Source organism: Seriola dumerili, unplaced genomic scaffold (genome assembly GCF_002260705.1).
Source record: "Seriola dumerili isolate Sdu_G_001 unplaced genomic scaffold, Sdu_1.0 BDQW01000822.1, whole genome shotgun sequence".
NCBI classification, from domain to species: Eukaryota; Metazoa; Chordata; class Actinopteri; order Carangiformes; family Carangidae; genus Seriola; species Seriola dumerili.
The window spans coordinates 2,880,858-2,952,946 of NW_019175077.1; the positions used below are offsets into that span (position 1 = coordinate 2,880,858).

The window sequence follows — 72,089 nt, forward strand, 5'->3', positions numbered from 1 at the left end:
CACTCTAACTGCCATCCCTGAAAATTTTCCATTAAAAAAATCTGACAAAATCTTTTAAATCCCACAATTTCCAATGTTCATTGACAAATTTTATATAAAAACTGTAGAGATTATTAACCTGTATCACCCAGTTTTTGGTCTCATTCTGATATCTTTCAGGGTTTGTGAGGAAATCCCCCCAAAGTGCAAAGAGGGCTGTCCAATGCTCCCATTGCTCTTGCCCTCAACAGAGTTGAAGGGAGTTTCAAAACTGCGATAAAACTTTAACCGTAACTGTAGGTACACATACTGTATGAGATGTCTCCCTCTTTATTGAACCCTTGGTACAGCCGTGGTGAGGTGATCTTTTCAGAAGGGCTTGTAGTTTTCCCTCCAATCAATTTTTGAACACAACTTTCATCTTAAAATTTTTTCTCTGCCTAGGGACACAGAGGGGATTGTGTATGTGTGTTTCCCTCCTTACCCTGGTGGCCACAGTCAACATAGCAACCAGTGTCTCCCATTTTCATCTGTTTCCTCATCCAACTCCTGTTGTCTTTTACTCAACAACATTGTGCTGGTTTAGCTAATAGCAAACTGTTAGGAATCGCTTCAATGAAAGCTGTCTGCAACTGGTTATCTTACTTCACCATGAATCTTAAAAGCAGATTTTTGTAAACTGAGTGACTGGCTGAAACAAACCAGGACAATCAATTCAAATCCCGTTCTGAATTTATTCTTCTTTTTTTTTTAAAAAAAAGAAAAGAACCAGTAATAGTCTAAGCTGAATCAATAAGGATATGGATAAGATAAAGATAAAATCCTAACGATACCCACCCCTACAGCTTGTTAATGTCTGACTTTGGGAAGATGAGCCCATCACAGTTCAAATTCCTTCACTCTAAGTCTTGTGTAATCAGTGTTATTTTGTGATTATTATTTTTTATGCTGCACAGTGAGATCAGTCACAAACATGTCAAGAATAGTGAAAGAAAAGAAAAGTCTTGTCTGTTCATTAGTAGAAAGAGCTTCTTAATATCTTTTGTCCTTGTAGCTGATAAATACTCTCTCGTAAAGTCATGAAGTCTTATGCTACTACTCAAGAATTTACACTGAATAAGTGTTTGAGAAAATGTTTAGGCCTGAATCTTGGATTATTGCCAGCATGTTATTTATATTTTCTTGAGGAAAAGTAATTATTGATATGAAATGACTATTCTAATAAAATAGTCGATAGATTAATGTTTAGAAAAATGATCATTAGTGGCAGCCCTAGTTCTTTGCGTGTGTGTACATGTCTTTCTATAATTGTGAGGACAAATTTAGTTAAAAACCATCTTTTTGAGGTCACTTTGGCCAGTCCTTGTGGTTTCAAAGAGCTTTTTGAGGGATACCTGCAGTGACTGAGGTCAGACTTAGGATAATTCTCTACAACTTGAATGAAACTCAAAGTTAACGTCCTCTGTAGAGATTGAAATATGTGTGATGGATATGCACAAAGCAGCAGGCACATTCAAAATGTATTCAAGAATTTTGTAGTTATGTGCCTGCAATGCAATAGCAATGAAGGCCTATATTATTATCCTGCATATCTATTCATCTTATACATCTTCCGTATCAAAATTTCGGCATTTATCTAGTCCCGCAGCTTTGAAAAAACAAACGAAATATATATATTAATGCTACGTGGCTTAAATGGGAATGGTGTGCTATGACTTTTCTTAGTGATTTGAGTAACCATGGTGATGTACATGGCGAAGAAATGTGAATGAATGAATGGGGAGACTTCTTCAAAACGACCAAACCCAGCCCTCTTTAGAGCTCTACTGTTGTGTCATACTTCAATGTAGAAAAATGGTTGAAACATTAAACAGGTCACAAGACTTGAGACTCTTTTGGGTTAAATCAGTATTTTGACAACTATTATGGTTTACACAAAATCGCAGTTTACATTTTGTGTCATTTCTTGACCGTTTCAGATTTTATAATGGGTGTGTATCGCAAAAAATGGTCAGAGCTAGAGTGGATGACATCACAGGTAGAGTGGGAGAAGCTCTACAACTCACTTTTGGAGCTTATTGTGATTGGTCGATTACCTTTGGAGCTCATTCTGATTGATGGATTACATTTAACCAGTGTTTTCCAGGTGCTAACTTTTTCAAACAGAAAGACAGGTGTGCTCCCAGTGAGATAGCATTGTCACAATGGCAACTTCTGAGTGGAGGGAGTCAAATTACCTGATTAGAGACTCCTCTGATATCTGTGGTTTTTATCAACCACTTTACTGACATTTCTGCAATGATTTACACACATCTCAACTGGTTTCACTGGAAATATGTTTCAGTCCAGTTTTAATCAGGATGCATTCTGCAGTTAATTTCAGTTTGTCATTGTAACAGACACAGAAACACATAAATACAGACAAGCAGAGAGGTACACAGACATAAAGACAGGTAGACAGATAGACACACACTCACAGACACATACATGAACCAGAGACACGTGGTACTTAAGAATTTAAAAAATTTGATTTTCTCAAAACAGTTAAGACATATATTGTGTTTTGTATTTTTCGTAGTTCATAGTTTAATTTGCATCTTGGTTATACTGATAAAGTTATTAGTTCAGATAATATAAGTGACAGATTGTTGACAGATTCCAGATTGATTGTGCATCGATTTATTAGTAATGCCTTAAGGCTCCAGTAGGGGCAAGTCGCGCTTCTCTCCCTCACTTAATACACACGAGTGAAGAGAAGAGCAGTGTAGTGTTTTCATCCCTCTTCCCTCGCTATTCTGCCTATTTTAAAGGTAATTACCATACAGGAAACATTATAAATGTAGCGACGTGTTGATAATTGTTCATCTGTCATTGCTTGTCATTACGAGAGAAAGGCTTTGAGTTTTATATACATTTATTTTGCTTAAGAGTTTCAGGCTAACTTCATTGCTGTGTAAGCTAGCTACTGTTATCTTCCCGCTCGAGCGTCAGACGGTTGTTACGCCATTGTTTGTATTTGAGACTCTTGATATGTTGAGATATGCTTGTACTGTATGTAATTTCTCACATAATACACACGACTGAAGACGAGAGCAGTGTAGTGTTTTCATCCCTCTTACCTCGCTATTCTGCCTATTTTAAAGGTGCAACACACACACACACACAAACAGACACATAGACAGGTTGACAGGTACATAGACAGATAGGCAGATAGACAGACAGACAGACAGACAGGCGGATAGAAAGACAGAGACAGGCAGGTAGATAGACAAAATTTTATTCAGGAAACATTTGGCTTACTCAGTCCTTACTCTTTATTTTTCAGAGAAAAGGTAGAAAAAAAAAGGTAGGCAGCCAGAGAGACGTTGTCACCATGGCAACCTCGGAGTGCAGGGAGGGGATACACAGCTAGGTCAAATTACCTGATCAGAGACTCCTCTGATATCTGTGGTGTTTATCAACCATTTTACTGACATTTCTATCAAAATTCCACTACAGACCGCTCCAACACTAAATACAGATTATGATTTACACACATCTAAACTTGTCACAGCCTGCTCTGCTTCTTTCCTGCTGCGGTGGGGAATTTCCACTCACCCCACCTCTGTCTCACTCCACTCTGCCACCCACACCTCCTCATCAGCCTCACCGTCCCCACCTGTTGCTCCCAGTTGCACTCCATCTCTAATCAAGCCGGTATTTAAGCAGCCTCGGTCCACTCACTCACTCACCGCCAGATTGTCTTCTCTCTCATGCATGACCCTCCAGCACTCTCTCTCGGACTGATTTCCACTCGGCTTGCCTCTGACCACCTCTCCTCGTCTCTGCCCCGGTAAACCCAACAGCCTTCTGTCCCTGACTACGAGTTTCGCCTATGCTCTTCCTGGTTCTTGTCTGCCTGTGGCTGTGTGTTGTTTGACTGCTTCGGCTCACATGAGTGAGATCGCCATTCCACCTGCCGTCATCAGAGCCTCCTGCCGAGCGAAACATCTCCTCTGTGTGAGTGCCTTTGGCGTTTCCTGTTCTGCTGGTTCTTTGATCCTCTGCCTGACCACGACAACTCTTCTGCCTGCTCCCTCTGGGTTTGTCTGCTCCGCTGCCTGCCTGCCTGTCACCTACTCCGCTTCCTCATTGACCATCAGTTCTGCCTGCCCCCCAACGGTGCCTTCGTCCTATCCACAAACTCTCAGCTGTATGTGCATGAACTCTGCTTAACCCATGAACTGAAAACTGATATTACTTACCTGAGCCAAGTCCATACTTAACTGCAATCTGTGGTGACTCACCAGTGCTTAGGGGTGGGCGATATGGCAAAAATAAAATCACGATTTCGATTTTATCACGATCTTAAATTGGAAAAAGAAAAACAGACAATTTAGACCAAAGAACCTTTCTTAACAGATTTTATTTCAAATAGTCGCAGTTTTGCCTGCATGTGCAAACAATGTAAAGTTTAAGGTAAACAACAACATCCTAATAAAGTGCACTCTTGCAAAAGTAGTAACAGAAAGTAAAATATCAATCAAAGACATTACTGACAGTCATTTAAACAGGATTTATTTATCAAAACACTAAATAGCTTATTGAAACGCAAAAATACAAACTAAAGTTACTGTGGTTATCTCTTTTAGTGCAACAGTTGCTAGTGCTAGTGCTTTAGTGCTTCCTCTTCAGGTGATTAAACAGGTTCGTCGTGTTACCACCCGACGTGCGAACGGTTTCTGGGCAAACTTTGCAAATTACATTTGCTTGCGCTTGATCAGTTATGGAAAATCCAAACCAATTCCATATAATGGAGGAGGAATTTTTTTTAGCGACCAACTCTCCATGTGCTACCGCTACACACACAAACAAGGAGGCGGGTAGGAAAGTGCGTCACTGCCCGTAATTCGCTATGATTGGTCGGTCAGGTTGACGACGGCAATGCGTCTGGTGCGTTGGTGCATCAGCATAGAACTGCAATTTATAGAATGTGCCCTAGACGATCCCACGATCTCTGCAGTTTGAAAGATCGTCTTCACGTTGTAATCCTTCACGATCTAATATCGTCATATCGCCCACCCCTACCAGTGCTACATTCATCCTGTTGAAAGCCTCAATAAAGGTCATTTCCAACTACTCACCTGTTTGATTGTGCTGCAGTTGGGTCCTACCACACCCCATAACAAAACTGTTTTCACTGGATGTGTTTCAGTCCAGTTGTAATCAGGAAGCAATCGGCAGTTAATTTCAGTTTGTCATTCTAACTGACACAGAAATACATAAATACAGACTAGCAGAGAGGTACACAGGCAGATAGGCACTCAAACACACACACACAGAAACACAAATGCATACCAACACACACACACACACACACAGAAAGCTATTTACAAGTTAGTACTCATAGATGACAGTTCAGACTGGACAGACCAACAGTAAATACAGCAGCAGACATGTTGAATTTAACCTGCTCAATTGGTGTCATAGATCCTCCTTTTGCTCTCCTTTGGTTGTAAACTACTCCTGCATACGTTATGCTACATAAATCATTCAACTATCAAAACATTCAGCTTCTTCAGGAGATGCTGTCCTGCTTTCCTTCAACTTTTTGATACAATTCATAATTTTCTAAATATTTTTCTTCAAATTTTACAATGTAAGTGAGACAATCTTCAAATCTGTCAAAACTTCAGCGTCTTTGAAATTCAACCAATTAAGCATACTTTCAGCTACAGACTTTATTCAAACTTTAAACTGTTCACAACACTTCCAGCTATTCAGCGATTATTCAGCCTATATATATCTTAAAGTTCTACTCTTTAGGATGAAGTTCATTTTTGTTATTAGTACAAATGATTACTTCACATTTTAAGGTATTTTATTCCTACTTCAACCTTTGGCAGTAAATAATTTGGCTTTCAACTGTTTCAACAACATGTTTCAGTTCTCAGCTTTTACAGCTAATGGACTTCAAGCTCCTCCAGTTTGTCAGTAATTTTCTTCAGGTGTGAAATTACAAAGTTTTGATTGTACATTTCTTATTCTCAGGGGGTTTTTTTTCAGCCAATTTAGGCCATTAAACATTCAACTAACATGTTTATCTGTTTTTTAATTTTTTTTAATATTTTGTACTGTTGCTATTTTTCTGCTGTTTGTTACACCTTCCATCAACAACTCAGGCCTTTTTCAACCATTTCGGACATTCAACCTCCAGCTTACAAATTTTGCTTTTAATCTTTAGCATTGCTTCAGCAGTTGATTCAGCTACTTCAGCATTGCTTCAGCAATCTCATTCAGCTCTGAGCATTCACACGCATTTTCAGCAGGAAATGCATTTTCTAGTTCGACTCCTCATTCATCTTTGTTTAGCAATTTTAGCGCGTAACTAGTCTCGCAGCTTTGGGGAAACCCAGAAAATATCTATATCAATACATGCGGCTTGATTGGGAATGGTGTACTATGACTTTTCTTAGCGATTCGAGTAACCATGGCGACGTAAATGGTGATAAAAGGCGAATAAAATTCCCATAGAGAATGAAGGGGAGACATCTTCAAAACAATCAAATGCATCCCTCTTTGGAGCTCTACTGCTGCGTTATACTTCAACGTAGAAAAATGGTTGAAACATTAAACATGTCACAAGATTTGAGACTCTTTTGGGTCAATCAGTATTTTATTTTACTATTACAGTTTTCAGTTTCATATTTTATACTGGGTGTGTATAGACCCCTTTTTTTGCTAGTCACTGATGTTTTTTGGTGGGCGGAGCTTAACTGGAGGCAAAACAATTCCCTGAGCCGGTTAGCTAATGCTGGTTAGCAAGTTTTGATGGACTGTGTATTTCACAATGGCTGAAGAAATCACGTCCTTTTCTGATTATGTAAGTTCACTCACTCCCCGAGACCATGAGTGTTACTTTAAAAAGTTGACTTTAACTGATGGGACTAGATTTGCTGACCCCTACACACTCACTCAATGGATGGACGATCTGACAGGATTACCTACTATACAATAGCTGGACATTTACACCTACCTGATAGAGAAACCGAGTGTGTACACTAAAGAGAAACTTAAGGCATATAAATCTTTTTTGTGTCAGTTTTGTGGCGTGTGATCCGGAGTTCTACCAAGTTAGCGGCAAGGCCAGAGGACAGCCATGTACCAGGCATGGGTTATTGTAAACAGAAGAAACGGCTACATCTTCACGGTGAACTGCACTTGCATGGCTGGGTAAGTAACCTGCATCTCATATTTGAAAGTTTTATATTTGAGAGTTAACTATGCTATCATGTTAGCTGAGATTAGCAAGTGTACGGTTGCATTTGTTTTGCATGTTGGCAACTTTGGTTTTAGGATGTTAAGAATGTAAACCTTAAGTAAGCTGCTGACCTTTGGGGGAGCAGGATACCAAGGAGTCCATTACACATCTGGGTTTTATGGTTATATTGTTGTTTAGGAGTTTATCTACATCCCTGCAGAGATTTAGTGATGCACTCCCTTCCAGGAGGATGTAAGCAATAAAAGTGAAACACGGAGAGAAAGGTCTTGAGGTCAACAGATGATAGTTACCATACCCAGATCATTTTAGGATATAAGCAGCTCAAGTTCTGTCATTCAGTGAGAGACTTGGTGTACCCAGCACCAGATCTGTCCTTCGTGCATGAATAAACCAACCAAATTGAAGTGTTAACTTGTTGGTCTGATATGTACACTTTTCCATCTCTCGGTAACAAGAAATCATCTTTTCAGCGAGTAACGTTAATGTTACTACTGCTGCTACTATGATTATTAACGTTACCACTACTACAGCTAATACTGCAATATCACGACTACTGCTGCTGGTTACTACATTACAACTCCTCCTACTGCTACTACGACTGCTGCTGTTACTACTACTTCTAACTTACTGCTACTTTTATAATACTGCTACTGTTGCTACTCCTACAACTACTGTTATTATTTCCAGATGTTATTACGTCCACTTTCAAGTCAAGTCAAACATCATTTACACTCATCATTATCACTTAAGTCTCCACACTTCACATACAGTAATAATATACAAAAGCAAAAACACCCAAAAAGTCAAAAAGTGAAAATAATCATATGTGACAGTCAAGAAAAAAATACATTATAATGCACTCATATAATGTGGGGGTTCTGTATCTGTGGACCCTTTAAAAAACAATCCATAATGTGTACTATAAAGTACTGACAATATGCACACACACACACACACACACACACAAAACACACACACAAAACACACACACACTTACACACAAAAAAATCTGTGCAGCAAAACAGCATGATACATAATCTGTATCACAACTCCTCTTTTGACTAGTTACTATAAACCCAAATAAAACAAATGATTGTTCATTGTGCTGTATATTCATAAGACGCCAATCATCTAAGAGTGTGTGTTAAATATTATCTTCTTTCTTTTCTCTAGAACTAACAGATGGAGACATCCAAGAACTCTATTCGATTGCCCCTGACGCTGCCGTTCTTACCAGCATGGAAAACAGTGACACTGACACAGCATCAGAGTGTGAGCTAGAGGATCCCCCAGAGTTGCTAGAGCCTCTCACTGCCATGTACGACCCCTCACTCAGACAGCAGACAGCAGTGGACATCAGAGAGAAATGTGAGGAGGCCTATCTCAACATAAAAAGAAAACCTCCACCCTGACCAGTGTAAGAGACTTGAAGCCACCACAAGAGAGCAGGCAAAGTCCTAAAACTGGCACACTCACAGGACAGGCAGGATTACCAGTACAACATTTTATAGTGTATGCAAGGATGACCGTTTAAACAAAACCACACTGATGAAAATCATGCACTACCATGACAACAACATACAGCTTCCAGGTGTATGGAGAAGAGAGAAGGAGGAAATTGCTGGGGAGTGTTATGCCAAAGAGGTCTGCAAAACCCATCAAAATGTACAGGTTAATCTCTGTGGTTTTGTGGTAAGACCTGATGAACCACGCCTTGGCTCATCTCCATATCAATACAGGGAAGGTCTACAGGGTGTTACTGTCAGTGGTCCGCCTTGACCAAACATTCCAGCTAAAGAAGACACACCAGTACTACTACCAGGCTCAGCTCAACATGTTTGTCTTCAATGTCTAATACTGTGATTTTGTGGTGTGGACAACTCAGGAGATGGTTGTAAATTGCATCCAAAGAGTTGAACAGCTCTTGCAGAAGGCTTTACCTAAAGCAAAACTATGTTATAGCGGGGAAAATAAGTATTGAAGGCATCAACAATTTTCTCTGTAAATATATTTCTAATGGGGCTATTGACATGAAATTGTCACCAGAGGTCGGTAACAACCCAAGTAATCCACACATACAAAGAAATGAAAACATTTATGTCCATAAATTATGTGTAATAAAGTGAAATGACACAGGGAATAAGTATTGAACACGCTTACTGAAATTTATTTAATACTTAGTAGAAAAGCCTTTGTTTGGACAATAATTTCACTTTTTAATTATCTTAGATATTTTTCTTTCCATATTGTTTATATCAAATCACAAAAGGGTTTCACAATTGATTCATAGTCAATCACAATAAGTATTAATAAGTACTATAGTATATTTGTTTCTCAAAATGAACAGAGTATATAAGTATAAATGTTATGAGTTCATTGTTTTACATACTTTGTATTTTCATACACATCATACAAAATCTCTGTACAGTCAATTATACATCAGCGTCTCTTGAAATGTCTCCAGTGTGTGAATGTGTGCTTTAATTGGTCAGTAGACTATAGCAGTACAGTACATTTACCGTGCTCTCTCTTTTTTGGGCACTACAGATTTACAGAGATTGGTAAGAGCCCCACACACAATTACCATGTCATCCAAGAGGGTAACTTGGGAAATTGGAAAGACAGAGTGCAAAAACTCTTCCATCTGCCTATTACTCTCTTTACATTGTACAGCATTGTTTTTGACTGTGGAGAATGAGAAGCATGATTTCTGAAATTCCTCTTTCAATCTTGCATTGAGGTCCACTGTCGTAGAGAACTAACGAAGTCGAAACCAACTTTCCACCAACGATAGTCATGCCAACGACTGTCATTGATCCCAAGTGACTCCAACGACTGTCGTTATAACACAGTAGAGCACTAACGAAGTTGAAACCAACTTCCCACCAACAACGGTCGTGCAAATGACTGTCGTTGACACTTGGAGCACAAACAGAAACCAATGACATCATCAGCCTTGTGAACGCCCACAAGAGGTTAAATACTTGGGTCTCCACACCAGAAAGTTAGACCAGTCCCAGCCTGGTCAGATGCGTACACGAACTGATGAAGCCTCTTGGATGAGAGGTGAAACGTCTTCCCAGACAAATAATCAAGTCCAGTTGCGTTTTGATTTAAAACTCCTTTAGGATACCATGACCTGGACAAATGAGAAGATGTACAGGCTCCTTGTTTAACTCAGGTATGAGAGCAACTATAAGTGTGTGTGCGTTTACTTGTGTGTGCGTGTTGATGTGTGGTTCTTTGTTTGTATGTACATGTCTTTCTATAACTGCGAGGACAATTTTGGTTAAAAACCATTATTGTGAGGTCATTTTGGCCAGTCCTGACAATTTCAAAGGCCTGTTTGAAGGTTAAGCTTTGGCAGTTCCTAACACCACGCACACACATACATTGTCAAACACACAAACACCATCTCCTATAAGTTTTTCGACCTGGCAACACAAGGTTTTTGGAGGCTGTACGGTATATAGCTCTATTGCCACACACAACAATACACACACGCACATTGACAGGCACACACAAACACCATCTTACTCTTTTAATATTCACCTTCAAAATAAGAGTCTCAACCAGATAAAAAACTTACTGGAGGTTCTGTTGGGCAGCTTTACCGCTACACACAAAAACACACACATATATATCTGTCCTTTTTTTTTGGCCTTTTATGCCTTTATTGACAGTGCAGTAGAGAGAGACAGGAAATGGGGAGGCAGAGAGAGGAGGAATGACATGCAGCAAAGGGCTGTCTGATGCGGGACTCGAACCGGGGCCAACTGCAGTGAGGATCTTAGCCTCTGCACATGGGGTAGATGCTCAACCAACTGAGCTACTCAACGCCCTATATATCTGTCTTTTTTACAGATTGAAACGTGGGGAGCGAAGTATTCACACCAAGCAGCGGGCACATTCAAAATTTCTCCAGGAATTTTGTAGTAGATTTGTCACACTGATTAAATTTATCTCACACTGAGTGACTTTTATATGTTGTTTTATGTAGTGTACTTGCTATTCTGTGGTTGTATTTTGTCTACCTGCTCAGGGACAACAGATGCAAATTAGCTACTTGCTATCTTTGGTGCAGTTACTTTTAATTGAGCTGTGTCCCTGCAAAAACAATAGGGTTCTACTCCTATGGCGGTTAAAACCCTAATAAATAAATAAGCCTGAGTTACCATAGCCTTTTTGTCAGCTTGAACCAGTCCAGGCCCTTCTCCTCTGACCTCTCCCATCAACAAGGGGTTTCGGTCCACAGAACTTCCACTCACTTGATGTTTTTTTGTTTTTTGCACCATTCGGAGTAAATTCTAGAGACCGTCGAAAAGATCTCCAGTTTCAGAAATAGTCAGACCAGCTTGTCTGACACCAGCAATCAACCCACAGTGAAAGTCACTGAGATAACATTGTATTCCCTATTATGATGTTAAATGTGAACCATAACTGAAACTCTTTACCTGTATCTGCATGATTGTATGCATTGCACTATAGTAATTGGTTGACTTGATAATTGCATGAATAAGAAGGTACAAGTGTGCCTAATAAAGTGCACAGTGAGTGAAAACTATGGATAATATTTTATGCACACATGCAAAGCTGTCATTTCCATTATTAACATGGTGGCCAGCTTCTACCAAAGGGGTCTCCCACGAGGTAATTTGCACTGGCACTTTGAGTAGGATATGTATTGCTTTAAAAAAATTTCAACAGTCAATGGACATTTTGCATGAAACTTGTGTTTTCTCTGCAACAAGTGCATATGTATGCATGTATGTGCATGTATGTATGTATGTATGTATGTATGTATGGATATGTGTGTAAAGAATATAGCTTGAGAAGGGATTTTAAGACAACCCATGCTACTTATGACACCACTTTCCCACTTGGCTCTGATGCTTGCCGCCAGAAGATAATGGGGCTAATCTCATGTTATAAGTAAAGATGTGGCACCCTGCTTCAAGCTTGTACAGAGCAGAACAGCTACATCAATGGCATTGCTACAACTGGCATGGATATTAGGCAAAAATGAGAAGCCATTCACAGACCAGAGACTGTCGAGTAGTGTATGCTTGCATCAATTGAGGAGGCAGTTTTTCCCTGCTGCCGAATGCATGCCCCGTGTCCTGTTCACCCAACATCCAAATTTGTTAAAAGGTATGAGAGCGGTTTTTTGTGTTTGTTTGTTCCCCAGTTTATCCTTTTCAGCTGTTTTTTACATTAGTCACTTACATTTTTGTAAATCTTAGAACTGCGGATCCCCTCCCTCAGAAGTAACCCACTTGCAGATTACTGTTGGTATGTCCACCTATTCCTTGCACCATGATTTTATCATGCTGCAGGTAGTGAACAGGTGTTTTGGTAGTAGCAGAATGAGCACCGTACGTTCTTTCCTTTCTTGAGTTATGCCACTGCCTGATTGGTATGTAGCCAACTGTGCCAATGTAGGTCTGTGAGGCAATAATTGTTAATAGTAATTTTTATTGATAATATTGTTGTAGTGCAGTATTGTTGTAATTGGTTGTAGAAATGTAATACTGTGGAAATCATGTAAGTGATGGCACTATTTTCCTTAATTTTAGGTAGGCCTCTTAGAGATTTTGACAGTAGGAACCAGGCTGAAGCAAAGCAACTTAGTTGTGCACTGTCTAAAAAGAATGTGCCTTGAAAATGTGAGTTCTCTCCCAAGTAATAGTAAGAAAACAAATGATGGATGAACACAACATTAGTGTTTGGATCTGGTTCAGCAAACAGTTTGCTGTGTTTTGCCTCAGTTATGTTCAGTTAACACCACTAGATCATATTGAGAGTAATAAGCGTTGTGATTCCTCCTCAGAATAAATATGTGTGCTCAGCCCCCCTGGCCCAAACAACAAGCCCCCATCATGGCCTTCAGGGACTTGGCCTCAAAACAAGCAAGAGAGCACCTAGGCTGCACTTTGTACTTAAACAGTTTATACCATCTACACACATACCACGCTAACCAGGGTAACTCTAATAGACATGCAGGAAGATTGTGTTTCCAGAGTAGGTCACTTTATTTGTCAGAGTGGTTGTTATAATAATTTTCTAACAAGTGAGGCTGGTAGCAGAAGTATCCATCAGAAGGCAAAACATTTAATGAGTCTCAAAATTTTGTTTTTCATACAAATCTGGCATTCAGATGACAAACTTTGTTTCATTTTCTTTCTAAAAATTGTTTGACATTACCTTGATTATGTCTTACTCTAAAAATGTTTTGCCTTCTTCAAAAACCATCTGGGAACCGGATTACCTAAAATTATGTAACAAGTTACAAGTATTTACATGGTAGTGCATTTGAAAGTATTAGGTGTGTGAAGAAAACAGCATTTGAAGCCACAATAGTGAAACAGTACAGGATGATGAAAACAAATGGAACAGACATTTTAAGCAAAAGCAAAGAAATCTATACACTATGTACAAACATTGCTCTTGGTTGAATATGCTTAGTTACTGTAATTCCCTCCAAGTGCTGAATAAATTAACCCTCTATTTGTTATCTATTAATCTCTGTAAATGAAAGCTGTTTGTGATGATTTTTTTGGTTTTCACTAGCCACAGACGTGGCCAAAAGTGTTGGTATACTTACCAATGTATCTTCTACCTTAAAGCACCTGCATGCCTTTGGTTCGCACTGAATAAAACAAAGAAAAGAGCTGAATTCTTGCTTATTCTGGAAAGATGTTCTGGACAGAATTAATGGTACCTCTTTTATGTGGTGAAAAATAAATGGATTGTTGTAATATTTTAAGGAGACAATTGTCTTCAATTAGTGTCTTTGATCCTACAATCAGTCGTTCAGCCTATTCAAATGGAATAAATACTAATTGTACTGTTTGGAATCATTGTGTGCACCACATTTAACATGAAGAAGAGTAGGATAAGAGGAGGAAATAAGAAAAAAAATAATTGCAAAGCATAGTCAAGGTTAAGGCTTCAAGACCATTTCCAAGCAGCTTGATGTTCCTGTGAACAAATTGAAGAGAGGGATAGTTTGAATAATGAAAAAAGGATTACGTAAAACTTCAAAACAGATACAAGCTGACCTCTAAGATCAGGGTACAGCAATGTGCAGTCACACAGTATGTTGGTTTCTGAATAAAAGTGGGCTCAATGGAAGAAAACCCCACTTATGAAAGACAAACATAAAAAAGTAGAGTTTGTTAAAATGCATGTTGACAAGCTACAATGCTTCCAGGAGAATGTCCTTTGGGCAGATGAAACAAAATTAGATCTTTCTGGTAAGTCACATCAACTTTATGTTCACATAATAAAAAATCCTCAATAAATAGGCTATTAAGAACAATAAAGAACACTGTTCCCACTGTGAAACATAGAGGAGGCTCAGCTATGCTATGGGGCTGCTTTGTTGTGTCTGGCACTAGATACCTTACATCTGTGCAAAGCAGAATGATAGAAGATGGTTAAGGCATTCTGCCTATAACATACATACATAGTGTCACAGAGCTCTGTCTCAATTGCAGAACATGGCTCCTCCAACTGGATAATGATGCAAAACATACATCTAAAAGCAGCCAAGAATGAGTGAGAAGAAAACATTCTACTGTTCTGAAGGGGCCTGCTGTGAGTCCTTATCTTAATCCAACTGAACATCTATGGAAAAAACTGAAATTCGCATTTGGGAGAAGGCACTCATGGGACCTGAGAAAACTGGATTGCCAAACTAACAGCGGAGAAGTGTAGAAGTAGCATTAAGAGCTACAAAAAAAGCTTAATTTTTTGTATTATTTAAAATAATTTGTTACATTAAACAACAAAAGTAATGTGTCCTTTTTATTAAATATGGAATAGAGAATAGTGGATGCCAATCAATTTTATTATTTATGAGAAAACTGATTTTTCTTTTTTTAAGTGGAAGGCTCCCAGTGATTTTGGCTACATCTGTAGTTAGCAGGTAATTTTAATTGTCCTAGCTAGCTAGATAGTGAGATAATAAGCGAGGTTGTTTCTGTTGGTTGATAAGTCTGGGTGGATTCTGTCTTTTTCTCTCAGTTTGTTGTTTTAAACCTCAGACATCATACCATTTTGGCAGACATCATACCATTCTGGTCCATTTTAATACATTTTTTTAGTTATAGTAGTTAAACTTCATTGACACACCTGTCAACACTAGCATATTCTCTCTTTAAATTTACGGTTGTGTGTATGGAATTCAAGTCAGCCAAGAGAACTTTGGTTCAGTCAGATGCCAAATCAATAAGCCATACTGAATTTATTGCAAGGTCAGTGGTATGCCAACATTTCACTCTATTATATATTAGATTATACATTTCATGCTATTATGTAACAAATAGCTCCCTCTCTGTGTGAAAAGCTTTGGAGTACATCTGTTGAAAAAAAGAGCAGTAACTTTCTAAGGAGAACGTATTCCCCTCATTCCCCACTAGCTGTGGCTCTCCCACTTTCAATTCCCTTTATTGTTGTTGTTAGTCTCTTTAATTTGGTAGGCATCCTTGTAAAGCCCTCAGCATGTTGGCACTTCAAAGGCATCATAGAATAAATCAAGACCATTTGAGATTAGAGGTGGCAAATTATTCAGGAACCCAAGGTCTCCTGGTTGGGAATAGTACAGTGGCCTGGGCAACATGTCACAAAGCACTGGGGTTAAGGGAAACAGGCACACACACAACACACACACCCAAACACAAACCCATCGCTCTGATATTACTGCTGCCACCACAGAAGTGTTTTCATTTCCAACAGCCAGATTTAAGGCAGGAAGGAAGACAGGAATGAGTGACACCGGTGTCAACAACACTGAATGCAGTTATACTCACATTTTACAAGCATTACATCTGCTCACTGATAACCAATCCCTGTTTATGTATTCAGTAAAGTAACGCAGTTTCAGCAACTTGATTACTGGCTGCCCTAAATGTGGCTGACTTGAGCGGATGTGGGAACGCAGCCCCAATAAACACAGTCAAGGCAGGGGGAGCTCAGAGGGAGTATCCATTTAGCAGTGACCAGCCTCGGTCTGCACTGATTCCCCTGTAATAGGCTTTGGGCTCGGCTCCCAACGGAGAGTTTGGTTGACAATCTGACAAAGTTATCTCAAGATAAATGGTTTACAGGTCGGAGGCGGCAGAGGGGGAGAGAGAGTGACTTGACTTCTCTGTCAGGGATGTTTTGATGGAGGATGTGTATAGCCGCAAGCACTAGTGTTAGCAAGTCCCCCAAGGTAGATGGGAAGATTGTCTTTGGCTACATCTGCAAACAGAGCACTGTGTGTGTGTGTGTGTGTGTGTGTGTGTGTGTGTGTGTGTGTGTGTGTGTGTGTGTGTGTGTGTGTGTGTATGTGTGTGTTTCTGCCATTTGGTAAATCTGATAGCTTTATTAAGAGTGAGATTTGCAAAGACAGAACAGCACATGTGAATGGCCACCAGCAAGCCCCAAGAAACCTCAGGCAGAGGTTAAAAGTTCACCATTTTAGATGGGCAATGTTGATTGGCCAAAACAAGCGGACATTCTGTATCAGCCTATATAAAAGCCATTTAAGTAATAACTGGGCCTGTCTCTCACTTACACACACAGAAAAACACAGACACAGATACACAAATGCACAAACCCAAGTTCACACACATACAACTAATAAAGTTCTCTCTTCACCCCACACACAACTCATACAGGGGAATACCTATCACCAAGCCAGGCCTCTTTTTACCCTTTAATTTCCCAGATAAACAGACTTTTCTCTGATCCTGTCAGTCTGCCTTATCTGCAGTGCCGGTCAGCGGGCTACTACTGTGGAGCAAATTAGGCCCCTAAATGTCAAAATTGCTACACTTTATTAAGTTAATTAGAGGCTGAGTGTACACTGGGGCTTGGACAGGATGACAAACACATACAGACAGAATGACAAACACTGAGGAGCGCTGACAGCTACTGCAGAGAATACAACACGATGCACAGGAGGTAATCACACAGATATATATATATATAGACATATGTATACATGCATTCATGCATCATGGCTCAACACACAGACACACACACACATATATATATGTGTGTGTGTATATATATATATATATATATATATATATAAATACAGCCTGTGCACCTGAATGTCATTATTGCAAATGTGGAGGTAAAATTGTTACTGATTGCATATTGTAATAGATCTGGCCAGTAACACACCACAAGGGCAAAATTTTTGCAGTATGTCAACATTACAGTAACAGTATGTCACTCAGTCAATCACTGAGGTTGAGGTTTACAATTAACAACTTCTTAAAATTCCTAAACTTAAATCTTTTCATCAGCAGACTTTTTTTCTAACTTTTATTATTACTTTTACTTCTTTTGCCTAAAGATTACATAGATCAAATGATTAATAGGTGTAGGATGATGTAAATACATGACATTACCTCTAAGACACATTTTCTAATCTTGAGTTTTGTCAACACTGGCTTTATTTCTTTTTCATTTGGGTTCAAAGAGATGTCACTCAAATATGTAAAAAATAATTATAAAAACAACCATTTTTTTCCTTTTACCTGTATTTTTTATTTTCATGTGACCTTTATGACCTTAATGAAATAAAAAATAAAATATAATTAAATTAAGCTTGTACATTTGATGAAAGTGGAAGAATATTACTATAAAACATTGGTATTACACAAGTTTAATGTGTTATATGGCCTATGCACAAACAAATACATTCCTTCTGTTTGCCAAGAAAATCATCCACAGACACAGAATGTGCAGTATGTCACCGTACGTTAGACCTCTATATGTTTTATAGCTTGGGTCTCTGAAACCTTAAACATAAGTAGTACATTAAAATAGGCAATTCTCATAGTCTCAAGTATCAGGGTTGTAAAACAATGTTAAGTATATTTTTTGAGCTTTTAAAGGGGGCTCAGGTTTGCCCAAACAGAACATCGGGTTTAAGGTAACACAATTATGAAGACACACACCACATCCCTAATTCCATCTACCCTCTGAATCATAAGACTGCTCTTGTATTGTCACGCTTTTGGATATGACTTTATTCAGACCACAAATGGAGACTTTAGTTTGATTCTTTCTAAAACTGTTTGGTGCTATTAAATCTGCATTTTCTAAACCGCTCCATCATCCTGACACTTGAAAGCGAAACACTGATCTTTGCTTTGCAGACTGTACTAATCAATTTGGAGTGAATAGAGAGACATGGGTCTAATGGCTGATCCTAACTGAACAGGCCTTCTTATATGAGAGCAGTTGTTCATTACAGGGTTATTTCATGGTGTTTGTCACTTTGCAAGCTTCTGTCTTTCATTCAGCAGCGCAATGGATGGAAAAATGGCCCCAGGATATATAGTCTGCTCAGAGCTTGAATGTTGTCATGCTAGTTCCCTGTGATTTGCCTCGTGCGATTCAAGACTTTGAAAAATGGGAAATGTGTTTCGTGTACTTGGGAGTGAAGGGCTGAATGTGATATCAGTGTTACCCAGTGTAGGATGTTAGGAAAGTCTGTGAGAGAAAAGAGTTATGTTTCAGTTCAATCAGAATCTTAAAGTAATATTTTAGTACTTATGGTGGCTTTAATGTTTTATAACAATCAGCATTACATCAAGGTTTTAGAATGCTTTTTTATGTTTTTCAGCACTCAGGCAGAACAATATTCAACTCATACAACACAGACAGAGTTTTATATGATTAACCTGCAGTGCAGTATGTGCTTTGTTATGGACGTATGTTCAACAGCCTTGTTACTCCAAAGAGACCAAAAGCAATAAGTCTTGACTGTTGCTCTGAGTTGAATTATTTACCCTACATTCCCAACAATATGTTAAGTAACCAAAGCATCTTGTTTGAAATCTGCCTGCAACACAGCTCAGTATTCTCTCCATACTAAACAGACACCTCTGGGCATACAGCAGCCATACATTATTTCTACCACACAGGCACACACACATACTTACATCTACACACCACACACAGCACATATCTCCACATATAACCTCTGATGTATTATTTCTCTAGCCTTCAGTCTGAGAGTCACAGGTGAGTCCTGGGCACTTTCATCATAGTCTGGCGGTCCGGCTGGTTGAGTGCAGTCTCATCTGTCCCTTGGTTGAAATTGCCAATAAAGAGGGACTCATATAGATCACTCCCGATGGGGTCTGGCGACCTGTCATGCAGACCATGATTCCTGGCTCTCAGAGAGGGGAAGGGGGACAAATAACCCTCTGAATCTCCCTATATCTATCTCTCCACCCCCCACCCCCCTTACTTCACGTATTCTTTCTCAGTCACACACATGCACATACGTTTCCCTTCTACCCCTCTCCAGCAGGCCATAAAGTGTCACATGGAAGGGATATAGTGGACATAGTCATATGAGAGACAAGTGCCGGCCTGAGCATTCACTTTCCCTCTCCAGAAGTAGTGAATCAAATTAATGGGTTAAAGACATGAAGACAGATGAGCAGGAGGATTAAGACCCGGGTAGAGTTTTCCAAAATATGTTCTCATACACCTTTGATTCTTAAACTTTTCAGACTCTGCAATAAAAAAAAAACTATTTGAGTTTTTTAAATGGCAAGAAAAAATAAATGTATTAATGTGCTCCTGATCAAAGCATGTAACACTAAATCTGAACCAGTTCCTCATCTATTGTATTGCACAGCCTAGATATTAGTTCATGTGCAACATGCACATTTTCTTGTCAACAGGTACTTTTAAATCTTAAAAATAATACCATAAAGTAATTTGTATGTCGAATTATAATGCTCTTGGAAGACAGTAAAAATGGTTAATTCTCTTCTCAAAGAAAAACTTAACATATTGGTTTCATTATTTTTCAAGATACACTTTCAGTGATTTCAGTGCTCCTGTAAGTTCCCCATGATTCAGTCTCTTTTTAACAATCACTTTCTTATTTCAGATTTAAAAGTTAATTTTTACAAGGGAGTTCTGTTAGATACAACTGGACTGTGAGCACAGATGGACTTTGTGATTTTTGAAAGACCCACAGTGCCCCCTGCTGGTGAACAACAAAGCAGTAGCTCTGTGTGCAGCCTACAGCCAGAGTTTGTGTGTTTGTGCATGTGTCTGCATGCTTTAACTTCACATGAGTTGCGCGAGTTCAAACCAAAATTCAACAAAATAGGAGTCTCCCTCATCATCCTCCCGGCCACAGCATAACAGTTTCCCCCAAGATTTTGCCTGAATCATGAATAAGAGACACTGAAAAAGAGAGTGAGATAGAGAGTGCTTAGAGAGAGATGGAGAGAAACCTGCAAGGCCAGTGGGCAACTTCAATAAAGACAATCTGACTTTTCAGAAACTATAATAATCAAGATCCTCCCACTGAGGTTGTTTATCTGAGGGGGACACGGATGACTACGGATAAAGAGGAGGAAATTCAGGGCGGTAATTAATGGTCCTAAGTGACTTCTGCTGGATGGGAAACAGGAACATGGTTTGTTTTGAGCTGGTACTGTGTCTCCCAATATGTCCCACAGCCTAGTGGGTTGGCATGTAAGCAGAGGAGGAGGAAATGGAGAAACTGCCTTTATTACTCATTCGTTTGTCTCCAGGGCCTCTTCTGATCAGCCAGAGATGCAAGCACACATACACTCTTACTTGCCTTCCAATGCTAATCACGCGTATAGATGTTAGGGGAAAGACATAAAATACCACAATGTCAATGTCATCATTCCACCCCTGTCACCAGCTCATCCAACCCTCCACCCATCCCCCTTGTAAAGAAATTCTGTCATACACTCATTTGCAGTGTGGTGTTGGTGAATGTGTGTGTGTGTGTGTGTGTGTGTGTGTGTGTGTGTGTGTGTGTGATGGAGTAGGGGACTAGCTTGTTGTTTTTAGCCTTTGGGTGCCTGTTTCTGCTTGGACCAGCAGAGTAGGTCCTATAATCCCATCGCTATTGTCATCATGAAGGCCACACCTCGAGGTGTGACATTTCTGGCATCCTCTGACTATCCTCCACTACAAGAGCCAGCAGCTCCGGAGCCAAAAGACACACTGTACGGACTACCACTAGTCATATACCACACTAGCTGAAAGTGACTCACTGTATGGTGGCTCCAACTTGGAAATGAATGAGAAACATGTTTAAGTTTCAAAACAGAAGCATTTAAAATAAAGTTGAACCAGTCATTGATTCATCAATCAATAAAAAGTAAATAGCAACTATTTTTTCATAACAGATTTGCAGATTTGCTGTTTTCTTTTTTTTTTTTTTTTTCATTTTCTAGATCACACAATTGGATACAATGGCGTATAGTTAAAATAATCATTAGTTGCAGCCTAAATTTAAACTAAAAATTACTTCCAGAAATTATTTTGTGGATGATTTGGTTGACTTTTACCTCCTTGGCTGTTTTTGAATCAGCCTCCAAAAGATTTTATATTTTATGGCAGTTTTTATAACAATTACAGATACTAATTCTGAGAGAATTTTACAGTATCATTATTTGACTTAAAGCACACTCACTGCACTGCACAAATTAGGATCCATTTACCAATTTTTTTTTTCATGTCTTTTCAAAAAGTTAACTGTTCATCAACCTCTTCGGACAAGATAAAATCAACAATGAAACCTGACAGATGCTGAAGGTACACGCAGCACTCCAACCCACATACATCTGTCTGTCATCATCTCACAACTCCCAGCATTTTTCCAAACTGTCACCCAGCCGCCTGGCCCCTTTCTCCTTGTTCACTCCACACTGGGGATCTGACCTAGCACCAATATGCAATTTCACCAATCTGTGCTGACAGCGTTCATGTCAACTACTCACAACAAATCCTCCCTGTCTCCTTCTGCAAGCATCTGCGTGGTTAAAATACAGTACTCAGTCAGCTTTCACAGGTCATGAAAGGTAGCAAAGGAGACAGGCGGGGCTGTGACTCTGCATCCCAGCTAGACAAATCAGTGTAACAGCATATTGTAAGCTACAGACTAAGCAGAGGGGACTATATCTACCAGGACTGAAGCTGTGTTTATGGCTGTGCCTGCCTTTGGAAGCCCCACGGCACTGTCAGTGACCCCCACTGTAGATTTCCTTACTAATGTGACCCCAGATTGTGTATCACAAACGGCATGAGAAATCTCCCACAGGCTACAGTTAGTCCTGGGCACTGGGGATCGTTGTCCTCAGCCCGCCTGAGTACAGACAGGATGTGGCAGCTTCAAGGCATTTAGTTAAAGGAGACACTCTTTAACGCTGCAGGCATGCATTTATAGAAGGCCTACTAGGGTAAAAGCTTATGACATGCTAGTGCCTATAAACAAATAGAAAATATGGAAGGTTAGATGAAAAAAATACAGAAAATTAGCTTTACCTTGTTTTGTGGCATCTAATCATTTGTGATAGTCTGTGTATTCATTCTTATAATTAATTTGTTTTCTGGGACAGCTTTTTCTCAACAAAGTAGGTTTAAAAATATCATCTGCTCTTTTATATTAAGTGCATGCAATTAAAAGGAATTATGAATACAGTGACATCCACTGTATTCATAAGGCAAGGCAATAAACATCAATGAAAGTTGTTAACATGAAAAGCAACTGCTGCCTGTATGAGAATCAAGAGGCACCGGATATTCAAATTTAAACTGCTGTGTTAGACTGACCCAGGTATGAGTATAGTATCATATTCTGTGGGATAGATATTCACAGATGCATTGCTATGTGAAATTTGATGCTTTGTAAAAGTATGTCACACTGTAGCTCAAAGTATGACAGCACTGGAAAGGCTCAGAGTAATCCGGAACACTGTAGGACCATGGAGTATTTTGGTGGTAATGACAGCTGGGTAGAAAATTTTGTGGCTTTCTCATAATTGCAAGCTGTATTCTTTGGCCTAAAAAAGCTACATTAAATTTCATGAATGTCCTCCTTATATTGAAAAATACCTAGAATAGGCAGATGTCTGGTAAGTGTCATTAATACAATTCATATATACTGGCAGTCCTTATTGTATGTTACTATTAAGAATGAAAATTATTTCCTCCAACTTAGTAGTTGATGACTCCACCCTAAAGCAGATTTTTGATTCTTGTTTATTGTTTGCCCCTGTATCTAGTGCTGAAAAGTAACTGAGTACATACATTTAATCAAGCACAGTATCGTGGACGACAGGTCAGAGGGGAGATATCATCATCATCATCCCCACACTCCGAGATTGGGTGCTAAGCCCCAACAAGCCCTTACTACAGAGATACCATTAACACAAGGGCAACTGATCTGAGATTGAAGATCATGATTAAAACAGACATGAGACCCTTGCAGCCAACTACCAAGACTGAGTAACAAAGTATTCTCTGAAAGTCTGCTAGAGGATGTGAATGCATTACTACAGACCATCCCTACTGGGACCATAACTGGGACCAATCAGTTGACCTACACAGTGATCCTAGAGGTGCTTGGCTACAAGATGAACAGCATAAGCCAACAAGAGCATTATCCCCCATGGAGGAAGCTGGAGGTGAAGATCAAGGTGACACAGTGAGAAGTTAGTCAACTCTCAGAGCTACAGAAAGGTGTTGGGAAGAAGATACCTAAGAAGTGCAACAAAATGTCCATACCTGAGGCACTGGAGACCAAGCAAAGGGTCACAGCTCTGGCTAACCGACTGAAGAGATACACAGGAGAAGCAGTAGCCAGAAAATAAATAGGATGTTCTCCACCGAACCATTCAAAGTGTACTCTCAGTGGCAAGGTAATAACACGAGAACAGATCCGCCCAGGGCTGAGACTGAATAATACTGGAAGAACATATGGCATCACATAACACCAATGCTCAATGGCTAGTGGATCTAAAAGCAGACTACAGCAATCTCCCAGAACAAGAGCCAGTAACCATTACAATGACAGCCATCCAAGACAGAGTGTCAGGTATGAAGAGCTGGACAGCACCGGGATCTCACATGTTCCACGCCTTCTGGCTAAAGAAACTAACTGCACTCTATGAATGCCAAGCAGCACAGATGAACCAACTGCTGATGGCTGGGACCCACCCAGAGTGGTTAACCCAAGGGCAGATGGTCCTGATCATGAAGGACTATCAAAGGGCGCGATCCCATCCAACTACCTGCCTCTGTACAACATGCTCCTGTCAGGCATCATAGCTGCTAAGATGAATAGGCAAATGGTCCAATACATGAGCAGGACCCAGAAAGGAATTGGTAGCAATACCAGGGGAGCCAAGCACCAGCTACTGGCCAAAAGAGCAGTCACCCAAGACTGCAAGACCAGGCAGACCAACCGGGATTGACTAGAAGGAAGCCTACGAGTCAATGCCACACACATGGATAGTGGAACGCTTGGAAATGTACAACATCAACAGGACACTAAGAGCCTTCATCAAGAACTCAGTGTGGCTGTGGAAAACAACTCTGGAGGCCAACTCAAAGCTAATTGCACAAGTTACCATCAAGAGCGGCATACACCAAGGTGATGCACTGCTGCTGTTCTACATAGGCCTGAACACCGTCAGCCAGATGATCTAAAAAAGCGGCTACGGATACCGGTTCTGAAGTGGAGCAACCATCAGTCACCTCTTCTACATGGATGACATCAAGCTGTATTCCAGGAATGCGCGAGATATAGACTCACTGATTCACATGACCAGGATCTACAGCAGCAACATCAGAATGTCATTCAGACTAGATAAGTGTGGTCAGATGGTATCAAAGAGATGGAAGATGATCAGAACCGAGGGGGTTGAACTACCAGAAGGGAGCATTACAGATGTTCAGGACAGCTACAAATACCTTGAGATTTCGCAGGCAAATGGGAACCATGAGGAGGCTACAAGAAAGTCAGCCACAGCCAAATACCTACACAGAGTAAGGTAGGTCCTGAAAAGCGGAAAGAGGAGCTAGAAAAGATGCTGGGAGTAAAGGCAATATTCATCATCAAAGCACTGGGGGCTGTGACCCACAAACTGGGAGTGTGGCTCCAGCAGATTCCAGGTACAACATCAGAGGTCTCTGTCCAGAAGAGCAATCCTAGAAACAGCCAAGGTACTGCACAGAACCCTCAAACTCCCAGGCCTCTGGTGGAGGACACGAACTTGAGGAAGACACACCACCAATCCCCCATTGGGGGTGAGTAAGAGGGAAGATTTTTTTATTCATTCATTTTATTCATCAGTTTCTTTCAAAAATGTATATTATTTACATACCCACACAATAAATGTATTACAAAGTACACACAAAAGACCCCCCTCTGTCCATTTCGTCAATTAATATCACTCTCCCGGAACTTACTAATAAGTGCGTAAGCCCCAGGGGAACTCTTGCTCAAACATCCTGAGACAGACAGAGGTAAGTTGCGCATCAGACAGTTTCACTGTTGCAATGTCCATAGCATGTGATCTTAATTTCAATTACCAAATACTATTAGATAGATAGATAGATAGATAGAAAGATAGATAGATAGATAGATAGATAGATAGATAGATAGATAGATAGATAGATAGATAGATAGATAGATAGATAGATAGATACTTTATTTATCCCCTTGGGGAAATTCATAACCCATGTGCATCATCCGCTCGATTACAGTTGAATGGCAAGTTGAATAGCCTCGCTCCTCCCAGCAAACACCTGACCCAAGAAACTACAAATATCTAACAATCAATAATTACATTACTAAAATCCCACCTGTGTGTTTATTTACCCTGTTGCCTTTATATCTGACAATATGCACTTCAATTACTCATATGCTTACATGTAGAAATACTAATAATAGTAATATTTACTATTGAGGTGTGGTAGCAGCGCCTCGTTGTTACATTTCCTCCCCCCTTTCCCCAGAGTACAGTACCTCAATTCTCATGTACCCGGAGAAACAGTCTGCCATCAGGCTGGCTTTCCCTGCATGGTCGGTACTGGATTGTGAAGTCATAGGGCTGAAGTATCCAGTGACAATGGTCCACGTCATGGCCAGGCACTCCTTCTCCCAAGTCTGGCTGAAGATGACAATATCATCCAAGTAGGCCGCTGCAAACTGTGGCACCTCCTTCAAGACCTGGTCCATGAGCCATAGAAAAATTGCTGGCGCCCCCTGAAGACCAAACAGCATCACCTTGAACTAGAACTAGTAGAGTGTTTTAAATGCTGTCAGCTTCTTGGTCTCTGGTGTCAGGGACAGCTGTCACTTGCTAAGGTCCAGTATGATGATGAATGTGGCCTTCCTCTTTCCAACAACTCATCGATACGGGGCATCGGGTATGATTCAAACTTTGAGACTGCACTGAGGTACCTGGACCAGAGTTGTGAAGCGAGTTTTTTCTCGGAAAAGCTCTGGATCTACCAATGCTTTTATCTCCCCCTGCTGGATGGGTTGGAGATGGGACAGATCCACAACAGTGGGCTCAGATATGTTGGTGGAGAATGACTGCTCCTCCTCTTCCTCCTTGTTGAGGGCATGGATGAAAAGCTGCTGCTGGACAAGCTGCTAGATTGGAAGTGGAGGCACCTGAAACTTCTTCAACAGGTTAACAAGGAAGCACTGATGTTTCTTCAGTTTATCAGGCATGTACAGTTCATATGTTACTTTCCACAAGCGCTTGGTGATCTGGTAATGCCCCTGCCATTTGGCCAACAGCTTACAGTCACTGGTTGGGAGAGTCACTGGTTGGGAGAAGCAGCAACACCTGCTGGCCTGGATGAAAAGTCCTGTCCCTGCCCTTCCTGTCATACCAGGTCCTCTCATTGGCTTGTGCAGTCCTCATGTGCTCCTGTACCAGAGCAGTCATTTATTCAAGCCTCTCTCTCAGTTTAACCACGTAGGCCACAACACTGTCCTGATTTGCAATTGTATCCTCCCAGTGCTCCCTCAGGACGTCCAATGGCCCCCTCACCTGGTGACCATGGAGAAGCTTGAAGGGCAAGCATCCTATTGAAGTCTGTGGAACCTCATGGTATGCAAATAACAGGTATGGCAGCCATTGGTCCCAATCAGAGCCTGTGTGGGAAACAAACTTGCGCAGCATGGTTTGAAGAGTCTGATTGAATCTCTCCACCAGCCTGTCCATCTGGGGGTGGTAAGGGGTGGTCTTAATGCCCTTTACTCCTAACAACTTACACACCTCCTGCAGCAGTTTCTACAGGAAGTTTATCCCATAGTCTGTGAGAACCTCCTCAGGTGTGCCTACCCTGTTAAGGCCTGTCTGGCCTTAACAGATCTGAGGGGGAAGGCTTCTGGGTAACAGGTGGCATAATCACAAATTACCAGGATGTACCAATTTTCAGAAGAACTTCTCTCAAGGGGCCCCACTACATCCATGCCTATTCTGTCAAAAGGTATGTCAATTACAGGCAACAGCTGAAGATTGGCATGGGCTACTCCCTTAGGTGACATTAGCTGACTTATTTTGCATGAAGCACAAAAATCCTTCACTTGGGTGTATGTTCCTGTCCAAACAAACCTCCTGGCAATCCTGTTGAAGGTTTTTTGAAAAGGGCCTGCGCAGGGAATGACCTAGTTCCACAACCTTCTGTGTAAGGCTCTGTGCTAAGGCTTCATCCTTTCCCTGATGCTGGTAGAAACTGCCTTTCTTACCACATAGCTAGCCTCAGCTAAACAGTCTGCCTTGCCCTGTTTCTCACCCTCAGCCTCAGAAATTGTAAAACCAGAATTGTAGCATTGGATCAGCCGCCTGCATTGAATTCAGTTCAATTTAATAAAATTTTATATGTATAGCACCAAATCATAATATACATTATCTCAAGGCACTTTACAGGGTAAGGTCAAGACCTTACTCTATTATAGAGAGACCTGTTGGGTTTCAGAGGAGAAAGAGGGGGTGGGGGAGGAGAGAGAGATAGAGAGACCATGGAAAATGATAACAGTTATACCCATAGGTAATGGTGTTATCGTATCTACTGTTAATTGTTAATTGTTATAGTGGAAAAAATAATACTAATACCTATAGGCATACTACTGTTATCATTAATATTAACAATAATAATAATAATAATAACTAGAAAATTCCAGGGAAATTTTGAGTGCCACGGGGGCTACTGCCGGGATGAGTACATGATTTATTTCCAGTGTTCAAAAGTCACCCTGATCATATTCTGGTTTTGAGAAATGTCTTGATATAAAAGACTCTGATATAAAACAATGTCACATCCCTCCATCATGTATTATGTGGGAAATATCTCATATTCTGTGTTGTTTTTTTTAATAAAACAAGAGCCAACATGTCTTCAAACTGGCATTTAAAGGGTTAAAATCCTGAAAACGAATAAACATTTGGTAGGTTTGAGCAGAACTGAAGTGGTTTAAGAGATGTATGCAAAAAAAGCAGAAAAAAATATTGATATATGATGATTTTATAGCATTTTCTTTGTGTGTCCTTTTTTGGACGCGAGGAACCCCAGAGGGTACAAAATGTGTTACCAGTGTATAATAGACCTGTAACAGTAACTGACATTAGATTTTAAAAATATGTCAAAAAAGACACTTTCTTGCAGAAATCCATACCTTCAGCTGTAACACAGCCAAAATGATCAGCAAATCAAAAAAGAAAAGTGAAGAAAATGTCCAAAAAAGGACAGAGGGACCCCTGAGGGTTAATAAATCCCATGAACCGCTATTTAAATTACCACTATTATGTTTTTTTCGGTGCTAAATTTAACATTACTGGGGAGGAGAGCAACGCGACTAGAAGTGACAGCGAGAGAGGGCTAGTAGCTTCTCCTCTCCTCTGTCTCAGCGGAGACCGTCACAACTTCATTCACTCATTTAACAAAACAAAAAGAAAAGCAACAAAGGAAGCAGTAAATGGACTTACATATTTAAGACCTAACTAAATGTAATTTAAGACCTAACATGCGGCTAATGTAAAGCTAGCGGAGCTTGGAGAGTTGGTTATCTGGTTGCTAGGCACGCACACACGCACACAGGTCAGGAGCTGCCGTTGCAATGTGAAAATCTGCCCAGAATTTGGCTTCTACATGGCTTAAAACAATTGCAAATTATTAGAAAACCATTACTTCTTTTCAAAAACCGAAAACACTGTGACAGACACTGAAGCCAGAACTTTCTTACAGTCTCTATTTTATTCAGATATTCCTTAAAATGAGTGAGTAAGCTCAGTGCGAAGACAGACTGAGATTCTTTTGAAAAAAAAAGACGATTACATTAGGTGTCAATGAGAGTGAGACAGGTATTGCTGCCGGACTCGGCACCCCAGTTTAAATTTTGTGCAGACTCTGCCTGTCAAAGTTACATTTTATGAATCCCAACAACTATGTCTACATTTTCAGAAAGAATTATTTGTCTCCTTTTTATGGTTTGGCCGTGAGCTCGAGTTAAAAATAAAAATAAAGGTTATTTTTTACTGCTTCACGCACTCTAGCCAACTGACGCTGTCACTCTATTTTTGAAAAAAAAAATGATTTCCACTCCTCCTTTGAGTGCTCATAGTTTGAAAAGTTTACATGTTATGTAAAAACAGTTGTTGTGTTTTGGGGAGAGCAGAAGTTTTCCTCTGTTTTGTAGTTTGAATCACATTTCTACGTGCAGGTATGAGAGAGCTGGGTGACTCAGAAAAAAGGTGAAATTTTGTAGAAAAAAGGTCAAATTTTGTGGGTTTTTAAAGAAAATTCCAATACATTCCTAATGCATTATTTATTCCCAGTATTTTGGGAATAACTTTGGGAAAAATTGGAATTTTAACATCAAGACGCACGTTTTGATGTATATATTACCGGGGTTTTCTCAAAGCTGCGGGACAAGTTACGCGCCAAAATTTGGCGGAAGAATAATAATAAGTCCGAAGGAATATTAATAGATGCCTTGGGGTGGAGCCCCGAGGCACTCCTCTCAGCTATTCTAGCTGTAGAGGAGTGCCTCGGAGCTGAGCACCCGTGGCACTAATAAACCTGAGCAAAAACAAGAACCCTAAATATGAATTTGTATTTCTGCAGTTGCCAATACCACCTCAAGCCTTATCATCCAGGTGAGCTGTTACAAAGATGAACCACTAGGGATGGAAAGAATGCTTGTAGTGTGACACTTCAGCCCATCTGTCACACATACATTAACAAGTACATAGTAACACACACAACTAGTGTGTTAGTGTGTGTTAAACTAACAAGTAGTTGGCAAGCCCAGGGGTGAAACAAATCCAAACAGACACAACACACACAATGTCAAAGCCTGGACACATCACAGAGACAGACACACAGGGTAGTAAAACTTTGCTGCAGGACTTTAAAGTGAATTTGAAACTTTGATTCCATTTAACCACAAATCCCCATGGAGAAGTTCTGTGAAATCAGGCATGTTACTGTGAGCTCCCAGGTCTGCATATCCATCTTTGATGGTAAACTCGACCCACTGTTGAATGTTTTATTTTATTTATGATGGCTCATTCCCTAATGGAGAAACAGAATAATATTTCTGGCACAACTTCACCTTCTTCCATGGTGCATGGAGGCTCATTCATTAATGCAACGTAATGAAAGACTCAAATTCTATATTTTCATTGGTTGAGTCTACAGTCAGTAAAACTTTGGTGGGCGGGAGTAGTCAATTTTACCCAATCAGATTTCACCCACACTGCACTTACTGCCCCACCGATAGTGGCAAACATGGCGTTATGGGAGCTATCATCGCTGGAGAAATATTTAGGACTTAAAAAGCCGAACAAGTACAGTACTCAAGGGGATAAAAAGGTGATATGACATTTTTGTGGCGTCCACTGCTGGCTTTAAACGTCTGTTTTATTAGAAAGGAAGCTTGTAAGCTGTATAACGCTAGCAAGCATGGTAATGCTAACAAGCTAGTAATGCGTGTTGGAAATACAGGTAGTTCTATTGGTATATCTACCTCGTGTCATCAGTTGATACCCAGTGGTTTTATGCATTAGTTAAGATGATATTCAGAGTAAATCCAGGCAGCTACACGCGATGTTAGCTGATTTATTGCACACGTTAGCACAATGGAAATAGCTCCATGCTTTGCGCATGCCCGTTAACAGAAATAAAGTGAAAGGTGGAGTGAATAGAGGTAAAGTGAGGGATGAAGTGAGCTGTCTATTGCAGATGATCTGTGCGGAGGTGTACGGTTTGCTCCTAAGGTACTGATGACTGAAGGAGGGAGAAGAGTATAACTAAAAATGTATTGCTTCAAAATCTTCAAGGCTGCTGTACTGAAAGTTAACACAGCCATTATTCTCGCATCGCCATAATGAGCCCATTCATCTGGATGTTAACGAACATACACAATATAACTTAATCTATTTGATCAAGTGAAATGCTGCTAATCAATGTGCATGAGACTCTCCACTTATTCATGAATGTGCAAAGTTATCAGCATTCGCTGATCACTTGAACAAGTTAAATTCTTTTTTTTCTCTCTTCTTTTTCTTCTCTCTCCATCTCACTGCGTTCTCCATGTCCCTCCTCTCCATGCAGGTACCTGTGTTACAGAATAATAATGGTCCTCCCCTGGTGGGACTGGTGACACTCGCTTGTCACCTGGTGAAGGAGGCCAAGCGCCTGGAGCTGTTGGGTGACTCTGCAGAGAACAGGGCTGTGGTGCAGCAATGGCTGGAGTACAGAGTCACCAAGCTGAACAACTGCACAAAGGACAACATCAAGACCATCCTGAAGGTAGAGAAGCTGATATTAGATATAGAAATTTCTTCTAGTGCTTTGAAATTGCTGTTGTATTGCCTCTGTAGACTTAAAGTTATCTGTATGTATGATTGTATGAATGATTGCTTCACACTCCTTTTTCTCTGTCCATCAGCTAAACTGATGCATTTGTGTGCACTGGTCTTGTTAAGGCACAAAAGACAGGAATACAGTGTGATGTATTGCCCTTCAGTGACATGGCCCCACACGACAGAGAAAAATGTTTTAGTATGCCTGACGCCAGTCAGCATGAAATAGATCATCAGCCATTGGTCTGCTGGACACTAGGTGCCTCTTGGCACTGATCTGTCACCATGAAGTGTGTGTGTGTGTGTGTGTGTGTGGTATGGGTGAGGCATCATGCTGTGTGGCAGCATGTTATCTGGACAGGCTTCTTAAATATTTTAATGCTGCCACTTAGAGAAGGAAAGTCGCCCTGAGCAGCTCAGCCCTGGTGCCCGTTGGCCCCCTGTCCTGTCCTGCTGCTTTAGCTCCATCCGTAATGCTCTTCTTCTTCTGTCAAGCACACGAGTCATCTCCCATTAAATTATCCAGAGATAAAACTGTCAACTGCATTAATTCTTAAACTTTCTTACCCCAGGATGCAAATAAGAATTTCATAATTTTTCAAACTCAGACTTGTTTCAGAAGTTGTCTTGTCACTCATGTAATGTGACAAGCCAGGCCACTTTGGCCCTGAACCCAAAGTTAGCTGAGTGAATGGTAAAGTGTATTACTCCGCTTAAAGCCAGTTAGGCTAGTACTGCGTGAGGTCAGTTCCTTCTTTGTCTTTAGAGATCACAAATATCTTAACTCCCTGGATGTCACCACAGGTTTTTTTGATGACTGTCTACTTTTAACAGAAAAAAATGCATTTTCAAAATGACAAATAGAAAACTTCAATTCAATCAAGATTTCAGGGTTTCCACCCTAGGTTGTGAGGCCTGGTGGCTGGAGACATACAGTGCATTTGGAAAGGATTCAGACCCCTAAGCGTTTCACCCAACAGATGTCGCTGGTGAGGTTTTCAACCACTATATCTAGGTTTCCAACTGAGCACCCCAAAATCTCTTTCCCTGTGGCCACCAGTCAGTTGACTGAATTGCTGTAGCAGGTCCATTCCTCTCACATAATTAACAATTTTCCTGGACAATAACATTTTTCAGACTATAGTCTTTTTGAGCTCATCATCTGCGACAGATGTAATTCTTGGCTGTTTGACAGATTTTTTCAGTGCCTTATTTCTGCAGTAAAGATGTCACTGTGGTGATATTCACCTGTCAGTTTATTTCCTCAGCAAAACACATTACATGCAAAACTCCAAGATTACCCCAGGTTTACTTGCAGGTAACTTGCAGTTTTAAGGCTTAAACTTTAAACTTTAAACTAAGGCTAACACTTAAGCACTCGTGGTGGGCGTGGCATAAAGCCTGATCCAGATTTTTCAATGAGTAAGTAAGCATAAATGTGCTTACAGCCTAGTTTATGATTTTCTTTTTTTGGGTGTGAAAACCATCTTAAAAAAAATATTAACCATAGCCGAGGGATTTAACATAGTTTTTGCAAACATTTCTGGAGAGGAACTTTAATGCTATAAACAACCCATAATTCAACACTGTAAAAGACCGTAGATACTCTGATACTCTCTCTATTCGAAAGGAATATCTGTTGTAATGAATGAACACGTAATTTTCTAGTGCTGAAATATAAATCAACCTTCATTTTTTTAAACCTAATCTTCAGGGAAAAGAAGCTTTAGATCGTATCGCTATCGAGACATTTGACATAAATATCAAGGTATGAAATTTTGTCCATATTGTGCTGCCATCAGTAGTAGTAGGTAGTTATTATTCTGTGCTATTCTAGCCTGCACATGACCTACTCATAGGGCAAAAACTAAGAATTCTTGCACACATTCATTCATATTTTTTTGCTTTTCTGAAAGTGTAATTATTTTGTAGAACAATGGTGCTCTGTCTAAAACCTGCTACACTCTTTGCCAGCATTATTTTTAGGGATTGACTGATAAGGTTTTTTCAGGGCCAATACAGATTACTTGTTATCAAGGAGGCCAATAATCGATATTTGGAACCGATATGCCAACACAAAACTACTGCTACATGAGGACTTTCACCATGTCGTCCAGGTGTTTCTATTATTTTGTTCTATTGTTGTTGAATCAACAACTGTACAAACAATTTTAATTAAAACTGATAATTATAACCTTCCTTAAGGAGGATTTACTGCTGGGCTTTTGTATTGGACTACATCAGTTTTAGTTTAGCAACAGGTTCTCTCTCTTTCTCTCTCCCTCTCTCTCTCTTGCTCGATGTGTCTTGAATCAACAGATGAACTTGTTCATCAGAGTGTGGTCTTTTTGTAACTTCAGTGTGATTTTTTTATTTCAAATTCAGCGATGTTGCTGTCCTACCTTCAACACAGCTCAGCTCGCCAACCGGAACTGCTCTAGTCTCTGTCCGTCCGTGTATACAGTAGTCTTTAGGGTTAATAGGCTTTTACTTGTGATATCTATCTAATCAGATGGTGCTGTGGGTGGGACATTGTTTCAGACCAGTGCTGAGTATAGACAGGGAGAAGGGGCTTCATCAAAGCCAAAGTAGCACATTTTTGAATTAATTTATCTAAAGAAATAATAATACCGATAATATGAAAATGCTGAATATTGCATCCCCAATTATCCCCAATTATTTTATATGAATGTACCGATGGTTAACAGATGCCTGTTGGAGGAGTTTTGACAATTTCCCTCAGCGAATCAATAAAGTATATCTACAGTATAGGGATGGAACGGTTCATGAAAAAAACCTGTCCCGTTCAGTTTGCTTGTCTCGGTTTGGCGCATGTGTGTATTGTTCAGTTCAGGGCATGCGCAGCCTTGCGCCAGTAACCCAGTGAAGTTCTTTTTCATTTGGCACAGAGGCGGAGGGGTTGAGTGTCAAGTGCAGTAGCCACGTCAATTGTGGAAATGGCAAGCAGAAAAAACAAAGGAGCCCCAGAGTTAGAGGATGCGCCAGCAGCATCATTTCAGTCTGCTGTGTGGGAGCATTTTGGATTTAGTGCTACCTATGATGACTGTGGTATAATAGTTGTGGATAAAACTGTGACTGTGTGCAAGCACTGTGCAACACGTGTTGCTCATGCTAGCGGCAACACGTCCCCTCCTCCCCACAGTTTTTAAACAGCCTCTCAGTGAAAAGTCAGACAGGGCAAAAGCCATAATGAAAGCATTTGGGGGCTTCATAGCGAAAGATATGCAGCCTTATGCTGTGGTGAAGGATGCGGGATTTCAGCATATGATTAAAGTACTCGAGCCGCAGTATAATATCCCCTCCCGCTGACACTTTAGCAACACGGTAATTCCCGAACTTTATGAAGAGACACAACAAGGAAATGTCGAAGAGTTGTCTGACACAGCCTACGTAGCCCTTACTACTGATGGATGGACCTCCAGGGCCACTGAAAGTTTCCTAACTGTGACTGCCCATTACATTACTTCGGTGTGGGAGATGAAAAGCTCAGTTTTGTCAAACTGCCTCATTAAGGTTCTCACCCTGAATGGGTAGAACCCATTTGTTTTTGCTCAGGTTTATTATTAGGGTTCAAAAGTTTTCTAATTTTTACTTTATCAATACCAGGGTTTTTCCTGGCAGAAAATTAGGCGGGGGTGGTACTAACGGGTACAACGGGGGGGGGGGGGGGGGGGGGGGGGGGGCGGGGGGGGGGGGGGGGGGGGGGGAGGGGGGGGGGGGGGGGGGGGGGGGGGGGGGGGGGGGGCGGGGGGGTTCTCTGGCAAAAAAAAAAAAACATACATTGGGGAAACTTTTCACGAAGCTGGGTGTGGCTGGACATAAAAGAGCTACTATTCACTTGTTTGAAGAGCTGCAAAATCAGGTCGCCGCCTCCTTCCGCAGGCAGAAAATCCAGCGCGTTCATATTCTTCTTCTTTGGCAAATTCGGATGGCTCTGCCTGATGCACGGATTATGATACAGCTCCACTACATTGCTGTAGTGGCGTACAGCCGCAATTGCAGTTACAAACGTCAAATCCACAGAGTACCAAGAAAACAAGTAGGTCTACTAGAATTTTGTTGGGAGGCGGAGGCGGCATGAAATTTGACGGAGGCAGCTGCCTCGCAAATTCTTTATGCAGGAAAAACCCTGAATACCAAACTTTGTATATAACCTTGGGTGACTGAGAGGCACATTTCTATTACAAATTAGCTAGATTGGTCAAAAAATGTGGCCACCATCGACCGAAATGTCTTTGCCAAGGGCAGAGCTTAGCTAATATTGGCCACAAATTATTAACCATTTGTCCGATCATCTTAGAACTTGTTGGATATCTTCAGGTTGTTATGGAGTGTAGGTGTGCAGAAGCATTAAGTAGCTGAAATCCGGCTGCTTCTCTCAATGCAGCGCAAAACAGTCAGAACCCACAAATTGGGGCTTGCGGCTATAATTCTTTCAGTTTTTGCATGACTACATGACATGTCCTTGAGAATAACTGATTTTTTAAAACTGTAAATGGTTGATTATTGGGCTATATATCTTATGCTGATGTAGGGTATTTCTGGAGTGTTAAAAAAATTGCAAAAAAGAACCCAACAATGTGTACCGAACTGAACCAAAAACCGTGACCCCAAAACTGTGATACGAACCGAACCCTAGGTTTTGTGAACTATTCCACCCCTACTATAGTATCTTTATGTATAAGAGTGCACAGTTCAGGTGCAGGTATATAAGAAATCAGTTTTTGATCACCATGTGCTGGGTGGGTGTGACAGGAGAGCGCCCTCTCATCTGATGCTTGACTAGGCTTCAGTTCCATGGCTGTAGGCCAAGAAAAGTAAGGATCTGATTGTGGAAAGGGAGGAAGTCTGCAGTCTTCATGCATTGTTTGGCATCACCCACTCTTGCTGCACAATAACTCCCATTTGCCCCCAAGATTCTTTGTGCATGGAATGTTGCCCTCGCACAGTGTACAAGTGCTAAAGATGGTCCCTTCCCCTGGGACCAGCACGTCAGTACACAACTTTGAACACACATACATGGACTGAAAAATACACATCATGCTGTCCAAGTTTACGACAGCTTCATTAGATTTAGTCATTCGGTAGTGTAGTAAACAAATAGCCGTCTTTCTACGCATCTGTACTAAGTCGCCAGTAATGGGGAGAAATGATATATCCCTTTACGTTACATATTATTCCTATTCACATAGCACAACACACAGACACACACGCAAGCTAGGATCTAGGATAGTCCCCTAAAAGTCCATGAGTAGATGCAGATGAGAAAACCCCAAGTCAATTTGCATTTTGAGAGTCGACCCACTGCATTTTCTTTTTTTTTTTTTTCTTAGCTGCCTCACAATACATAGCAGTGAAGGAGCAGCAGTGTGGCAGGCTGTAAATCTTTCAAACCAAGTCACCGCACTCCACTACTCTCAGCTCCAGGTCTGGCTGACAGCCCTGTCAGCAGCCTGGTAGGAGAGACACTTTTCATTGTGGTACAGTCTTATGACAACCATGACTAGCGATGCACCAATTGTGAAATTGTGGGCCAGCACCGATGGAACTGATGTTTAAAATAACAATTTGGTCAATAGCCAATAGCAGATGCCATTACCAATGTTTGTTTGTTTGCTTTGTTCCAGGGAAGCAAAGAAATCTTCATGATTAAAAAATAACTGAACTGTTTTAAAGTCTTTCAGCCCTTCACTCTATCACAGTATCTTTGAATAATCACAAATTTGATCATACAAATTCATGAAATAACCTTTAATACAACTTAACTTTGCAGAAAATAACAATTTTAGAAGCATTTTTTGCCTCTTATGCAGCTACTTATAGGCTGAGATTTTTTTCAGTATACATAGCCCAAAAAACAATTTTGTGAAAAATAAAATAAACGCAATTAAATGTAAATGTAAACATGATTAGAAAAACAATAAATCTTAAAATAAAATATTAAATATGAATAATTAATACAGACAAACATTAATAGGGCTATCATTCACGTGTTTCTTATGCAGAATAAAATGTTACCACTAGAAAATTCCTGGAGAAATTTTGAATGTGCCTGCTGTTTGATGTGTGTACTTGACTCCTCACGTTTCAGTCTGTACAAAGAACGTTACTCTCAGTTTCATTCATGTCGTAGAGACTTATCCTGACACTGACCTGGCCAAAATGACCTCACAATAATGGTTTTTAACCAAAATTGAATCAGAATCACCTTTACCCATTTCTGCCCAGTAACACCTCCTCAAAAACCACCACACTGTATACAAGCACAGTCACACACACACACACACACACACACACACACACACACACACACACACACACACACAGTGCTGATTTGCCTTATACATGCTAAAAGCGGTAAGAGTTAATGAGTCCAATTAGCCAATAAGAATCAGCTTTGTCCATTTCTGCCCAGACACTGCGTTAGTAGCACCTGATTAGACCTGAGACCTGCTGTTTGCTATCAGCCTCTGAATTTGTATTGCAGTCTATGGGAGAGCTACTATGATGGTTAAACAGTTCCTGTAGCTCAAAGCTCAAAGTAAATTTAATATGTCTGCTGCTGTATTTACTGTTGTACTCTCCAGTCTGAAGTGTAATCTCTCTCTATGAGTATTAATTCATAAACAACTTTCTGCCTGTGTGTGTGTCTGTGTTGGTAAACATCACAGAGATCAAAGAGGCTCTTAATGAGCTGGTTCGAACACCTGTGTCTAGCTGGAAGACAGATCTGGGTGTGATTTTGGCTCGGCTAGCCTCTCAAACGACTATTTGTGAAAAAACGGTAACTCCTATCAGAACCATGAGTGGACAATGACTACCACAAGACCTTCATGCACTGCATATCTGGCTTTGGTGTTTCTAGAGCCAAAAATGTGGATCAGTGTGAGGTTATTTTGGCCAGTCATGACAGCTTCAAATGGCTTTTTGAGGGACACCTGCAGTGACTGAGGTCAGTGTCAGGATAAGTCTCTAAGACATGTTTGAAACTGAAAGTACAGTCCTTTGTACAGATTGAAATGTGAGAAGTGAAGTACATGCACCAAGCAGCATTGAATTTTCTAGTTTAATCTACTACTGCATATGGGCGCGTAGTTGTTGAAATGTGTATGCCAATAGCTTCAGTAATTTCTTTGGTCCGGTCTGCTTTTATATCTAGAGGCTTCTTGAAAACAGCGGGGATAAGTTGTTTGACTCCTGTTTTCTTTTGCCTAGCTCTGGTGATTGGCACATCTGGTTGACGCTGTCTAACATACATTAGCGTGTTCGACGTGTTTCCACTGACATATGCACAACTGTCGAACAAAGCCAACACACCGTCCTCGTCTGATTTACCACTCACACTCCATCGCGGTTGTGTTGTAGTCTAAGATTTTCCCACACAGCTGATTTAAAAGAAGCAGGCATGTCTTTTAGCTCCTGTGTGTCATCTGAACTTGCCATAGTTACTCTTCTTCTTCTTGTGTTTTGTTGCGTTTTCTTGTTCTTCTACTTTGGTTGTTTAATGGTGGTTGGCAAACAGCTTTTAGGCACATTACTGCCACCTGGACTGGAGTGTGGATGCTCCCATGTGTGACTGACTTTTTTTACATTTAGACGTATTCTTTGTATGACTGCATGCACTGAACTTGTCCGTACTATGGTTGTCACCAGAACCGATACTTCGGTACCAAGTCAATGCCACGTGGCAAAAAACTGGACGGTACCCGTTTTTTCATGGTATCGAAGGTACCGAAATTACCAACACTTGACGAGATAGTAGGTAGTCACCCTCTTAGGAAGTAACGTAAGAGACATCCCATTGAGGGAGGCAGTTGAATGAGTGCTCGTCACACCCGCTCATGCATCAGGTCTCATTGTGCTCAAGCAGGATGTCATTACCTGTATGAGCAACTTATGTCATGGTAGATTGTCTTACCTCAAAAGTGACAGCATGTCAGTGACAACATCTACCAAAAACATGTGTAAAAGAACATTAACACTAATTACTGCGTCACTGGCAACATATGAGTGACTCTGAACATATTTAAGCACAGTTTCCCTGGCACATGCTCGGCCTCTGCCCAAGGGAGGATGAGGAACATCCACTACTAGGCTGCAGTCTAACTGCAATAACAAATGGAAGATGGCGACAAGTTCAGGCACACAACTTGGTCCAGCTGCAGCACCTCGGCTCGTTGAAAGAAAAAGCCAGAAGAGTCGCATTTGGAAATATTTTGCTTTCGAGGCGGATGATGAAGGGTCAATTATAGACCCGCAAAAGCCTGTTTGTAAACGGTGTGCACTTTCCAAACCACAGTTGAAACGCTGTGCAATAAAACTGCTTATATTTTAGCAAAGTATTGTTTACTTTAAATACTTGAAGGCTACATGCCACTGTTCTTTTTTGCAGACAGGTGTGAGTAGGCAATAGGTGTGTGCTTAAAGTGTCCGACTATCTTTTGGCCTGTTGCCACTACATCAGAGATGCTGTGCTGGCTCAGAACACCATCATGGACAGCCAGCTGCAGAGTGTGTGGCATGCAGCCAAAACTTAAGTTAAAATCTTTGTCAATCCACTGTGCTGTGTGAGGCTAAGCATGCTCACCAGGCTATCATCCAATCTCCATTTGTACAACTGATTGCAGGGATGACACGAGCCAGTAGCTCATGAATGTGTGTGGCCACAAGGTTGTACATTTCAGTGAGACAGGGTTCCATATACTACGTCAGGTTTCCAAACCCTATATCCTCCACAACAGAGAAATGGTCATCTAATGCGATGAATTCATCACCTTGTTAGTGATCCCTTTAGCTTTAACACTGTCCATGGAGAATTGTTTCCCTTTCTCAAAGGCTGTGGTTATGGACCGAAGTCTTGCTGGTTGTGGTTTGTGCCTTCTTGGTTTCCAGTTCATTATCCTTACCTCAGGTTTATTAGCCCTAACCCTAACCCTGTTATCTCTACATCCGAGATGCTGCACTGGCTCAGAACGCCATCTTGGACAGCCAGCTGCAGACTGTGTGCCATGCAGCCAAAACTAGCCAGACCACTAAACATTAAAGGTTTTGCCATATTCCTGGCATTACCTTCTCTGACTGTTACATTCTTGTGTTTTCACAACCCAGATGAAAGACATTCAAATGTGAGTTTTCAGGAAAACGTTTGAGTCATCTACAAGAGTGTGGTGTGCATGACATGTGTAATGTAGGGGTGGGCTGCAGGGAGCAGCATTTATAAGTGCAAACAAAATGAATTATTATTTTCCATCCTTCTTTTCCAATGAGCTACTGTCATTGATGAAACCTAATTCGAAGTGTGAATCTATTGCCAAAAGGTGGAGATTCAAGGTAGTATTTTCCCTGGAAATCTTAAGTAAAAGTATAACGCATGCCCCCCACTGCTGAAAAAAATCCTAGAGGAAACACTGTATAGATAAGGTGAAATTATAAAAAGATATCAGTAACAATGTGGAGTGTGTATAAACAAGAAATATAAGAGAAAGCAAGAAACATCAAACCACAAGCACCTGACCAATCAATACATGACCAACTGTGCAAACCACAACCATGGACCATCTTCTGTATACCAAATACTTACCATAATGCATTGTAATGAGCTAACTTGCATAACTGATTATGTTTTGAAATTTCTCTTTCAGGATCTCAACCTCTACCTGCAAGACAAGGTCTACTTGGCAGAAAACCAATTCACCTTAGCTGATATTCTCCTATACTATGGAATCCAACCAATCATAGTAAGTTACCTTTTCACTCAATTATTTCACCCTTGTGTCACACAACTCAGGTATCCAAGTGCTTATTATCACTTAAAATGTAATGTGGCTAGTAGGGCTGGGTGATAAAACAATAACAATAATTATCGCAAAATTATTTTCCTTGATAGAAACATTAAAAATGTTCGATAAACATTGGATATAATTCATTTCCATGCTTATAGCATGCCCACCAATGACTCAGGAATGGCCAATCGTCGCAGGAATAGAGGTCTGCATTGCGCAAATTACGATGCACGGTGAGAGGTATAAATGCAGGCCAGCACGTGATATTATTTACAGATGCACGCAGTGGCTGGCGGACTTGAAGTTGGATCGGAGTAAGCAAATAAGGCAAAATGAGCTACACTGCAGAAAAAGTGGAACGCAGCTTGAAGGACAGAGATATCTTCGACAAGAGAGGCCACTCAACTTCAGTAGTTTGGAGATATTTTGGCTATTTACAGTCTGACTAAAAACAGAGCAATGTGCACTGCAAATTGTGCTGGAGACATGTTCCATCAAAGCCCTAAAATCTGCGATGTCACGGACTGACTGATGATATTTCCTCCACTGGTCAGCAGCGTGCCAAGCTGCAGTCTACCGAGCCGCTCTGGTTACCTGAATGCTTGGGAATTGCACTTCTAATACACTGAGCCTAGCCTCCATTACAGCAAATAAACTACTTCATTACATGTACCATTATGACTAAAGGAGGCAGAGGAATAATTAAACCGAACAGAGAGACACAGCAGGAGAGAGGGAGGGAGGGAGAGAGAGAAGTTTGCTGCGGGTCATCCTCTTTCTCTCTCCCCAATTTTCCCGTCTCTCTCACAACAGGAAAATAAAAAATAACTTAAAAAAAGAAAGATATCATGTCTCTTCTAACTTTCTCTCTGAGTGATCATTTTATAAGTAAATATAACCGAAATCACAGCTCAATCTTTGTCTTTCTCATGTTTGGTGATTTTGTTAGATGACGTTGCAGTTATGAAATCAGGATTTGACCGTAGGCGTTCCAGCCATATACTAGGTTTTGACCTAGTCTTGTTTAATCACACTTAAAGCTGATCTTTATAATAAACTCATGAATTTATAATATGGAACTTTTATGTGTTCCTGGTTAAGTGGGGCATCGCTTCTTCTGCAACGATGAAATAAAAAGGACCATCGCCTTGTGTGATGATCTGGCAGCAGGGATTTCTCTCCTGCCTGTGTGTGTGTGTGTGCATCTGCTCGTCTGTCTCACTCTCTGTTTCAACACTCCAGATTTATTTACCTATTAATTGAAAACAGATTTGCTGTTCCAGATCGCTCCGGCCCACTTTAGCCCCTGTGTATTAGTATTTTTTAATGCATTACAGATTCATTAACTGTCAATGGTCAGTTAACAAGCATCAGCTATTGGTCAGAAAGAAAATTGAAAATAAACATCCCTAAATGTGACACTAAAACATCTGAGTTTCAAGTGGTACAACTTAGTGAAAAAAAATCTAGAGATATACATTAAAAGGTGTGGATAAGTGAGATTTTAGGTTAAGGTGAAAAATAGGGACAAGTTTAGATGAGGGTCAGGGTTTCTGTTGCTGGACCTAAATGGAAACTGTTCTCAGTATCTACTCTTTCTGTCAATGTCACATGATGCTGGAGTATTCAGATAGTACTCACAAGGCATCATGGCGCATCGCGCATCACAAGGATACATGTAAATACCAATCACAGAAACTAGACTTTGGAGAAACATGTAGAAGATAATAAAACCCTGCAGAACTTTCCCAAAAGTCCCATGGGATTTTATATTCATAAATTTCATTGACTTATTGTTTCTCCATACTGTTCTTACCATCATTTAACAAGGAGTTACCTTGTTAAATGTAGCTTACTTCAGTCAAACCACAACTTTAATAAGAAATTTGTCACAGTGCAAAACGCACAATTAGACCAGTCACATGGCCAATTAGACAAGTCACATGGCCAAAGGGCATCAAGAACAAGTTTGCAGTAAACACTACTACTACTTTTATCGATACCACTTATTGATCCAGTACTTTAACAGTACTGTTATCAGTATTTTTTCGTAATTTTGTAAGAAAAAAACAAAACAAATGAAGAACAGGATGACAGATGAACTATAAGCTAGTCGGTGGAAAACTGTAAAATGTACATTTTTCCATCTGTGTGTTACAGACTTTCACTGGATGTTTCCAGAGATCGCTCGTGTTTCCGCTCTTACATGAAAAAGACTGAACCACACTTAAAAACGTTAAGCTCTCTCTGCCATTGACACTAAGAGCAGGGTCTGTGTCTGTGAGAACTTTTATAACTGAGGCATTCACACTATTGTTCTTCAAATCTTTATATTTTATTAGTCTTACTTCTTCCTCCTTTCCACGGTCTCTAACTACTCCTTCATACTTTTTCATACAGAAACCATTCAACTATCAAAATGTTCAGCTTGTTCTGTAGATTATCGGATATATTCAAATGATGCGCTGGCAACAAGTGGCAGCAAGTCCGCATTGCTCGTAGTTTTTTGCAATATATTTGTATATATATATAAGTATATTTTTTTGTCGATTGATGTTTTTTATTCTACTTTGTCGTTTCGTCTGAAAGTGGAGAAAATAATGTACAAAAAGGAAGAACTCCTGGCTTTAAAGTTTACCAGATATGGAGTTAAACATCCCGTACCGGCTGAGCTGAAGAAGCCGTTCCGTGGATGCAGAGCCAGGGTTAAGCTAAAGGCTAGGAGATGGAGATATAAGCCTTTTCTACCATCTATCCTCATGGGAAATGTCAACTCCCTGGCCAACAAGTGTGATGAACTGGAGGCACTTGTGAAGAACCATTGAACCATTGAACATATCGTGAGTGTAGTCTCATGTGTTTCACGGAGACCTGGTTAAACGACAACACTCCCGACCGTTGTGTGGATTTACCCTGCTTCACTGCAGTACGCTAGAACAAGTGGGAAGAATAAAGGTGGAGGACTGGTTCTGCTTGTGAACAAAAGGTGGTGCAACCCCAGTCACATCACAGTGAAGGAGAAGATCTGCTGTTGGGAAATTGAACTGTTGGCAGTTGGTCTTAGACCGTACTATGTACAGAGGGAGTTCTCACACATCATCATCACACATTGTTATTTGCATTCAACCACGAGCTGAGCCTGCAGCCACGTGTGACGTCATCCATGAGACTGTTGCGAGAGTAGTGACCCAGCACCCTGATGCATTCATTGCAATATCGGGGGATTTTAACCATGTCACTCTCATCTCTCACCCGTCTGGCTTCACTCAGTATGTTGACTGTCCCACAAGAGAAAATAAGACACTTGATCTGTTGTATGCAAATGTCAATGAGGCCTACACTGCTTCAGCTCTACCACCACTTGGCAGATCAGATAATAACAATATAATATAACATAATCTGTTTTTTCTTCAGCCTTCCTACAAGCCCTGTGTACTGAGGCATGCTGCAACTACCCGCTCATTCAGGAACTGTACCCCGGAGGCCAGTGAGTCTCTAAAAGACTTTTTTGAGTGCACAGATTGGTATGTCCTGTTGGAGTCACAGGAAAATGATAACAGCAAGGACCCTGACCTTGATAGAATGCTTGAATGTACCACGGACTATATTAACTTCTGTATGGACACTGTAATACCAGCAAGGACTGTACACTGCTTTCCAAACAACAAACCTTGGATCACCAGTAACATCAAGACCCTCCTCAACCAGAAAAAGGAGGCCTTCAGGGATGGAGACAGGCAGAAGCTCAGGTGTGTACAACATGAGCTGAAGAGGAGATTAAAGCAGGTAAAGGAGGACTACAAAAAGAAAATAGAGAGGAAGTTGCAGCACAACACTACCAGAGAGGTGTGGAAGGGGATGAGGACCATCACTGGCTATAAAGAGAAGCAGCCAGGCAACACCAGGTGATGTGGACAAGGCCAATGAGTTCAACCTGTTCTACAACAGGTTTGACACAGCCTCACCTGTTCTCTCTCCCACTGCTTCAGCTGCAGCTTTTCCTCCACAACCTGACACTGCAGCTGAGCGGAGCTCAAGAGGCTGCGTCCTGGAAAAGCAACAGGCCCGGATGGTGTGTGTCCGAGGCTCTTAAAGGACTGTGCAGCCCAGCTAGCTGAGTCTCTCCACAGAAAACATCATGTCTTGTTCCAGTACCTAAAGTATGACGACCGGCTGAGATAAATGACTACAGACCGGTGGCCCTCACATCCCACATTATGAACACCCTGGAGCAGCTGTTTCTCCACCTTCTGAGGCCACAGATTGAGCATGCACTTGACCCCTTACAGTTTGCCTACAAAGAACATATTGGAGTGGATGATGCCGTCCTTTAAATGCTCCATCAGGCCCATTCTTACTTAGATGTGCCAGGTGGTCACATGAGGATTATGTTCTTTGATTTCTCATGGAAATTTAACACCATCCACTCCCCCATTCTTAATGACAAGCTGGAAGGGATGGGGGTGGATCCCTGCTTCACGTCCTCGATTGAGGATTACCTGACAAGAGGACCACAGTATGTCAGGCTGGATAACTGTGTCTCAGGGAGGGATGAGCAGCACTGGGGGGACTGTTCTAGCTCGGTTCCTGTTCACCATTTATATGGTGGACTTTAAATACAACTCTGGGTCCTGCCATATCCAGAAATACTCAGATGACACAGCCATTGTAGTGCATATCAGGAACGGGCAGGAAAAGGAGTACAGGGATCTGACGATGGCCTTCAGTTAATGGAGCGACAAAAACTGCCTCCTTCTGAACACCTCCAAGACCAAGGAGATGGTCATGGACTTTCGGAGGTCTAGGCCCATCCTTCAGCCAGTCAACATTCGAGGGAAGGACATTGAGGTGGTGCACACATACATATCCAGAAATACTCAGATGACACAGCCATTGTAGTGCATATCAGGAACGGGCAGGAAAAGGAGTACAGGGATCTGACGATGGCCTTCAGTTAATGGAGCGACAAAAACTGCCTCCTTCTGAACACCTCCAAGACCAAGGAGATGGTCATGGACTTTCGGAGGTCTAGGCCCATCCTTCAGCCAGTCAACATTCGAGGGAAGGACATTGAGGTGGTGCACACATAAATACCTAGGTGTGCAACTGGACAGTAAACTGGACTGGTCCCTGAACACGGATCCCATGTACCGGAAGGGGCAAAGCCGGCTCTTTTTCCCAAGGAGGCTCAGGTCCTTTGATGTCTGCAGTGAAATGCTTCACATGTTTTATCAGTCAGTGGTGGCAAGCGTACTCTTTTATGCTGCAGTCTGATGGGGCAGCAGCATGTCAGACACGAACACAAAGAGACTGGATAAGCTGGTAAAAAAGGCTGGGTCCGTGCTTGGCAGGAGTCTGGACTCACTCAAGGACTGTTGTGGAGAGATGCATGCAATGTAAGATAGAGGCCATCTTGGACAATACCAACCATCCTCTCCACAACATTCTGGCAGGACAGAGAAGCAGCTACAGGTACAACAAACATCTCATCTCTACGCGCTGCAGAACAGTGAGGTTCAGGAGATGCTTTGTTCCCACTGCCATCAGGCTATACAACACCTCAGCCAAAGGAAGTTGACTAATCTAATTATTTTTGTTTATTTATTATTAACTTTTTATTTTATTATTATCATCAACAATGAGCTAATGGACACATGCATTTCCCCAAGGGGATAAATAAAGTATCTATCTATCTACAACTTTTTTCTACTATTTATAATTTTCAAGATATTAAGCATCCAAATGAATGGAGAGACTGTTCAAATCCTTGAAAGCTTCAGCCTCTTTGAACTTCAACTACTTCAGCATACTTTCAGCCACAGACTTCATTCAAACATTAAAATGTTCACAAGCCTTTCAGCTATTAGACTTGTATTCAACTCTTTGATATCTTGTACAGTTTTTGAATTATTACAGTTTTAGGTTCATGCTTTTTTTCAGATCATTTCTCAGTTTATAATGGGTGTGTATTGCACGGAATGTTCAGGGCTACAGTGACATCGCGTGGGAGAAGCTCTAAAATTTGTCTGAAAAAAATCTGTGCAACTCGTCCTCATGGCGACATATTTCGATCTTGACATTTCTACCTCATTAGTAGAGAAATTTGTCCTTGTTCATATAAACTGACTACCTTAGCACAGAGACTAACAGAATTTAAACTGTCAGCCTCAAACTGATGGGAGGTACCCTCTAACTGTCCCATAGACTGCAATGCAAATTCAGGAGCTGATTTCAGGGGAGAACCATAACTGACCCTTTTTTGTAACTCGCTCCTATTTCCACATTTTTGGCTCTAGAAACACCAAAACCACATAGAGGTGTTCAGGAGAGTCTTGTGGCAGTGAGCATGTGATAATTTTGCTGATATTATGTACTGTTTTGTACTAAATGGCAGGAGTTTGAGAGGTTCACTTACCCGTTTCTCCCATAGATTTGTTTGAGCTCTGTCTTCAACAGCCAGACTCTCTCTCTTAGACACACACACGTATGTAAAATGTTTGCTACAGTAAAAGAGAGAGAGTGGTACTTTTACTTTTGTGGTAAAAGTACCACAAAATTTTACTTCAGTATACAGTACTAGAGTAAATTAGCTTTGTTGCTTTCCATTACAATCTATATGGTCATAGGGATAAGTGAAAATGGGTGACATTTTCTGTAATCTCAAAAGTGTAAAATAGCCTACTACAAGGCCCAGAATCTTTTGTGCCCTGACAAATGCGATGTCCTTCCAGGGAGGTCCACTCCAGTGGCAACAATAGTGTATATAAAACATCTGCTACAGTAAAAGAGAGAGAGGGAGAGAGAGAGAGACTAGATAAACTCTGAAATAATGAAGCTCAATGAAACACACCACATGCTAATTACATAAAGACCTATTAAATATTTTAACGGGTGGTGATCTGTTAGGTGTGGGGAATAGATGACGGTCTTTGTTTCAGTAGTTGCAAGACCGCCTCCCATTCATACTATTGACTAAAGTTAGTTCATGTCAACGTACACACACACAAACAAACACACACAGATACAGTGTACAAGTTAGTACACATAGAGGGAGATGACAGTAACACTGGTGTTATACTCGACAGCCTCCTTTTACTTTCCTTCAGTTGTTAACTACTCCTGCATACTTTGTGCTACATAAATCGTTCAACTATCAAAACTTTCAGCTTCTTCAGGAGATCCTCTCCTTCAAGTTTTGTGATACTGTTCATCATTTTTGAAATCGTCATACTTCAACGTAGAAAAATGGTTGAAATGTTAAATGGGTCACAAGACTTGAGACTCTTTTGGGTTAAATTGATATTTTGACAACTATTATGGTTTACACGAAATCGCAGTTTACATTTTGTGTCATTTTTAGACAGTTTCAGACTTTATAATGGGTTTGTATTGCACGGAATGTTCAGAGCTAGAGTGGATGACATCATCACTAGAGTGGGAGAAGCTCTAGAACTCCTCTTCACGGCCACATATTTCAGTCTTCACACATCACGGCTTCCTCAATAGTAGACAAATTTTTCATGCTTCGTGCAATGCGTCTTACAGACTCACAGAATTTCTCAAACGATGGGAGTACCTGCCACCTCTCCCATCGACTACAATACAAATTCAGGAGCTTATTTCCCGAGAAATGCAGAAGTGACATTTTTTTGTAACTCCTTGTAGCTCCTTTGTCCACATTTGTCATGGTCTGCTCATGGTTCTGATAGGAGTTAGTGTTTTCACAAAAAGCAGTCATTTGAGAGGCTCACAGAGCCCAAATCACACCCAGATATGTGACGGCTCTGTCTTCCAGCTAGACATAGGTGTTCGAACCAGCTCCTTAAGAGACTCTTTGATCTCCATGATGTTTACAAACACAGCCATACACACACACACACACACACACACACACACACACACACACACACACACACACACACACACACAGACACACACAGGGAGAAAGCTGTTAAGAAGTTGGTGCTTATAGAGAGAGATTACAGTTTTTACAGCAGCAGACATTGTATTTACTTTGAGTTTTGAGCTACAGAAACTGTCCAACCATCACAGTAGCTCTCCCATAGACTGCAATACACACACACACACCATCACGCCCACCCTTCACCCCCACCACCCATTTTTATCACTGAAGGTAGGCTAAATAACAGAAACACCTCTGTATAATGTAATAGACACTACATCCTCCACAGTGATCAATTGAATCGACAACTGTCTAAAACTATTTTAATAATAAATTGCCAACTGAGTATATAAGTAATTATCAGGTGTATGCTCAGGCTCCAAAGTGCCTAACTACAATTAATTGGTTGCTGGGAACTGATGTACCTTGTAACCTAAAGATATTCTTTAATTTTATCGTTTTAAGATATATTATTATTCTCACCCTATAACATGTTTTACCCCTTTCTCCCCATTTTCAAATGTGACGCAGTAACACGTTTACTCAGAAACATTTCAACTGACTTACTTTGTTCTTTTATCTGAGAACATTTTTACACAGTGATTTAATTCTGCTGATGTCTTTTCACTAATACGATTGACGCCGTTCACATGTTGACATGCTGACGTCAGTGTGGTGTCCCATCTTCAATCAGTTTCTGTTACTGGTAGAGTTTATTGCTGCTCTGTCTGAACACAGTTAATGTTGCTGTTTTCTTCATCACAAGTGTGTAACTACCTGCTTTACATTCAAACTTACACTAGTTCTGCTCCAGGACTCAGGAGTTCCCTGCTCCTTTTAGCGACTTTAACTAACTCAGCAGTTGTTTACATGCTGTTCAGATCTGCTAGTTACTTTAACTTTGCGGTTAGCGCTAGCTTCTCTCTCTCTCCCTCTCTCTCACTCGCTCTGTGTGGTGTTCTTGTTGTAACTTGACTGTAGAGGATTGTGATATTTACTAAATCTTAAAAAGTTATTAAAGTATGGATTAGTTTGATCAATCTCATATCAAAAGTTGTGATTTCTCGATTACATTGATCTCTGATCTTCACTTCAAAGAAACACAGGGCAACGACTGGGTCAAGTTAATAATATTTATTTACTAACTAGGCACAGATGAAGTACAATGAACAATGATAATGAATATGAAACTATAACTAAGAATACCTATTTCTACCAGGTGAACTAGCAATAATTTTGGGCAACGAGGAAAGAGAATGAATTCGGCTATGTGTAGTGTACTTATTAACAGTAAGAAAAAAAAAAAGTCGGGAACTAAGATTATTCCGACATCAACCCAGTTCGAAGGATGGAGTTGCCTACTTTGAGTTGCGGCACGCTGTTGAGATCTTGGCTGTAGCCCAGGAGTTAAGGTTGCCAGGCGACTACCTTCCGTAGGCACTCTCGAGATCTGGTCAGGCGTGTAGCTAGGACCGGTATCAACACTAAATAATCAGCATTATTATTATTATAATAAACATGAAACTACTACTGTATAGGTTGAGTGCAACACCTGGCCTAAACTGGAGAGTCCAATACTACTTTGAAAACTATGATTCAGGTACAGCCCTAGTATTGTTTAGTTCCATAGGTTATTCAATCATAATGCCGTACATCTTTCATCAAGCCAACATTATGTACTGTAAACTCTTTAACTTTCAAATTTTTCCTCTCTTTCATCTCTCACCCAGGTGGACTTGGCCATCCAGGAGCAGGAGCAGTATGTGAATGTGACACGGTGGTTCGACCACATCCAGCACTACCCTGGCATCCGACGCCACCTCTCTCCAGTAGTTGTGCTCAGGAACAGAATTTACTCCAGCAGGCACCACTGAAATGACCAGACCCAACCCAAACTGACTAGTATTTCTGTTGCTGACTAGCAAAGTGTCTAATCGTTTAATTGACTAATCACACAAATCCCTAGTTTCCACAGAGTAATTTCTATCCCTGATCTTCCTTTTTCACTGTTTTTTTTTTTTTTTTTTTTTTTTCTGCTAAATAAGATTCCTGCCTTTCTGGTTATATGGTACCTGAACTCTGTTTGTTCTTTATATTCTTCTAAAACATATATTTAATGAAGGAGATCAGCAAAGAACAAAACAATAAAACAAAGTTAACTTTGAAGTGTTTAAGGTACAAAAACTCTTTTAAGGTAACTTGCTTATAAAAATATAGTTCAGTTCATATTTCTTTAATAATTTAACTCTTAAAGAGTTGGGAGTGGAAGCAAGAATTTGTCATCTTAACCTCTCACTTATTCAATTATGCTTATGCTTTGGAGTCTTGACCCTTATTCAGAATTGAGTGTGATGTTTGACTGTGATATTTTTGGATTTATTTTTTGTGTTTTGTGTATTTTATGTCTGTCACATCCACTCCCAGCCATTTCACTGGACAGTTTAGTTTCTCAGTGTGTGTTCTTGATTACATCCCGCTCTCTGCCCCACTTCCTTGGCAGTCTTTGTGGGCAGCAGTGAGCGTGAGTGTCAGCCGCATAGTCAGAGATCAGAGTGGTGCTCCAATCAGACCCACTACCACCACTGTTGATGCTGCAGGCCAGAGAGAGGGCAGCGGGCTCACCAGCTGCCACACAGATCCAGCCAGCCAAGGCCAGAACCCATGCCCCTGGGTGACAGTCAGCCACTGTGTGTCTTTTCAAACCTTACAATCCCACGGGCCTACTGGAGATAGAAAGAGGAAGGAAGGGAGGGAGGGTGGCCACAGAGAGAAAAAGAGCACCCAAAGGCCGAGGGATCTTTTTGTGACGTGAACAATAATCTGTTCCTCAGAAAGCCTTACTGTTGCTGGCTGGATGTTTGCTATTAGCATCATTAACGGGCCAAGTCATGGCAGTGGCAGGGGAACCTTTAAATTAACACTATGAGGGTAGTGTTATACAAAGAACAGTAAGAAAATGAGTCATAATTAGCGGAATAACTCTTATCAAATTCAGTGCACTTTTCAATTTCTATTGCTTTTGCAGGTATATCAAACCATTAAAAGAACTGACTAAAATATTTCAGCATAAAAACTGACAGCTGTAGTCTATGGATAATTCTTCAATTCTTTACTCTGCTAACAGGCTCTGCATATGTTTGTGTGTGTTGCTTACAGATGCAAAGGTTTCAGATTTTTCCAGTTGTATGATATTCATCCTATGCCAATAAATCAAAGGGATACACAGCTCATGACCCCTGACTTTTCTGCAGTTTTTTCTGTGTTCTCCATGAATTTGTTTTGTGTAAACCAGCCAGAAGACAACTATTGTGAATTTCCATAAGACGTTTTGCTGTGTGTTTGTGGCAAGTGTCATGAAGATGTGACAAACAAAACAGCTTGCAGTCATTTGAGAGCGTCTTGTGACTAGTTGGGGCAGTTTATGGTTTGGTCAGTTTATGGTTTGGTCTACCAAATGCTTTTTTAATTTATCACGTTTTTATTACATTGTCTTTATTTGATGTCCAATTAATTGAATCAACTTCTGATTCATCATTTCAAAACTAAGGTCATCAGCATCTATTGTGTTATTTAGAGGATGTAAACCTGAGGGTTAAGTTAAACTTAAACCGTTTAATGTATTTCAACAACATATTCGAAGTGTTTAAAAATCATAACTCTTAAATTTACAGTGATGATTAATCAGTCATTTTGAAAGGCTTCTTGTGTGTCTAAGTGCTCACTGTTGGCAGGATCTCAAAATGCTGGAGTGGTATGGTGTCACAGTCAGGTTCCGCAATGATGAGGTCACAGCAGGTAGCCACTGCAGAGGTACTAATTAGAGAAGACCTTCCCACCAACTTTTGAAAACGAAAAGAACAACCCTCTGCAGGAGTGATGGCCCTGCCATGGCCCCGGATCGACGGACTCGACCCACCCTCTTTACTAACTGCTCTCACCTCACGGCAGCCAAATAAAGGTGCAGTTTAGCCTGGCGCCTGTGAGGGAAAGGTGAAGGGACACTAAGGTTGGGTTATTATCAAGATTTAATGATGACTTCAGCTTTCACCACGGAGCTGTAGCAAAGAGTGGTGTGCTCTCTCTGTCTCTCTTGATCAAAACATTAAAAAGCAGAAGGCAAAAAAGATGTGACAACTTGTTTAAGAAAACTGCAAAAGTTGATATTTCATGTGTCCATATGCAAGTTTTACTATCAAGACTTAAAAAGACCCACTAAATCTGATGAACCAGGGGGTCCTTGGGGTCTTAAGGCCCCCCATACACTGTGTGATAATGGCCTGTCCTACCAAAAGTTGACAGATCAGAAGATAAACCATCTTGGATAAATCTTGGGACATCAATGTGATACTGGATGGTACTGTGAAACAGGTCCAAAGAGAAAAGGAAAATGGAGTCCATTTCTGAAAATCTTGAGTTGAGATGTACTCACTGGGATCATAACATGATTAGTCACCAAAAAAGGGGGAGTCAGTGTCCTATACCTTTCTAGCAGGTGCCACAGTTTTCACTTAATGATAACAGAAAAGAATGAAGCGTTTTACCCATATCACCTCATCACCCAACACCTTGGACACCTCAAGTTTACTAACTATATTAGATGGACAACCCCCATTCGACCAACACCACAACCCTTCATCAATTGTTAACATCACTGAGAGGAAAGCACATCTTCCGCGACATCTGCTAAGACAGGTCTCACAGACTGATTCAGTGGAATAATCAACACTGTGGTGGTGAGGGGGAGCGTTAGCATGTCGTAAGCTCTTATGACAGAACTTATCAACCATGCTTTATCGTGCTCTTACACATTGTGACAGTTGTACCATGCGACTATAAAAATGGCATCTGATTGTTGCAGTTACATGAGTGAATGAGCAAGTATGAACAACAAGGAGGCATCATTTTTCACATGTTCTTGCAGAAAAGTTACTACTATAGACATGAAGGACAGACGTGTATTAACCTCTCAAAGAGTGGGGATGTTCTTTATGTGCTCATATTTTGTGCTCACATACAGTACATACATACATACACACTGTTGAAAAGAAAAGATGATTCATTAGTATTTACTACCTCTAGTATACCTTCAATAAATTATGAGCATTTATACACTGATCTGGTCCATCTGCTTTTCCTTTTATTTTCTTTCTTTTTTTGGTGTAATTATCAAAATCATAAGTCCAATATATGGGGTGGAGTTAGTGTCAAAATAGCCACTCAGCATTAAATTGAGTGATTTTTCTGGATGACAGGACTTCCTGTTATTCTTCTGTGGGTGTGGTTTGTTACAAGTTGAGTCTTGCAAGTTGATTGGAATTGCACTGAAAACCTCTCAAAAGAAATATGTGAGCACAAGAAACACGGACAATCAGACAGTTATACAGGTTGTAACCAAAACCCCAGGTTAGCCAAACAACTACAAAGTCACACAGTAAAATTATTACCCAGACTGTGAGAGGTGTTGTTTTGTTTAGCTTAATTCATTCTTTTGCATTAATGGGTTACACTGTACCTACAGTGTCTATGTGTGTAGGCTGTGTGCATACAACACAGGCAACAATGTGTGCCTCCTAAAAAATGTAACATGGCTGAGGAGGCTACAGAAATATCACACTGAGACCTGAGAGGTTAAGAACTGAGATTGGTCAGCTTGTGCTGCTTGTGTTTTCTAGTTTTGCCAGAGCACATTGTAGAGAATGAATTCAGCATGAAGCAAGTTTAAAAAGGCATAGGTTATCTTTTCTTTTTTAATAACACGCAGCTAACAAAGCCAAGCTAATCACTCCTCTCTATCTAATATGGTCTCCTAGATATTATGTTTCTATACAACTAAACTGCGATGGCAAATATGTTTTGGACAAATAATCAAGGTATTTCTCGAATAAATGAATGAAGTGCTGCATTTATTAACAGCCGTGGAGTAACTCAGAGGTGGTTGGGTGGCAGGTGCATAGAGTGAACATTTGTTACATCAGAGACCAGAGTTCACATTCAGAGTCCCATCTGTGGAAAAGCACTTTAGTTTAGGAAAATAACATGTTTTTTGCTGAATGTAAATAAACATGTTGGCTCTGAAGTCACTGTGAACTTGTTCACTTGACCACAATCTTTCCTTAACCATAGCTAAAGTGTAATAATTAGAGCATCACTACAAGTGGATACTGCAGGACAAGATCAGATATTTTGAAACAAACCTGTATATTGTATGTTGTCTGTGATTATTTTACTTACAGTATATGTAAGCAGGGGTATAGGTCAATAAAGGAATCTTCTTCTGATTAGCCAGGCATACTGGACAATTTGGATGTACATCTCTCAGTAAATGACAAGTATTCAGTCAAGCCATTGTATGGTCAGTACTTTATATTGAGGATATTTGGAAATGGTTTACCTGGCTCATGGGTCATGTAGGACCCTTAGCATAATTTTTCAAACTTAACGTTAATGTTAGCCCCTGATCTCCTGATGGCTCCAGTTTATTTATGCTAACACCAGAACTTCACAAGTTGATTTTATTCTCTCTTGCACAGCCTCAACCTAGATTGCATAAGGATCCCAGGTGTCTAGCGAGAAAAGAGTTTTACGAGATGCAACCACTCGGCTCATCAATCAGAGAGATGGGTGGCTGATTTGGCACGTAAATGCTAAAGTACATATGTGTGACCCGGGGCAAGGAGATTGCACAAGATTGCACCTTAAGTCTCACACACACACGATTGTTGCATTAGCTGCCTCGATTGCTCCTCACCCATTCTGCTGATCTACCTCAGCTGCAGCCTCTACTTTCGTGTGTGTGTGTGTGTGTGTGTGTGTGTGTGTGTGTGTGTGTGTGTGTGTGTGTGTGTGCGTGTGTGTATGTGTGGTTATGCATCCATGGTTTTGGCCTGGGGGTAAGAGGTGAATTTAGGGTGAAGAAGGCAAAAACAAAAAAACGAAGGAAAGGCCTATAGCAGTAGCCTATAGCAGTAGTTAATAAATGTGAAAAATATATATTTTTTATTTTAATAAAGTTTTAACCATTTTACAGATTTTAAAATTACAAGTCCATGTCATAGTTCACTTGGACTTCTCATTTGCAATGCCATCACATTGTCACAGTCCTCATCCCTTTATTTAAATGTTCCACAAATAACCTCACCCCCCAGTCCATCGAACCTCCAGCCCCATTCATTCAGCCTTCCCCTCTGCTGTAATAGGTTCTGATAGGAGGCCTCCAGCAAAGTTCACTTCTCACTGCTGAAACCTGGTGACAAGGGGATGTACACAGAAAAAAAAAATAGACAATATTTGTAAGGAGGGAGAGGGTGAGTATAATATACAGACTCCTTGATGGACAGGGAACAGAGAGCAGTGCCCATAGCCATTTCTTGTAATTTGATCATGGGAAAAAAACAGGAACAGTCTTCTAATTTATGTATTTCACCAGCTCATTTGCATTCATCACAGGACTGAATTTTTTATTTCCAATCTTTTGTTACTATAACAGGTTGGTTTTAATTTGAGATGACTAATTTATTTAAACCTGGAGTTAAATGCAGAACACTTTCCCTTATGATTTAAAAAACCAGGGGGTTGATGACAATTTCATTGAACACAAACAAGGTTTCATATTACAATGCGGATGTGGTGCCTGGTGGTTACGACTGACACAGAGGAATGCTGTGCAGAAGAAATTACCTGATCCAAACTTTTTTATCATGAAAACATAATATTTTTTTCCAAAGAGAGAGTTCGTCTTCAGTCGATTGAAGAAAGTACAAATAATTTAAATGTAAACTTTCCCTCAAGAATCAGCGGCTTCCTCTGGCCAGGGATTAATCCAAATATGTAGATAAAAAAGTATTTCTCTTAAAAATGTTGTGAGCTCCTCTGTTTCTATTTAAAGGAGCCATAATAAACTAATCATTACTACTTGTGCAATTTATTTTCTGACTGCACCTCCACCTACCATATCTCCTACAGATTACATTTATATATAAGTGTTTTAGATTGGTAAAACACAATTAGGGGCATCAACGTGAATTTGCTTTGATTAAGTTTTTCTTTTAAGTTGTTCACTGCCAACAGCTTTTAGCAGTTTGTTCCTTCTACAGTAAACTGGATTGAAGTCAAAGCTTTACATCAATCAGCCCTGTCTTTCAAATTCTTACTTTCTTTATATGACAATCTTTGGGAAAAAAAGGTATAATTAAGTAATTAAAAAAATAATAATTCAAATTTTAAAAAAAATGTTTGCAATGAAATGCATTAATAATTAATAATGCATATATATAATATATATATAAAACATATAATACAAACATCATTATAAAATGGCAACTAGAAGGCTCACAGGACTAAAGACTGTGTTCTGCTCTGTCTTCTCCTCACTCCTTCCTGGTGTTTCCTAATTGTCCTCAGTTTGTCTGTCTGTGGCTGTGGCTGAAATCACTCACTACCTAGTCCACTACAGGGAGTTTGCTATTTGATAGTGCTGTCTGAATGTATAGTGAGAATTATTATACCCTATAGTGGACTCATATAGTATCCAATAATGGATCAAGTAGTGTATAACCGGTGCAAGCCTGGCTTCTCCTCCCTGTACACAGTCTGCCAATACTCCAGTGTGGTCCATCTCTCTGCTGCCTGTCCCACTCCTCTATTGCTTGACTGCCCCAGCCCAACCTCCTTTACTGCTAACTTTTACAATAAACCATTCATGTGAACTTTTCAAACTGTCTCCAAGTACTGAGTACTGTATTTAAGCCCAAGATCAGAAACTGACTATAATAGGGCATGCTTGAAAGGTAGGTAAAAGTGTTTATAGGTGTTTATAGTTGTTCCGGACGGCCACACTTGGAGCTTGGTAAAAAGCCAGTCAGACAAGATAATCATTTAAACATGGGGAGAACAGTTCATGCCAACCTTCTCACATCTACACAGAAAATTACTGTCACTGTCTCTTTAAAAAAAAAGAAGAAATTCAACAAAGAAAGTAAATAATCAACAGTTTTACTGACTTGAAAAACTATCAAAAATGGATAAAATAATTGATATGATGGTTTAACTTTTTCAGTCATTTCAAATGTTCCTGATTTTCAGTTGCAGTTCTTCTGTATTCTCCACAACTTCTTAATAGTTTCAGAGTTTCTGTGTGCTTAGTATAGATTTACAATAAAAGGGAAATCAAAATCTGTGATCTTTCGTCATCTGCAAAAACAGTAAGTAACCTTAATTTTTTGTGTTTATAAAACAGATCAATAGGATCATAGGAGTATGTTATGTATATGTGTAATACATCATACAGTTTGAGCTGGAGTGAGTATGTCAGGACAGCCAGTCAACAGTACTTCAAATGATTAATCTTGACGGATGCAATTATGAACCAGAAACACATTTTACTCTTCTTGTGTGCGTGTGGTAGAAGGAATGGATTCACTGCTGACTGGTCATATACTGGACTGAGGGCATGAAGCTGCAATCTGGCAGTGATGGTCCCCCACCAACACGCACACACACAAACACACACACACAGACATGACAACATTGCTCCTGACCAAGTCTGCTCAAATGGCTGCTTCTCTGCCATCCCTCTGTCTCTCTTTCTCTCTCTCTCTCTCTCTCTCACATACACACACACAGACAATATGTGTACAGATGACATCTCACAGAGACACAGGGCTGAGTCATTGCGACACACAGCATAGAGGGAGAGAAAGTCAAGTAAGGAGCCAACACTGAACCTGGTGGTTTAGTTATGTGCCTGCAATGCAATAGCATTGAAGGCATGTATTATTATTCGGCATACTTATTCTCTTAGTCTTATTCATCTTCCGTATGGAAATTTCGGTGCGTAACTAGTCCTGAAGCTTTGAGAAAACCCAGACAATATATATATATATGCATCAATGTGTGCGGCTCGATCAGGAATGGTGTGCAATGACTTTTATAAGTGATTCGAGTAACCATGGCGACGTAAATGGTGATAAAAGGCGAAAAAATTCCCATACAGAATGAATGGGGAGAAATCTTCAAAACAACCAACTTCGGAGCTCTACTGCTGCATCATACTTCAATGTAGAAAAATGGTTGAAACCTTAAACGGGTCAGAGGACTTGAGACTCTTTTGGGTTAAATCAGTATTTTGACAACGATTACGGTTTTTCACAAAATCGCAGTTTACGTTTTATGTCATTTTTAGACCTAATGGGTGTGTATTGCACGGAATGTTCAGAGCTAGAGTGGATGACATCATCCCTAGAGGGGGGGAAGCTCTAGAACTCCTCTGAAATAATTCTGTTAAACACATCCTTATGGCCACATATGTCTTCACACATCACGGCTTCCTCAATAGTAGACAAATTCGTGCTGTTTCATAGAAAGGGTCTACCTAAGCACAGAGCACAGAGACTTACAGAATTTGAACATGAGCCTCAAAGCGATGGGAGTACCCTCCACCTCTCCCATCGACTACAATACAAATTCAGGAGCTGATTTCCCAAGAAATGCAGAAGTGACATTTTTCTGTGACTTGCTCCTGTGTCCACTCTTTTGGTTCTAGAAACACCAAAGTGTGTGCACAAAGATCTTGTGCCAGCCGTGGTCTGCTCATGGTTCTGATAGGAATGAGTCGTTTGAGAGGCTCACCAAGCCAAAATCACACCCAGATTTGAGTCAGCTCTGTGTCTTTCTGCTAGACACAGCCACACAGACATATACATACACACAGGCAGAAAGCTGTTTACAAGTTAGTGCTCATAGAGAGAGATTACATTTCAGACTGGACAGTACAACAGTAAATACAGCAGCAGGCATATTGAATTTACTTTGAGCTTCGAGCTACAAGAACTGTTTAGGCAACATAGTAGCTCTCCCATAGACTGCAATACAGAATTGATACAATTCAGAAGCTGATAGCAAACAGCAGGTCTCAGGTCTCAGCAGGTGCTACTAATGCAGTATCCAGGCAGAAATGGACAAAGCTGATTCTTATTGGCTAATTGGACTCATTAACTCTTACCAATTTTACTCTCAAGTATAGCTGCGTTTTGACCAAAAAGTACCTTGAACTTAAAGGTACTTCTTCAGGAACTAAAAGGTTCCTGTGGCCCATTGTTGTCTGTATTTCCACCGTGGCCTAAAGTCCCAGGAAGATTATGCAAAATTATTAGTTGACATTACATTATTCACAGCACTTTAAAGACATAACATGAAAGAAAATAAGAAAAATTGCGTCCCGTATGTATTCAATACAGGACGCAGCATTTTATTTTCAAATGTGGGACGATCCTATATTATATCTGACGGGTGGCAATCCTAGCCACTCCAGTTTTAGTGGTCCTTTATTTTTAAGACCTGTTTCAGTTTTTTTACCTTCTCCCAGACCTGTTTCATGGTGTGGAAAATGTGTTTGCTCGCTCGGTGCTCACTGGCTAAACTAAATTTAGACCCTGGTTCCTGTGTCGGAAACGCACATAGTTACTCTAAAGGTTGCATGTGCATGTGGTTGTGTACAGTGATGTAGTCTACTTTACCCCCCCCCCCCGCCCCCCCCCCCCCCCCCCCCCCCCCCCCCCCCCCCACAACACAACACACACACACACACACACACCACCCCCACCCATTTTTATCACTGAAGGTAGGCTAAATAACAGAAACACCTCTGTATAATGTAATACACACTACATCCTCCACAGTGATCAATTGAATAAACAACTCTCTAAAACAATTTTAATGATAAATTGCCAGTTAAGTATATTAGTAATTATCAGGTGTATGCTCAGGCTCCAAAGTGCCAAACTGCAATTAATTGGTTGGTTTCGTTGCTGTTCTCACCTGGGAACTGATATATCTGGTAACCTAAAGATGTTCTTTAATTTTATCGTTTTATCATATATTATTATTATCACCCTATAACATATTTTACCTCTCTCTCCCCATTTTCAAATGTAATGCAGTAACACATTTACTCAGAAAGATTTTAACTTACTTTATTCTTTTATCTGAGAACATTTTTACACAGTGATTTACTTCTACTGATGTCTTTTCACTAATAGTAGTGACTGATCATGCTGACATCAGTGTGGTGTCCCATCTCAGTTTCTGTTACTGGTAGAGTATATTGCTCCTCTGTCTGAACACAGTTAATGATACTGGTTTCTTTCTTGCTGTTATCACAGAGTCTAACTACCTGCTGTACATTTAAAGTTACACTAGTTCTGCTCCAGCACTCAGACCTCTCTTAGCGACTTTCACTCAACAGTCGTTGACATGCTGTTCAGATCTGCTAGTTACTTTAGCTTTGCAGTTAGCACTAGCCTCTCTCTCTCTCTCTCTCTCTTTCTCTCTCTCGCTAGGTGTGCATAGGATGTAGTAAACATCTTCAGCAATGTCTGCTTGTCACAATCCACCTCTGCTCCTACCTGATCTCTCTGGTGTTTTTCCACTCACCCTGCCCCCGTCTCACTCTCCACTCTGCCACACCTCCTCATCAGCCTCCCCGCCCCACCTGTTGCTCGCAGTTGCATTCCATCTCCAGTTAAGCCAGTATTTAACCAGCCTTGGTTCACTCACTCATTGCCAGATTGTTATCCATATTCATGTAAGACTTTCCAGCATTCATCTCCGGACTGACTTCCTGATAACGACGCCACTAGTCTCTGACCATCCTGCCTCGTCTCTGCCCCGGTAAACGCCTCAGCTTTCTGTCCCCAACCACGAGATCTGCCTGTCCCCATCCTAGTTCCCATCTGCCTGTCCCTGTGGCTGTTTGGCGATCCCCAGCTCTGACGTTGCTACGTGAGTTTCCCACCCATCTTACCTGTGGGATTCTCACCGTCAGAGACTCCTGCCTCGTCAACCCGGCTTTCTTTGTGGGTTCGTCTTGTGAGTACTTCCCTGCTGGTTTCCTGATTCTGGGTTTGGCTCCGATTACCCGCCTGCCTGCTCCTTCGTGGTTTGTCTGCCCCGCTGACTGCTCACCTGGTTCCGATCCTCCTGGACCCCTTCCAATATCCACCTGTGTGCAATATCTCTGCTGGTTAATAAATAAAGGTTATTACAAACTATATCCAGTTGTGTGAATTTGGGTCATTACTACACCCATTTCACTGCTGTCTTTAGGCACAACTCCACTTGCTAACCGGACTAAAATTTATTACGTTATTAGCTGTCATTACTGTTTTTATCAGTAGGAGCACTACAGTTGCCATTAAATTACTATTGTTGTTACTGCAATTACTATCACTATTATTAATATTGCTATCATTTTCTTCTGCTTCTCCCCGCCCGCACACACACCTACCCGACCCAACAGGTTGAGGCAGATGGCCGTCCACCCTGAGTCCTGTTCTGCTTGATGTTTCTGCCTCTTAAAAGGAAGTCTTTCATTGCCACTGTTGTTTAGTGCTTTCTCTTGGTGGGAATTGTTGGGTCTCTGTAAATATTATGAAGAGAAGGTCTAGACCTGCTGTATTTGGAAAGTGCCTTTAGAACTTATGTTGTGAATTGGCACTACAAATAAAAACTGACTTGACTAACTGCCATCCCTGAAAATGTTTGTCAAAAGTCAGACAAGCTATTTTAAATCCTACAATTTTCAACCTTGACTGACAATTTTTATATGAAAAATGTGTTGTTTTTTTTTGGCCTACATCACCCAGTTTGGGTCTCATTCTGACATCTTTTACAATTTTTGAGGAAGTGACTGCAATACAAATTCAGGAGCAGGCATTACTGGGCAGCAATGATCAAAGCTGATTATGATTGGCTAATTAAACTCATTAATTCTTAGCCTTTTAACTCTGGTATGAGAGCAACAATAGGATAAATTACCACGGTGTATTTGCATGTACTTGTGTGTGCATATAGATGTGTGGTTCTTTGCGTGTGTGTACAGAACAATTGTGAGGTCATTTGGGCCAGTCCTGAAATCTTCAAAGGGCTGTTTGAAGGTTAAGCTTACGCAGTTCCCAACATGACACACACATACACTGAAAGACACACAAACTCCATCACCACCATATGGATATTAACTATAAGTGTCTCAACCTGGTAACACAAGCTTTTTGGAGGCTCTATGATAGACAGCTCTACTGGCACATACAACAATACACACAGACACACACAAACACCATCTTACTTTTTTGATATTCACCTTCAAAATAAGAGTCTCCACCAGGTAAAAAGAACTTACTGGAGGTTCTGTTGGGCAGCTCTACTGCTACACACACACACACGTTGACAGAAACACACAAACACCATCTCACGATTTGGATTAACATTCAAAATAAAAGTCTCAATATGGTAAGAGGGAATTATTGGCTCTGTTGTACAAAACCTACTGCCAAACATAGAAGCACAGGCACTTTCAAAATAAGAGTCTCAAAAAAGTAAGAGGTAAGGTAGGTCATAAAAGTTTGATCTTAGAAGCTATCATCTATATAGGGATATAGTGGTATAGCTTTCTTGCAGATCAACTTCTGTTAGGGACATGTACATGTGTGTATTCATGTCTTGCTATGGTTCTAGGGGCAAATTTGGGTTTGAAACCATCAGTGTGAGGTTATCTTGGCCAGTCATGACAGCTTCAAAAGGCTTTTTGAGGGACACCTATAGTGACTGAGGTCAGTGTGAGGATAAATCTCTACGTCATGAATGAAACTGAAAGTAAGTCCTTTGTACAGATTGAAACATGAGGAGTGAAGTACACACCAAGCAGCAGGCACACTCAAATTTCTCCAGGAATTTTTTTTGTTTTATTATTATTCTTATGGCAAGAGAAACATTAACCCTGTAGTGGAGGTACCTGGTCTGGCATTAGTTACAAGCCAGTGAAAAAGTTAATTGTAAGGATATGCAGAGATTTGCACCCAAAATTGACACTTTGTTGCTCTTCCCACCATCACACTATGAAATTGTAGGGAAACTGTGACAAAAGACCCTTCTCTCACAAATGCTTTTAGCATGTCAGAGGGATGCTCAACCAGATCATGGGTCAAAGGGTTAGCTCCAGAGGATCAACGAATGGACACTGGGATAAACTGGAGATCATAGGCAAAATAGGACTCTCTTGATATTTGTTTGTTTCTTATATTGGAAAAGTAACACCAAAAGGACTGATTATCACTAAGGTGTGAATCCTGACCTCTTTGTTCCATGCATGAATACACACACATAATCTAGTCTTTCCCCCTTTTCCTCTGTCCCTCTCTAGATGAGAGTCATAAACTATAACCCACATTCCAATCCTGAGAAGTGACTAGCAGAACACTCTTCACAGTCACAAATCTGGGGAAGAATATTAAAGTAAATATCTAACTGTTCTGTAACCCATGTGATGCTTCTATGTTATGAATTAATCCCCAGCTTTCTATCCTTTTAGAAGTATAGTTGAAAGACAATATCTTTCATGTGTCCATACTGTCAACATCCTTCATACATAACATGACATCCAAAATGTATTTATTATTACCATTATAGTCAAGGAACTGCTGTGTAATCCACATTTATAGCCTTTTAGCTTTGGGAAATGTTTATTATGTTGGTTGATCAGTGAACCACTTGTATTATGATTAATTTCAGGTTTTGAAGAATGTAATATGAAATCCACATTTGTATTATACCTGTCTGTCATTATTAGTGCCATTAGGGCTATATGGCTAAAAGTTTTATAGGTAAACTCTAATTCTAACTCAATTCAAAAGTTCAGTGGAAAATTACTCTCTTCTCCAAGTTGAAACAAAGGAGAAGATAGGTGACGCTAGCCCCCAGGGGATAAGATAGTTTTGATCAATTTACACATTGCTCTAAGTCATCCGCTCTTAGTCATTGCTTTTTGCCATTTTGCACTTTATCGTTTGTCCACGTCCTTTGTTCTTTCTTTGCTACATGCTCCAAGTAACATTCTTTTTGTCTACATGCACGATCTTTTATTTTTATAAGCCAAGTCAAGACCAACTGAACCAAAACAGCAGAAGTGCCTCAGAGTAACTTTGTTACATTTAATTGTCATTGCGTTTTCCTTTTTGAAGATTTTTGACAGCTTAGAGTGATCTGGCCAACACCAGTCTCTTCTAAAGTTATCCAGCATTTTGCATGAACCGAAAAGAGACGCTGGCAGATAACACATCTGCCCACGACCGCCTGCAGAGAAGTCTACAAGAAATCAACAGTGCCCAAGACAGAACGTCTACTGGCAAACTCCACCCAGGCTGAACCACTGAGACACTGGCAGAATCCATCGCTGCAATAACAGGACACAGCCTCCAAGAAAAATCCACCTAGATCCTGAAAAATGCAAAATAAAATATTTTTCTTTCATATTTCATTAGATTCAGATCTGAAATAATGTAAAAGAGTCAGAAGTGTGATTTTAGCTAATTTAAGATGTCATAATCCAAAATGAAATCAGAGAGAAAGATGTGCTCCTGGACAAGAACCTCCATGTTTAAAAGTGACAGGCATTGATAAGCAGAAGACAAACAGATTGCAGAAAAGTTAATGGCAAGATAATTCACCAATTTGCAGTATGCTGTTGAGGGACGCCTTTATTTTCACTGGTGGTGTCCCATGAAATTAATTACAGCCTCTCTCTGCAGTACAATAGCCAGCATGCCATAGTCAAAGTGAAAGGCCAGGGGCCTCAATTCACACCCTCTAATCCAGTTGCCAGTTGCATCTCAAAGGTGGTCAATCAATAGCATGATAGTTGGATAGATAAACATTATTGATTAAGTTCAAATGTCATAAAGAGAATGCATGCCCAAAAAAACTGTGAAGCTCTCGCCTCAAGTGACCCAGAGGGACAATCGCTGATTGTGTGTGTTTCTGCACAGTTTGTTTTAGTGCAGTGTCAACAGCATTTGATCTTGAGGGAAGACCAAAAAAGCTCTCTTTATCCAGGCTAAATTTAACAGCACATGACACACAGCTGATCACTGGCCTCTTTGAAAAGCGCCCAAAAACGAGTGGCGTGAAATCAACATCTGGGCAGGAAAACACAAAGCCATCTTTGTATCTCCTGATCCTTAGTATTGTGCTGCTGAGATTTACACACACACACACACACACACACACACACACACACACACACACACACAACCACGCACACACACACAAACACACACACAGTGAACTATCTATCTATCTCAAAGATGCCTCAGCATTTCACAAACTCTGACCAATCCAAAACCACCAGTCTTTGAAGTGAGAGATCCTGAGGACACAAGCACACGGTCACACACACATACTGCCTGCCTCAGGTGGTGAGAGGGTGAGCCAGCAATGAAAGATGGTGTTGATTAGACAGAGGGATGGGTGAGGGGACAGAGGGTGTGGGCAGTTGATAGTGTGCTGATAGGCTCTACAATAGATTCCAGTGTGTGGCATTTAGCTTAAGGGTGATCTGCATACAGACAAACGGACACAGAAACAAACACAAAAGCATACATAGATTCAATTTTTTTTTAGCCATTCACACACAGTCTCCTAGACATTTACATACACTCTCACTATTATATTGCCTCACGGAAACATATATGTCTGCACACATTCAGGTCATACCCAGAGGGAGGGAAACTTTGCCAGCACTAGTGGACTCGCCTTGTGACTTTCACAGCTGTCATGCTTCTCTTTACAGCCTTCATTCATCCACTAACCTCAAGGACAGGAGCATGTGATGATACCACATCACATGCATCTGTGTACATAGTTTATGTTTTATTAAATTATATTACATACATTATATAATTTATCATTGTCATAAATAAGTCTTTGTAACAGACAGATCATTGATACAGGTCATTATTTCCTACCACTATTATTTAGAAAATAGTCAACAATGCAAATTTAATTAATTTCTGATGCAGTTTTATCTGGACAAAATCAATTATTTATAACTGAAATTAAGTCACTGTAAATAAATGCACTTCATAAGCGTGGATGTCATCAAATCTAATCAGCTTTGCATACTTTAAAAACTAATACATTCCTCATTATGACACAAAAATGAGATGATGTTACCTTTACACAATGACTTTATTCTATAAAACTCTTTCCCTTCTTCAGCTAATGTGACACATCAGTTCCTTATATGATTTTTTTTCATCCCTATAGCTAGAAGTGGCTTGCACCCTGCCAGTTGGTTGTTGTGCTTTTTATAGGTGACACAGTGTGATAGACCCTGCCCGCAAACCCTCCATCACAATCATATTGCTCTCCTCTCAACTCCTATGGGGCACTGTCAGTGTCAAGACTGGATGAAGTTTAGTCAAAGACATTAAGGGAGCACCTTCAGGGACAAACATCAGCAGAGAAGAAAAGAGAGGAGAAGTGAAGAGAAGTGAAGACAGTAATGAAGGCAGTGCAGAAGTGCCTTAAAGCTGCAGTCCATAATAATCCATAATTTTCAGCATGTACGAAGATGACAGAGAATCCAGCGTGGCATTTGTGAGGTTGTTTGAATGTGTTGATGTTAGTGTTTTACAAAAAATATAAAAAGGTAATATGAATACAGATGTTTTACTCGCTGAAATGAAATTTAGTCAGCATTTAGTTACTTTAACTGTAATCTAACCCTGTTCTTGCATCAAATGTGCCAATTTATTATTCATTATTTTTTGTGGTGACTGTGCTGTCCTGAGCATGGGTTTCAGCACCAGCCAAATATTTTACCAGGTTTCGTGGCCGAAGTTCAAGTCATGAGTTGGTGTGTGTGTGTGTGATCATGCCAAAATGTAGTTCTGGAGACACCTACTGTAGTGTGAACTACCACAAAGGTGGTTCTCAGTAATTTCACAGGTGTTATGTTTGTGGACAGATTTTGTCATCATGGTAGCATCACAACTTTATAGATACGTAGTTGGCATCAAATTGAAAGTCCAGTTCGAAAATGGGCATGTTCCAATCCATGAGTACTGAGTGGTCCTATAATAATGTAGTAATGACTACTGACTACTCGTATAATAATATAGTAGCCTAATGACTACTGAGTGTTCACAGATTGGAATGTCAACATGTTGACAGCCATCTAGGCTGGAGTGATCCCTTCACGAGATGGTCTCTTTACCCAGTGTTGTGCCAGTTCACAGAACTAGTTCAAAGTTCAGTTCATACAGATGAAAATGAACTAGTTCACGTTCATTGTTCATTTTTTAAAATTTTGAACTAAGTTCACACTTTCAAAAATGAACTAGTTCATGTTCATTTGTTACATTTTTTTAAAATAAATGAAGGCCGATATTCTTTTTCAACCTCCTTCTACCCATCGATCACCAGCCCCGAATCATTGCCACTCCCAAACTAAATTAATTATTGTATACCACTGAAGAATCACAGGCATTCGTTACATTTAAAATCGTATATAAATATAATCCGTCTGAGTCTTCACTTATTTGTTCATAAAACTGCTTCAAATGCTCAAACAAGCTGGTTTCAGCAGTAGTAGATGCGTGTGTACTGTCTGTACCACTAGCACTGTCGTAAAACGTGAGCGGCGTTCACCCTAGTGAGAGTGAAAGCCGCTCACGTTCACATTCATCATTTGTAAACTGATGAGTTCAGTTAAGCGTTCACTAAAAATATGAACGTTCATTGAACACGTTAATGCACAACACTGTCTTTAACTATTGCCTATCTTTCATATTATTTTGTCAGCAGCTTTTTATGCTACCGTCTTGCTGTGACGTTCATGTTGACAAAATCTGTCCAAAGACTGACAAGACATATAAAGACCTGCTAAAGTATTCAAAACTGCCTCTGTGGTAGTTCCTGCCACAGAAGGTGTCTCCAGGATCACCTTTTGCCGTGATCACACACACACACACACACACACACACACACACACACACACACACACACACACACACACAAACAAACACACATACACACACATTTGATGAAAATAACACCAGCCACGCTGTCATAGCTGGTAGATATTGCATTGCCACTCCCGGAGCCATGCTGCCAGTGCAGCTAAACATCTCCGAGTCAACTAATTATATTTTTCCAGTGGATTTCAATTGCGTCTCATAGTCTTCATCAGTGGGTGTAGCTTTTTAGGTAGTCATGGAGATACCTTAGTTGTCATATGTCCACTTTGCATCGTGTATATATCATATCCTAGGTAGTTGCTCTGCAGAGTAGTAATGCTCATTTTTGGTGCAAAATTTGCGTAACATATTTTACATCTTCAAGTTGTAATGACCACTAAAAATTCACTTCAACTGTACTTAAGTGATCAGAGACCCCCAATTTGTTTAATGAAAGACAAGTCGTTAACATTAAATACAAGAATTTGGGCTGTCAAATACTAATTTCAAAACCACAACTCTTACATTTCCTGGTGGAAAACATGACATTATACTTAAATGTGTAATTTTCAACACACTTTTCAAGCCTTAAGAAGCTCAACAAGTGAAAACAATCACACACCCATACTCAAACATAGAAGAGTGACAACAGTGTCTCCTTCAAGGAGGAGTGCTGCCATCTCTCACCGGGGTGGTCATCAACGCTAAACTCCTGTCAAGTTCCATCTTATACCCTAAAGCACAACTAGACTCACACACACACACACACACACACACACACACACACACACACACTGGTCTGTCTCAGGGCAGGATGAGCTTTCCAAAGGGGTCAACATGTTGTCACACACACCAGGGAGCAGTGTTGTTGTTAGCAGTCCTTCCTTCTTAACTACTGTCAATATCACCTTACCCACAGGAAGCCCACTATGGCTATTAATGTGCCAGCATGGCAGGGACACTTTGAACCCAGAAGGACCTTATTGTGGCAAACACATGGCAACCATCTTTTATTTTTTTAATTCATTAGGGTCAGCAAGTAGTCTTCTCTCCTTTCATTTGCAGCATAACACTGTAGCTATAAAAAAAAACCCTCTTTTATAGCATTTAATTTTGTTAATTTATTTTTCTGCCTGTTTGCCTGTTGAGAAATTTTTCATTTTGAATGTTCAGTTGACCTGTGTTTAAGTAAAAAATTGAAATTGTTAATGAAAACCAAAACATTATAGTAGGGGATTGTACAAAAGTTGTTGAAATAAAAGGGGAGATTTAAGCATTTTTGTTTATGCTAAGGGGAGAGTAGTCTAATTTCTTTTTAATCTTTTTTTTTATTTCATGCCTCTAGTCAGATTTTTGCAACAAAAAAATCTTTATGTGGTCATGTCAATAATGGCTTTTGTGAGGGCCACAGCTCTTAATTTTGGCATTTGGTGGGTATGTAAAAATTACTACTCCATGATCATATTAAGGTTTAATGTGGTCACATCATCAAAAAATTAAATGCACTTTTGGCGCATTGATTATGAAAATTATTGTTCCAATTTTCTACTTCTATAAAATGAAAAATCAGCAAAGAGTTCAGCCCCTGTCCTCTCCCAAAGAATTTCGTATGGTCCCTTACCATAATCTTTTCAGAAGTACATGATGACATTTCCTAGTGATGAGGTGACGACAGCAACTCTTACTTGGAAAATTTGTTGTTTTTATAACTTTAAATGAGTTTAATGTGTGATGTGTTCCTACATGTTTCTGGACTACTTCCAAACTAAATCATATATGTTTCCAGTTTTTCACAGAAATTATCTTATTTTGACAAAATTGACAGCTTAATCCTTAAAGCTTTCAATCATGTGCCTTTTTACACATTCAGCAGTTGTTACAGATCTCACTTTTCAAACAAGCCTCCCTTTATAATTTCCTCTGATCTAAATCTTCACTGAGGAAACACTTACTGTTTTGTTTAATGTCATTTTAGATCATGTGCCTGACATTCACAGCTGTCTTACAACTGGGACAAGAAGAAGTTAAAATAAATCTTGGTGGAAATGCCTTTCCACTCAAACATGGTACATCTCTCCCAGGTGACTGCTTAGCACTGGCAGTAATTGAATGCTTGCCCCTGGCACTATGTATGTGAGTCTGTGTTTGTGTGTATGTGTGAATAAGCATGCACGGTGCATATGTGTATATGCATGCAGTAACATTTTTCCTTTGTCTGATAATGTGCACCCACTAGTATCAGCATGCATATTCACATGCATGCTGATGCTGTGCCTGTGTTCGTGTGCTGGAACAGTGTGTCTGTCTATACAAGTGTTCTGTGTGTCTTTATATATGCCCCCACACATAATAGGGGCACATAATGAAGACAAACACTACACTAAAAAGTCTGCCCTTCCTTATTTATGTTGTTGGGAGTTTAACCTTTTTTTTCCAACAGGAAAATGAATTAATAACATTTTTTAATACCACCTGCCCCTCCCCCCACTTTTTGCTATTCCACAAGGGGCCAAATCTCTTCAGCATTTCCAGCCCTATGAGCTAATTTGACAGCTCATAGGGGTGACGCTGATTCCTCTTCCCAGAGACAGGTACCCTAGGGCTAGCCAGCTGGATCGCAGTGGACGCTTACAGATTTGGCTTTAGCTTCATGCTGGGTGTCATCTGTCTCTTTGG

At 40.4% G+C, this 72,089-nt stretch overlaps 1 protein-coding gene across 1 annotated transcript; it reads left to right on the forward strand.

Annotated features, from left to right (window-relative positions):
* Positions 1–30,823: 30,823 nt before the first annotated feature.
* eef1e1 (eukaryotic translation elongation factor 1 epsilon 1) lies at positions 30,824–52,847 on the forward strand. The gene is made up of 4 exons (XM_022766293.1): positions 30,824–30,928; positions 31,670–31,867; positions 41,583–41,678; positions 51,357–52,847. The coding sequence occupies exons 1-4, from the start codon at positions 30,845–30,847 to the stop codon at positions 51,498–51,500; spliced, it is 522 nt and encodes a 173-aa protein (XP_022622014.1). The 5' UTR covers positions 30,824–30,844; the 3' UTR covers positions 51,501–52,847.
* Positions 52,848–72,089: the final 19,242 nt, after the last annotated feature.

Coding starts and splice junctions, on each gene's coding strand:
- eef1e1 (XM_022766293.1), top strand. CDS start 30,845: ATGGCGTTATGGGAGCTATCATCGCTGGAGAAATATTTAGGACTTAAA. Junction 31,868..41,582: donor ACATCAAGACCATCCTGAAG/GTAGAGAAGCTG, acceptor TTTCTCTTTCAG/GATCTCAACCTCTACCTGCA. Junction 41,679..51,356: donor ATGGAATCCAACCAATCATA/GTAAGTTACCTT, acceptor TCTCTCACCCAG/GTGGACTTGGCCATCCAGGA.